The 72,089-nt window shown below is 33.7% G+C and overlaps 1 long non-coding RNA gene, 1 other non-coding gene and 1 pseudogene across 3 annotated transcripts; 1 reads left to right on the forward strand and 2 right to left on the reverse strand.

Annotated features, from left to right (window-relative positions):
* Window positions 1-4,751: 4,751 nt before the first annotated feature.
* LOC120594510 (uncharacterized) lies at window positions 4,752-36,358 on the reverse strand. 2 transcript variants are annotated; one of them, XR_005650586.1, is made up of 5 exons: window positions 35,292-36,358; window positions 34,119-34,192; window positions 19,931-20,182; window positions 18,525-18,563; window positions 4,752-5,480 (listed from the first exon to the last, which is right to left on the reverse strand). It is a non-coding gene; the product is annotated as an uncharacterized LOC120594510 (long non-coding RNA). The 2 variants fall into 2 exon arrangements; XR_005650587.1 differs by lacking the exon at window positions 18,525-18,563.
* Window positions 4,964-5,152, forward strand: LOC120594719 (U2 spliceosomal RNA). The gene has a single exon (XR_005650666.1). It is a non-coding gene; the product is annotated as a U2 spliceosomal RNA (small nuclear RNA).
* LOC120594636 (uncharacterized) lies at window positions 20,933-21,051 on the reverse strand (annotated as a pseudogene).
* Window positions 36,359-72,089: the final 35,731 nt, after the last annotated feature.

A 72,089-nucleotide genomic window follows, 5' to 3' on the forward strand; every position in this document is an offset into this window, starting at 1 on the left:
AAACATCTAGAAAAGTCAAAGTAGTTGTTTGTGTAAAGTCCAGTGTTTTTAATTAAACCAACACATTTTGTTGTGGACATAAACACTACTTCCTGCAAGTAAAATGACAATTAAAAATTTAAAAATGCTTTCGTAAGAGAAACACAAAGATCTTTTAGCTTGTTATCGCTAGCAGTTGCTTCATTTAAAATTTGAATGCACTTGTTCTTTTTCAACTAGAGACTATAAACTGGAATGTAGGGGCTTTTTAAATACCTCTCATAGACTGCATGGTTAATAAACATTTGAGTAACTAAAAGGATTAACTACGCACAATTTAATGCTGTTAATTAATAGAAATGGTAATATCCATGAAATCTTCCCCAGCATAATTGGTCATGGTTATCCAGTGACCCTGGCACCCTCTTACCTCCCTATGTAATCACTGGAAATTAGAGTAGCCTAAAACTCTGGCTACGGTTTACAGAGAATTGGGTTCATCCCAGCTCTATCCTGTCTGCCGATATGAGCAAGTTCTTTAATTCTGCAGTTTCAACTGTTTTGGGGTTACACAGGGAACGCAAAGGGATACAGCAGGATATGTTTATTTTCTGAGAGAAATACAGTGGTACTCAACATCTGCCAAAATCTAGGCAATTATGAGCTCAAGGTAGTTTGTAATTTCAATGTCAGATCACACTACTTTATTTTCTATGACCTATATTTGCTGAAGCTGGGCCCTCTGTGTATGCTGTGATTTAAAACTGGAATTTTGGTGGTAAACACACAATAGAATATACAGATGTCAAATTATAATGTACACCTGAAAATTATATAATTGTATTAACCAATGTTAACCCCAATAAACTTAATTTTAAAAAAAGTAAAATGCGAAGATCAGTGTAGAACAATAAATGAGATTGGTGTGTCCCATTAGTAACTAATTGACATTATTTAAGAAACAAATTAAAATATTATTTTTCTTTCAATTTCTGTGTATGTTTTTCAAACAGCTACTAAGTTGCTAGGACATAAACACAAGTTGTTTGGACCTATAACTACTTAATAAATAAAACTATTTGGCATTTATTTTGACCTAAAAGCCTTGAAAAAAATAATTAATCACTAAGAGCACTGTGCCAGGGGAACTCTAATTTACTCTGGGAAGTAATAAGTGGGTATGAGGAAGGGATAGGGCTGTCTACAGACAGAATTATGATCATCTTCTATAATAACGATATTATTGCTGCAGTAAGCCACACACACATACACACACACAAAAAAACAGTCTCCATCTGAGAATTTAAAAGCCCAGTCCTGTGGAATAATTACACACTTGTTTTAGTGTTAAATCATCTCCCTTCTTCCCACCTGGGGCAGGGCCAGAGATCAGTGAACACCGTTCTTAATCTGCTCACCTTTCCCACTACTCTCTGACTCCCCTAGGCTTATGAAGATTCCTGATGCATCCAAGGTGGAATCAAAAGAGAAAAGGATGAGGGAAAGGGCACAGTCTGGCATCTCATCATAAGACTTTCCCTCGTCGGGGGGCTCTTGTAGGTCCCTCAGAGATTCCCATCACTAGAGATCTTTAATCTTTAGGTTTAAAGAGAGCAAATGCAGTCTTTAAAAGGTCACTTAGTTTCCCTCAGCTCACAACAGCCCAGAGTTCACCACCAGCACCCCTGGTAAAATCTGATACAGGATTTAATATAAGGTCATACTTGCTTTCTTTGCATTCAGCTCATCTTTAGTTTGTGGAAATATCCATGTAATCCTTGGCCATCTGTTTGTGGGCAACTAGTTATATCCTATATGCAGTCTCTGCCTCTCTATTGTCCCGCCCCTTCCCCTTGAGGGTATTTTTTACAGATCCTCACAAACTCTCCTCTCACTTTATCCTTTAAGAGTTTCAAAATTGGTAAGGGGTTTAAAGAGTTGGGGAACCAGTTTTCAACTACTGTCCATGTAAAAATGTCTCAGGCACACTTTCTGATTTTGAAATCTTTTTATTATGCAAAGTTTCAAATAAACAGAATAGTTTAACGAACTTCAATGACCGATCAACCTCTTTTGTCAATTACCCATTTATGGTCAGTCACATATATTTTCCACCCTATCCCACTCCACCAGATTATTTTGAGGCAAATCCTTCATCATATCATTTCATCCATAAATATATCAGTATGGGTCTGTTTTAGTTTTCTATTGCCGAGTAACAAGTTACCACAAACTTAGCGTATTAAAACAATACCCATTTATTATTTCACAGTTCTGTTATCAGAATCCAGTTGGATTTGACCCGGTTCTTTGTTCATGGTCTTACAAATTACATAATTTCTTTATTCAATCATCTGTTGATGGGCAAATCAAGATGCTTTATTCAATCATCTGTTGATGGGCAAATCAAGATGCTGGCCAGGCTGGGCTTTCATGTGGAGGCTTGGGGTTGGGGATAGTGGCATATCCACTTCCCAGCTCATGCATGTGGTTGGCAGAATCCAGTTCCTTACAGCTGTAGGAGACACTGCTGACTGTCAGTGTCTCCTCTCCTTCCTCTGAGAGCTGCCTGCATTCCCTCTGTCTTTCCATCTTCAAATCAGCAATAACATCCTTCTCGTGTTTCAATTCTCTTTGAGATCTACTTTTTTCTTCCTGTCCTGCTGACCAGCTGAAGAAAGATCTCTGCTTTTAAAGGCACTTGTGACTACATTGGACTCACCTGAAAATTCTATATGAGCTTCTTAAGGTTAACTGTTTAGTAACCTTATTACACCTACAAAGTCCCTCTTGCTATATAAGGTAACATTCATAGGTATGAGATCTCTTCACATTCAGAGTTTGTGGGATTAGGATATTTTGGGGATGGTCATGTTAGAATCAGTGAGAAAGAAATAGAGGAAACTGATTTTCTATACCACACTCCACCTCCACCTGGGTCCCAACACTCCCACTCAACATTTCTGAGAAAATGTATTTTATAGTTGCTGATAAACATAGTATAACTGATAAACAGCCACGGATTTAACTACATTAAATGAGAAACAGTAATGAGATAGTGTAAACTTTGATTTGGCATGTGGGAGGAAACAGAATTAAGAGAAAAAAATAAAACCAAAGAAAGACTCATCGCTATTTTAAGAAGAGAGCAAGGATTACCAGATTGGCATAACCCATGCTCCTGCCCGGCCCCAACACTGACTCTAAATACTGTATGCATATGATTTAAGTACTAGCTCCCAAACAGGTTTATACATGGTGAAATAATTGTGTGGAGTAGCTTATTTCAGGCTTCAGAGAGAAAAAATATATTTTTGTGCCACTGCAGTGACCCTTCTGTTCCTCTTGTCATTTCTGATTCCCTCCCATATCACAGCAAAGTTTTCTAAACCAATATGGAATCAAAACTTAGTCACACTATTGAATTAATCTGTTGTGGGTCCAGTGTTTTGGCCTTTTTCATCTCTATTCCTTTCAACAATGATTTGCTTGCCTTGCAGTGATCATAAACCTTTGCCTCCCATAGGATAAACCCAGAACCATAATTCCCTTTGTCTCTTTTAAAACTTATCTGTTTTCATCTTTCAATCAATTTTCCTAGTATATCTGAGACACTAATTCATGTAGCTGATATTAGTTTAATGTATTATTTATTCTCAGCTACCACGTTAACACTTTAACAAGAACCAGCAATGTCTTAACCCAAAGCTGAAATAAACAAAGAAAAGGTTGATTGTGGAAATATGTTGAAGCAGGGAGTTCATTATCTTTGTTTCTAGTTAGGTCAAGTCTATTTAAAAATGCATTTCCCTTTTTTTTAATGACTGAGTAATATTCCATCGTATATATGAACCATAATTTCTTTATTTAATCATCTGTTGATGGGCATTTAGGTTGCTTCTGTATCTTGGCTATTGTAAATTGTGCTGCCATGAATATTGGGATGCATAGATCTTTACAAATTATTGTTTTGATTTTTTTAGATAAATACCTAGAAGTGCAATTGCTGGGCCAAAAGGTATAACCATTTTTAGTTCTTTGAGAAACCTCCATATCGTTTTCCACAGTGGCTGTACCAATTTGCAGTCCTACCATTTGCAATGACATGGATGGACCTAGAGGTCATTATGCTGAGTGAAATAAGTCAGACAGAGAAAGAGAAATACCACATGATTTCACTTCTATGTGGAATTTAAGGAATAAAAAGAACAAACTAATCAAAAACAGACTCACAAATATAGAGGACAATTTGGTGACGGACAGAGGGGATGGGGGTTGGAGGGCTGGAAGAATGGGGTTGAAGGGTTAAAGAAGTACAATTTAGTAGTTAATAGTTGGTCACGGGGCTGGGGAGCACAGCATAGGAAATGCAGTTAGTACTAATATGTTGGCTAGGTGGAGGGCCAGGAGAGGAAGGAGCAATTGGAGGGGTCGTTTTATGAACTATATAGATGTCTAACCAATGCACTGTCTACTTGAAACTAATTTAAATAAATAAGTTTTTTAAATATACATTTCCCTGAACTGTAGCTGAGGGATTTTCATGTTTTGCCAAATATAATTTAAAAAATATTGTTCACAATAGCATCTTCCTGCATTTATTCATTTATTCTTTCACTTTTAAATAAGTTCCTTATTAAAGCCAGACACGACATAACAGATTAGCATGCAAAAAAAAATGGGGAGGCCCCAGAATTCACAGTTTAGTAAGAAAAAAAGCAAACCTATAAGGTTAACACAGGTTGGGACACAAGATTTTGAGATTAAGAGCCTCAGGTTCAATGTCTGGAAAAAATTTTCAGAACAAGGTTATTCAGTTCTATAGATTTATGACACATAATGAATAGGGAACAAAGTTTTCCTCAGTCCACAAGTTCTATTCATGTAGAAAGAAGAAAGTCTATTCAATTGTTCTCTTTCTATCAGATTTACAATTTTTGTACTGTTGGATTGATTAAATTCGATGTTTAAAACCTCCAAAAAAATCGCTTCTCAGCCTTTTGGGTAACATCAAGTGTAGTATCTATTCTTATCAGTTTAACATCTCCAAAAATATTTGAATAAAAGAGGCCAACACAGATGATTGTGAGCGATTTAAATTCCAATGGGTTTCGCTTCCCTTTCTGTGTCGCTTTTTTATGAGATTAAATTAAAACTTCTGTGAATACTGTTTGCAGTTCTCAAAAAATACATCTCCTATTAACCTTGACTTTCTTGCTAGTTTTCAGACTTTTGTCAGTATATTTCTCATGTATACATCATGAAAGACAAACACCTACTTTGTTATTTACTCGTTTATGTTTTGAAATGTTTACCAGCCTCTTAAAAAAAGAAAAGAAAAAAAAGACTTTCTTCCTAAGCCCTCTCTTTGATCAACTCCTGACCACGTGCTCTATTAAAAACCTTTGTCCCCTAACTTCAGTCTTCTCTTCAGTGTCTTCCAAATCAATGTCAGCAAGTTGTTATTCATCACATCGAAGATGCCCAGTAGACATTAGGCTCTGTAAAGAAATGGGAGGAAAAAAATAATTTCTTTTAAAAATATCTTTTTTTTTTTAGATGAGGAAACCCTTGGTTGACCTCACGGATTACAAAGACCTTGTCAGTTTATAATTCCTTATTTTTTTTTTTATGCCTACAGCACCTGGTCTTCCTAGGTGGCCTTCCATCCAAGTACTAACTAGGCCCGACCCTGCTTAGCTTCAGAAATCAGACCAGATTGGGCTTGTTCAGGGTAGCATGGCCGTTGACTTAAAAATATCTTAAATTTTATTGAAGTAAAAGAAAATATATTCATGAAATACATGTATTTTTAAAAAACGAATGAATGCAATAAAATGCTGATTGTGTAATTCTAACAGCAAATGTAAGAGGAGTTGAGAAGAGGGAGAGAGAACCATCCTCATCTTGAAATGGATTTGGAATAATGTTACACAGGCTAATCAAAGACAATGGGATATAATCTGTGCAGAATTAGAAAGATGTCATAAGAGTGGCAGCTATACAAGGTCTTAGGAAGATGACTTATTATTAGTTTTAAGTTAATGTATAATTAAAAAAACATATAGCAAGAACTTCCTGTGTGCCTGATACTGTGATGTACCGAGCTAACTAAGCAAATAGATGTGGGATTATCAACACAGAACTTACAGTCTAGTTGGGGAATCAGATATTAAATAAAAATTACTGGTAATTAATAATAAACCTAAGTATACTAAGTTACATGAAGGAGTATAAGATGGTTGGGGACTGTATATTTGAGAGTCCTAGTGAAGGCCAGTGTACCTGAGAAGAGAAGAGTGGGAGAGTAGCCAAACATGAGCCTGGAGCATCTGTCAAGGTGCTAATCTTTCTTGTATATTTTATAATTTATTCTAATGACAACAGGCAACTCTTTTGGAAATTGGACACAGGGATAATCTGTTTAGGTTTGCATAATGCTAAGATGAAGTTAGACCACTGAATTTTGATAAGCAGATTCCAGTCCCATCCTCTCTCCCTGGCCATTAACTTCCTCTATTACTTGGGCCTAGGCCTCATCATTGTAAAATGAGATAATGTTACATAAATTAGATGAGATTATATATGTAAAAGTGTAATATAAAGTGAAATTTAGTGTGTACACATGTATGTAATAGCCACTACTTTTTCTCTCATTAAACACCATTTCATCAGCCAAAACATGCCTGTATCATACAGGGTCGAATGCCTTTTCACTGAGTACACACACACACACACACACACACACACACACACAGAAAACAAGTTTCAGAATCCTTTCTTCCAAAGGTTAGCTTCCTCCAGTTGATTTGGGAAAGTAGATCTTTATCTCACATCCATACCTGGCTCTTTCTCTACTGCAACAGTCCCCAAACTTTTTGGCACCAGGGACCAGTGCTCCCATGAGAACCGAATGCCTGATGATCTGAGGTAGAGCTGGGCAGTGATGCTAGCACTGGGGAGCAGCTGCAAATACAAATGAAGCTTTGCTCTCTCACCCACTACTCACTTCCAGCAGTACAGGCCAGTTCCTAACAGACCATGGACTGGTATCGGTCTGCAGGCCTGGGGCTGGGAACCCCTGCTCTAGTGGACACAGTACCACAGAGTCACTGTTGAAAACTAATTCTATAAAATGTGTTCTTTCTTTTTTCACTACTTTAATCACACCTCAGCTGGCCCAGAATCCTGCAGTGGACAGAGAAGAAGCCCACGTTTAGGTCTTCAATGCTAGCACTCAGCATTACATGTTAATCTCTCAGTTACTACTCCCAGAGCTCTTCTGCCAATTCGAGTGGCTGAGACTTCAGAGAGAGTCATCTCAGCCACACACTGTTCTTAATCCAACCACTGCCCCACATTCTTCTGGCCCTTGGTGCTGCAGTTCTGTCAACAATACCAATTCCCCTTCTTTCATGAGAAAATCTTTGTGGGTCTTTTTTTTTTTGGAGCCTATATCTGTATCATGTACTATTCTCTTTTATTTCATTAAAGTCATTTGAATTTGGGGGGAATTTAATCTATACGATGTGATTCATTTCCACACAAATCATGAAAAAACATTATTGAATGTTTGATGTATTTTTAGGATTGTTTTTATACTTTTATAGTTCTTTCATGTTTTTTCCTGCCAATTAAACTTATCCACCCTGAAAAGTTCTATAACATTGAATTTCAAAAAGAAAGAGATTCAGGGTTCAATTAATCACTTTCCACCAGTGAGTTTGCTTGGCCATGATACCAAGATACCAATCTTCCCAGAAGCAAGTTCTGCAAAGAAAGGGGTATTTTGAGGCAGAAGCTTCTCTAAGCCGAAAAATTAATTTCTCATGCATTAATTGTCCATGTATTAAACCTATAGTTGCCTAATCCCACATCCCAGTGTCTTAAATATTTTACACGCCACCTTTTTAAAAAAATTAGTTTACTTCTTTAAAACTATATCAATCTCAACCATATATATAGATCTACTACTTTAATTCTATCTTGTGTCAAAATCCAGTTCTGTATGCTCTATATTCCCTTTTGGAGTAACTTTATTAAGGGCATGAGGTCTTTAGTTTTTTTAAGCCTCTTCAGTAGTTGTTAATCTATGTTAAATTTGGCAGAACTATTTTGGCAAGGAACTACTTTTGTGGCCTACTTAGCAGCATCTATTTTGAAGTTTTCTGAAGGAACAAACCTAATACCTTCCACCTAAGTATTATCTCCCCAGTTCTTCTAGTTTCTCCATCTGTCCAAATAGAAATGACAGTTTCTTGGACATCCAAATCTATAAAATGCAAGAGAAGTTTCTTTCACTGAGGGATGACAAATCTGCCTGATGACATTCATTACTCAGCAGAAAAGAGTAATGGTGTCTTTTCATCTCTTACAAATGGCTCCTGTTGTTGCATATGTGAGATACATACAGCTGCTGGTGAGGGTGTTGGTTTTGTGACATAGCGTTCGTGCTAAGGGATTTACCTGTTTTCCATGTCAGTTGAGTCCCAAGGAAGATTTCTGGATACATTCCCTAGCATGGGTGATGAATTCCCCTTGTTACTGTTTTCTGGGTAACAACACTTTCATTATTCACTCTACGTTTAATGTTATTCGTCCAGCTGGGCTGATGTACTGCTGATGAAGTGATGTTCACAGTTCTGAGAATTTCATTTATAATTTAAAGGATCAGAAATAACTGATTTTCTCAATGAAGTTTCAGATGCCATTTGTTTTTCAACAGTCACAAAACCTAGTATTTCCATTTTGATATACAGATAAATTAGAAATGGAAACATTTAAAACATGTTAGACAAATTCATGAAGATAAATCTGGGATGGTCTATTAGGGGGAAAAAAGACACAATAGTCGTACCCTTACACACAGGGATTATGTTCTAAGACCCCCAGTGGATGTCTGAAACCACAGATAGTACCCAACCCTATATATACTATGTTTTTCCCCTTATACACAAATAGCTTTTCACTGAAAGGAAGTACTCTATGGCTCCTCTTTGTCATGTCTGAATTTCCAGCATCACTACTATTGATCTTTGAGACCATTATTAAATAAAATAAGGGTTATATGAACACAAGCATTACAATACTGCAGTGACCAAAATGAAAAACAAGACATCTACTAAGTGACTAACTGAAAGGTAGTGTATACGGTGGGGATACACTGCACAAGTATGATTCACTTACTGAGTGAGATGAAGTAGGATGGCATGAGACTTCATCATGCTACTCAGAATGGTGCACAATTTAAAATTTATGAATTGTTTACTTTTGGAATTTTCCATTTAACATTTTCAGACCGTGGTTGACCTCTGGTAACTGAAGCAAAATCACAAATAAGGGGGGACTATTGTACTTAGTGAACAAATTCCTGCTTTCTTGAGATTAACAACTTGGGAAATACTTTTTCATAAGTGTTATTGAACCAGTGAGTTTTCAGTCCTATACATCTTCATTCTTCAGGAACATATTCTGAACACTCCCGCCCCCACGAAAATCTTCAAACTTCTTTGCTGTTACTGAAGTGTTCTCTTTCTTTAGCCTACATAAAATTACCTTTCTATCTCCATTCAATTACTTTCCCAGTTTAATGTCTGCTTACTCTGATTAATTCATCAAGTCATTATGCAACAGCTCATGACTCAGCATTATATGGATTTGCAGGATGAGACAGGGACCAGTAGAGATGAACAGACTTCGCTTTCTTTTTTCTGGGAAAACCAAAAGGTTCAAAAGGCTACTCAGACAACCAGGCCTCACCTCCAGAATCTGAGGTGAGATCTAGATAGCAGTTATACTCAAAATTTCAGCAGCATGGGAGGTCTGTGCTTCTAACCCTTGCATTGTTCTAAGGTCAACTGTATATGTATATTTAATTATTTTATTGAGGCATAATATACATTGAAAAAGCCCCCAAATCACAAATATATATCAAAATAAATTATTAAAATGGAAACACATTTGTGTAACCCAAACACAGACATAGGATATAACCAGCACCCAAGACATAGCCACCCTTATATCTTTCTAATATCTACCTCTACCTGATAGCCAAAAGGCAAACACTGTCCTGAACTCTATCAAAGACTTTTTGCCTATTTTTAAATATAAACTAATAGAATTAGACAATTATTCAAAGTTATGGAATGAGATTCATCTTTATTGAGTAAAACTGTAGATTCTTCATATTAATTTGTTATAATATTACATTAAATAAATATTCCACAATCTGTTTATCCATTCTACTACTCATGGCCCTTTGGATTGTTCCCAATTTCAGGTTAATATAAGCAATGCTTCTATGGCCTTGTCTCTGGGATGCATTTCTGCTGCTAACTACCTAGCAATAGAATTTGTGGATATTATGTTCACATTTATTCTGCTTTGCTTTTCACTGGCAAATAAAAGATTTCCAAAGGACTTGTACCAATATATAATCCCTCCAACAGAGTTTGAGAATTCTAGGTATTCTGTAACCTCACCAGAACCAAATATGTCAGTCTTTTAAAGTTCATCCATTTCAAGAGTTGTTATCTGGCTTACTGGCATCTTTTACGGTTTTTAATTCTCATTTTGTTAAATTCTAATAAGGTTGAGCAGCTTTTCATGTTTATTGATTGGAATATCTTATCTAGAGTACCTGATCGAGTCTTTTGTCTATTTTTTTCCTAAGATTTTCTTTTCTCTCTCTTTTTTGTTTATTGATATGTAGAAGTTCTTTAAATAAGCTCTATATAAACAGATTGTTAGTTATATCCATTGCAAATGTCTTTTTTATATTCTGGATTAACACTTTCAATGTTGTTTGGTAAACACAAGTTCTTAGTAAAGTCCAAAGTATTAACATTCCTTTCCTGGTTGGTGCTTTCTGTGTCCTAATTATTAAATATTTCTGTACCTGAAGTTCATAAAGACATTCACCTATGTTACCTTTTTGAAATTAATTTTTTAATTAAATTTATTGGAGTGACATTGGTTAATAAAATTATATAGATTTCAAGTTTACAATTCAATCTGTATATTACATTCTGTGTTTACTACCCAGGTTAAATTTCCTTCCATCACCATATATTTGACCACCTTTACCCTTATTACCTACCTCCCCCTTCCTCCTTTTCCTCTGGTAGCTACTAAACTGTTGTCTGTGTCTATGACTTTTTTTGTCTTCTTCATTTGTTGCTTCCAGTTTTATATCCCATATATGAGTGATATCATACAGTTTTCAACTTTTTCAGTCTGACTTAGTTTGCTTCGTATAAAAATCTCAAGATCCATCTATGTTGTAGCAAATGACAGTATTTCATCTTTTCTTATGGCTGAGTGATTTTCCAATTGTATATATTCCAGTATATTGTATATATTCCAGACATTTGCAGTGGATATAACTAACAATCTGTTTATATATTCCAGTATATATACAATTGGAATATATACATCTTCTTTATCCAGTCATTTGTCAAAGGACATTTCAGTTGTTTCTATGTCTTGGCCACCATGAATAATGCTGCAAAGAACATCAGGGTTCATATATCTTTAGGAATAAATGTTTTAAATTTTTTGGGTAGATACCCGGAAGATGGATTGCTGGATCAGAATTATCTTTCTAATCTCTCATCTTCCCAATTAAGGTTACTCTTCACTTATAGTTTACTCAATAAACAATTTTATTAACCAAGTAGAGGACTTTGGTTCAATGTAATATTAACCTCAGAGGATTCAAATTTATCTTAAATCTGGTAAACAATTTCTGAGTTAGTATTACAAAGAAGACTGGAGAAAGAATCAAATCCTCAGGTATCTTTTTGCCTCCAGACAATTTTATAGACCATTTGTTAACTATCTTTCTAGGAAGATTTTCTAATAATCATTTTTTGCATTAATCTATATCTTAAATCCATTGTGATCAAAGAACATAATTCCTTGCTTTGTGGATCAGAATATTATCAGTTTGGGTAAATTTTAAGAGCAATTAATTAATATATCTAGACTACAGTTTATTCTATATATGTCAATTAAGTCAAATTTTTTTTAATTTTTGTTTAGATATTCTATGCTATTCGTGATTGTTTATCTCTCTTTATTCTACTAAGCATGAAGACAAGTTATTACAATATTCTAACATAATCATGGATTTGACTATGTCTCTACTTATTTCTGACTATGACTCTACTTACTTTCACTTTACAGATGTTATTAGGTATATACCCATTTAGAGGTGTAATATATTTCTCATAAATTGACTCATTTATCATCGTGAAATGTATTTCTTGCCGTAAAGTTTATTTTTTACAGCAGTAGTGAAAACTGATTTATTTTGATTAGTTTTTGTCTGGTATGAATAAAGAACTAAAAGCCAGTCAACAGAGATATCTGGGAATATGACCTTTTCATGATACTGCTCTTGAGATGTAATCATTTGAGATTAATGTTGAAATTTAACTATATGACATATCAAGTCAATTTACCTGGTATCAGAATATTGTGAAAGTCTCATTGATGAATTCACATGCACTCCCAATACATATAAAAAGTAAGTGACAGATGAAGGAAGTACTATTCCTGAGCTGAAATGGTGTACACTCACCTCACTCTCATCTCTTGTAACTGAAGGCATCTTGTATGGTGAAAGGGACTGCAAACTGTGTTTGAGATGTTACAAGTTTTCTCAGTACAATTGCTGTTGGGCAGGTGTTTGGTTCCCTTTCTTTTCCCTTACTTACAGTTTAGTAATCAGGCATTGAGACTGTATTGAATATAATTACTGTTACATTTTTAACCAACCATATTATTATTTATTTTTTATTTAGAATCTTGTTCAATATTCCTTTTTCCTTTTTTTCATCAATTTTTTTAAGTTTTAAGATGGATTTTTTTGGCTAGCTTTTATTGATATGTACTTTTACCAAATGTTTTTTTTACACTAGAAATTATAACATACACTCTTGGCTTGTTGAGATCTGACATAACATAATTTTACCCCTAACGAGACAATGTAAGGATATCAGAACAATTTATGTGCCTTCGTTCCAACGTTCTGTGGTATTGTCTTTAAGTTGAATTCTATCTGTCTGTCTATCTATCCATCTATCTATCTATCTATCTATCTATCTATCTATCTATCTATCTACCTACCTACCTATCTGTCCACCTACTTACATAGTCTATTTGTCCATCTATCTACCAGATTACTGTCTATCCACCTATTTCTATTTTAAATAGTCTATGTACATATTTCTGGAATCATTTCATCTTTATTTTAATTATGTATCTCCCTTCTTCCACTTAAGATTATGTGTTTCTTGCCTCAATTTTTTTCTGTATTTTTATTTCATTTACTTTATATTTTTTTGCTAACAAATATTCTCAGTTTTAGTTTTGCTGAAAATGTCTTTCAAAAATTTTAAAAGTTTTTTAAAGGTAAAACTCCAATTGTCTTTAGAATTCCTTTTTTTTTCTGTTGTAAATTCTCAGTTTTCTTGCTTCTTCAACAGTATTATGACATGTATTTTTGGACTGTTTTTATGAATTCCTCTTTGTTTTTTCATTACAACATTATAATAGTTTTACCTTAGTATGGTTTTCTTTGTATTCATTTTGTTTGAATTCTACAATGTTTTTTGAATCTTTGCTTGTTATCTTTCTTTGCTATTACAATTCTAAGTAATTATCACTTCCAATATTTATTCTTACCCTTTATCTCTCTTGTTGCCTTCTGAGTCCCTTCAATTATATTCTTTTTAAAAAAACATTTATTTCTCTCTTCAAACTGGACACTTTTTTCTGACCTGTCATTTAACGCTCTAATTCTTTTTCTAAAAATGTCTAATCTGGCATTAAATACACTGAATCAGTCTGTGACTAATCAGGAGACAGAAACTACATAGCAATTTAAATAATGCTATTTAACATAAGGAATTATTAAGCTATGATAGGAGAGTAACTATAAAGATGAAAAGAAAATTGTAAATGTTCCCTGGAGCTCAGAGAGGGTGCCTAAGGAAAGGCAAATTTGGAATGGAGATTCAGAGATTCAGACTCCATTGGAATTGGTGTGGCTAAAACCCACTGGAAGGAGAATAAATTCACTTGATTGCTCTATGAGAGTGGTTAACTCCTCCACAGGGCAAACAGAAACAACTGTGTGGAACACAGGCTGACAGATGAGCATGTACAGAGAGTGAGGGCAAACTGCACCCCTGGAACAGGAAGCTGCAGAGGTCTCCTTCTGCAGGAACCTAATGTACTCCTGTGTCAGCTTGGACTGGAGTAACATGAGAGGTGAAGACAAGGCAATCGGCTCGCTAGATGGCCATCACTACATTGGCTCTGGCATGGGCATGGATAGGGCTAAGAAGAAACTGTCAGGCTAGCAACTTAGGCAAGGGCCCCCAGATCTACTGCTATTTCCCCTTGTGAGAGGTGCCACACTTAGCACTGGGGAAACTGCACAGGCCAAGACGTGGAGAGAAAAAAAAACAACCTCACTCTTCTGGAATCTAGCATGATCTGCCCTAAAGCCAGGAAGAGTGGACATTCCCTTTTCTAGTGTCTATTCAGCACTCAAAAGGTGCTGACTTGCAAAAGAGAAGTATTTATAAAACTCATCTTCATTATCACAGATCAGTCTCCAAAAAAGTGAATTAGAACTAAGAGTCAAAAAATTAATAACTGGAACACATATTCAATAAGTTCTTAATTCTAGAAATTGTATTCTTTAGATATCCTTTGACTATTTTTATAACTTGTCTTTTTTTTAATATTTGTGAATCTATTAATTATAGTTATTTTAAACCTGATACGTGATAACACTAAGGTCTTATCCCACATTAATCTGTTTTTATTGCCTAATATTGCATGTGTTGTTTGCTCGAGTATTATCCTCTACAAGCCCCATTATTTTGACGGGCTGACAAATAATTTTAAAAATTTAGAGATCTTGAGGGTCTTGATATTGTTCTCTTCCTTCAGAGAAAATTTAATTTTGCTCCTTACATGAAGCACAGTTAGGAGAATTAACAATCCCAAATCTCCTAACTTCAGTCAGAGATTCATACTATTCATATCTTTGCTTATTTCCTGTAAGGTATTATTTAATTATAGTCCACGTATGCTCCTATAGTATGGTCACCAGAATAATGGCCCCCAAAGATGTGCTTGGAAACCGATTATGTTATATTCATGGCTGAGGACAATTACAGTTGTTAATCAACAGACCTTAAGATAAGAAGAGATTGTCTGGATAGGATCGATCTAATTACAAGTTTCCTTATAGTAGAAGAGGAAGGCAGAAGACTTAGTGTCAGAGTGATACAGTGTATAAAAGACTGACTCAATTACTGCTGGCTTGAAAGATGGAAGAGAACCGCAAACCAAGAAGTGTGGACCACAACTCGGAACTAGACAAGGCAAGCAGACAATCAAAAAAGGTTCTCCTCTAGAGCCTCCAGAAAGGAATTCCTTGATTTTAGCCCAATGAGACACATTTGGAATTTCTGGCATCCACAATAGCAAAATAATATAATTTTTATATATTTCAAGGCATTAAGTTTGTGGTAATTTTTAACATCAGCAATAGAATACTAATACATAGAACGTAGATATTTATGGTTCCAACTAAAATCCCAAGACGTTTATTAAGATATCTCTATTTTGGTGGCCCCTGAATTCTTTTTTATGTGAGATTACTGAATGTTCTATTTCGTGACTCAGTCTCTTAGATAACATTTTAGGAAATGAAGAATGACTTAAGCAACTAAATATAAACAAACCAGAATCTAATTATCTCTATAGTCTTCTCTCCTCTATCAGAACGTGAGTCCATATATCTTAGTTTCTTTGTGCCTGATGGCTTGCTAACACTAAAATAATATTTTTTTAAAAAATAACCCAGCTCTTCTAGTCATTCTCATTTAGTGAGTTATTTTAAAATAACCTAGTTTCATAATGTCAGAAACAGAATTCAACAGATGAAATATGTTGAGCATGTTTTATACCTCAAAATTATTTTCCCATGTAATGTTTCATGTGTTTTTACAATCCTTATGTAAGGACTGCTGGTCTATTATGACTTTCATTATATAGACAAGAAAACTGAGGATCAGGGAAAGCAAGAAACTTGGCTCACAAACTAACAAATATTCTCAGTTTTGGTCTGTGAAATGAGAAATCAAAGCCTCCCTGAAAATGCCGGACGATTTGGCTGTTATTTCTCCGTGTACATTTAGCATCTCTAGGAGAAATCTTAGCTATTGCTTGGAGCATTTTCTGAGGCCTAATTTTAAACCTCAATTATCTAATATCTACCAGAACTTTCTTTCCATGCATCTGCCTGCTTTTCTTTCTGCTCATTCATTTATATAATTATGAGTTATACAATTATATGAGCAAGCTGTTCCCTGCCTTAAGAATCTGTGGTAGACAAGAAACTTTCATTCATGCCGTGACCCGAAGTTCATCTTAAATTTGACTTGGCATGGGATCCTCAGTTCAAGCCCTCCAGTATTTTTTTTTACCTTAATTATTTTGAACATATCCTTCAGGTATTTTGTCTCATTCCAGGCTTGCCTTAGTCTTTTCATTTGTAAAAGTAACACCTTGGGATTCATTCTTCCTGTTCTGTAGCAGAAATGTGTGAGGGCACATTTTAGAGAGAGTGGGGCTTTTATGGAGTGGGGAGGGAGAGAATGTATTACTAAAGACAGCCAAAAAAGAAGGACAACCTGCTGTTAAAAGTGCAGCTTATTCAAGGCAAAGCCAATTGACATGTGAGATAAAAAACATTTCCTGGGGTTTTATAACATCTGTTGCTGACAGCCACAGTGCCCAGTTTATCAACAATCAGTTGAGAATTTCCACTTAGAAATATGAAAAATAGATTTTTTTTCTCTTTAAATTGGGAGTTTAGCAAGGAGATCTGAAGAGGAAATGAAGATGTCTAGGAGATTAGTATTTCAGATTGCAACATGAATAGGTTAAGCTAGTGGTACCTCCCTATCTTTACCTGTAAGCAACCCGTTCGTGGGGAGCTTTGTATGCTATAGAAGAGTATTGGTTTCTTTTATTGGTGTTATCATGAGTGGAGCTACAATGCTTCCATTTCAAAGAGAAAGAGATAACAAGAAAGCAGACCCAGGATAGTAGAAGGAACATTTACCAATAAACTCCAGAATAAAACAGAAAAATTGTTATGTAGTAAATTAAGGTACTGCGCATTTAATTTCATTCAGAAATGCTTTAACTGAAAATCAAGATGATGGAACAAATGATCACTGTTTTCAGCTAATTAAATTCTTTTGGATTAAAAATCAAAATCATATAGTAAGATTTAATATTTTTTCACCAGTCATCCTCACTGTGCAAGGAACTATTGTTAGGCACTGGAGAGTTAAATATGTGTCTTGTCTATTTGCATGATAATTTTCAAAACTAAATTATGTTTTGGTACTGAGAACTGAAGTTAAGTTCCTCTCTTCTGTCTATTCTGCTTACAATTCTGAAACAAGCCATGAAGCCATGTTTTCTTGGTTTGTTTTTGCTGAACAATGCTGAAATCAGGGGTGGAGTAATTAGCTATTTGCTTTAGGAAATACCTGTTACTGGAAAATAAAACTATGAACAAACTAAACAGTTTTTATTTTAATCAAGAGTAACAGCTTTTTTGTCAATAATTACTTTAAATACTCACCTTGTCATTTCTGCCATTCCAAAATTGTTTTGTTATAAATTCTACCTCATCTACTTTCAAACCACTTTTTGTGAGAGGTTAATTAGCCTGGCATCTATCACTCAGAAAACGAAGTAATTTCTCTTCTCCTTTTAAAGGACTAAATGTAAACTGTAGCTGTGCTTTTAGGCATCTTAAAATTATATTTAGTGGAAACTCAAAAATTGTGAGTAAAAGGTGAGATATTGCCTGAGCCTGGGAAGACAGGGACTACCAGACATATAATGTGGCGATTCTCCTTTAAGTCCATGATATTATATATTTCATCTACCTTGCCTTTGGTTTTCTCCTTGAACTTTCAATTACATGTCTTGCTTTTTCAGTTCATTCCAACTTTTTCCAAGATTGAGAATAAGTGTTTAGTGTAGGAACAGCATATTGGAAAACTAAAAATGGATACTAACCAAGAATAAATCTTAAAAGGAAATACACTAATTATATATATGTTTCAACTACTGAGTTCTGAATCTATTTGATTCCAAGTTTAGTTCTACACAGATTTTGTGGGTAGTTGTGTATTGCATGAGTTAGAAAGTGAACCACTAAACTTGTGGAACATTACTTGAGAGAAGAAATATGTAGCAAGAAGGCAGCTACCAGAGACAAACTGAATATCTCACCATTTGCCTGGAGAGAGCCTTGCCCCATTAATAACTCTCACTCCTTTTTCAAGATAAGCTTCCACATAATGGTTAAGACATTGTTTGTTTTAATAATATTAATAAGCAATAAACATATTCTATACATGCACACTTTCATACTTATAGTTTTTTTAAATTTTAAAACACTCTTTCCCTCATATCATAAATATACTCGAACTTACATGTGTCTTCAAGTTCCTATAAAAATAATCTTGCCAATCCTGGAAAAAAATATTTATGTTAATGTAGGCCTCAGTGCCAAGCACGCGTTAATCGTGACATGTGACAAAGGTATCTGCTTCTGAGATTATTGCTTGAATTCAGTTATTTGCACAACAATCACCATGTACAATTGAATTATAACTTAGATTTGCATTTCATCATCACTGAAAATATTTTACCAAAATTTGTAAAAAGAAAGCAAATTAGTGTCACTGGAAGAATAACCAACTCACAAAATATTTTATGAAGCAAAAACCAAATATTTCATAGAACTTAGGAAGAAAAGACACCTGACACTATGGAATCTTTTGTCATTAAAACACTTATAAAATTGTTTCCAGACACATGCCAGGTATTGCAGTTAAAGGCCATTGTAACTGTCAGACCTTTCAGAGCAGATCGAACATTTGCAGGACTGGAGAGACTGACATGACCTACTCTTCACACAGAGAAAGAGAAATAGAACGGCATTGAAATCTGTCAAAAGATCTCAGTGGCCTCTATTTTCAGTGATAAATATTTCAATTTAGGAAAAAAAAAACTATTATTTTATTCAAATTAGAAATGTAAATAAAATCTCAATCTTCATCATCTTACCACAAGAATTTTTCTGGTATGAAAAATGGGTCACAATCACAATCAACTAAAAAAGCAGTATGTCCCCATGATGCCATGCAAAACAGTCAAGAATCAAAAATGAGTTCATTTTAGAACTTGAATGTAAAGAAATCTTAGATACTAAAAAATTTTGGATTCTAGGATATGATATTAAAATTATTAATGATATTTTTTGTGTAAATAGATGATGTTGGCTTACTGGATAATTTTTTTTTATTAATTTTTAGTGTAAATTTTTTTCCTGGAAGAGTTGTTAACAAAACAATGATATTTTCTAATATCATAGACATTTTTTTAGAATCAAGAAAATACAAAAACATTTTTAAATAATTATCTTAAATTCTCCTCCTACAATATGTCAAATTGATTGAAATGGTGTTGAAACTGTAAAAAAAAATATGGAAATATATCAATGCATGATCATGCCTCAGAATATAAAGCCTGTAATTGATCTTGGGTATCATATTGTATACATGCTTATTTTCACAAATAAACTAAGGGCATCAAAATAACTCCCCAAGTTTTAAGACATTGCCTTAGGTCCCAAGATTAGCATCACACATTAGAGCAAGACACATATCAGATGTTAAGCCAGTACAGACCTTAGACCACTCAGGGAAATAACTACAGAGTCAGACTTAAACCTTACTTTTGAGCCAAAATTCTTTTTACTATAGATCCTGGGTCATCATTGCAAGCTGTCACTGCAACAGAATGATAATGTCAGCAGAGATGGGGCAGAACCTACCTTTGATACCATTTTGAAAGCAGCAAAACCTATTTGGTAAAACAGTCGATGTCGTTTTCCACTGTGATGTGTCCCATCTCAGGACCTTCCTGGAGCACAGCGCCACCTTGAGGGAGTTTAGTACCAGGAGCCCGTGCTGATCTTCAGGCAACTACCAGCTCCCCTGGTTACATAGTCTCACTCTTATTGGTCATAATACAGCATATGTTCACTTAGGACACTCCAAAGAGTCGGCCTAGGTTGAAACAAGATCTAGGCCAGAGAGAGAAGGGAGAAGGGAGAAAAGAGAAGAGAGAGAGAACTTTAAGATGTCTTGAGTTGCACAGCCTTGTTTACCAGATTAATAAGAAATATTTTCAGGGCAGTATCCCTCATTTATAAAAAAAGCTTTCAGGGCATTGTATCCAACAAAATGTGTGCTGTTGACCTGGGGCTTTATTAGTCTCAAGTAGAGAATGCTGTGGGTTCTACAGGAAGACAGAAAGGATAAGACTAAGCTGTAAACCAAAGTCTCAGATCTTCCAATTACAGGCTACATAGACTTGGACAATATCCTCTTTACATTTTTAATGTTGACGTCAATAAAATTAGAATTAAGAAAAAGCAAGCTGCCTAGTTCCAAAGGTTGCCATGCAAGTAAACATAGACAAAAACAATAATAGCAGTAATTGTCATGGCCCTTGTCATTCATTAAATCATAGCACTGTCTGTCCCCTTTCTACAAATGACAAAACTAGGGCTACATGCACATGCAGTGAGTTCAAACTGTAGATTATCTGGCTCTGAATTCCTCATTCTTCCTTTTCTCTTCCCCTGCCTCCTAATATTGCCTATGAAAATACTTAGCCAACTATAAAGTCTGTAGTAATACCAAAGGAGATTTTAGTTTTATAAACTACATTAAAGGTCTAATTAATCCACTTGGGTTTTTCTCTCTTTCTCCTGATAAAATGTATCATTAGTAGAAGCTAATTTCAAAGTCATAGTTATTAATTTTTTTAATACCTACAGCACCTGCTATTCTTAGGTGGTCTCCCATCCAAGTACTAACCAGGCCCTACTCTGCTTAGCTTCTGAGATCAGACGAAATTAGGCGCATTCTGGGTGGCATGGCTGTAGACTTATAGTCATTAATTTTGGTGTACATTTCAGTGGTAGATTTTTCATTACTGGGAAGGAAAATGTAATACAGGCCAGCAGGAGGACCATTTGTCCAGCTGTGGCAGTACGTCCCTGTCACACCACTCTTCACAAGATTGCCAATCTTCTAAAGCTGAGATAAAATTCACACATAAAATTCACCATTGTAACCATTAAAACATGTACAATTTAGTGGTGTTTAGTACATTCACAATGTTGTGCAATTATTGCCACCATATAATTCCAGAACATTTTCAACAACCCCCCCAAAAAACACTGTAGCCATGAAGCAATCACACACCACTACCCCCTCTCAGATACTGGAAATCACTAATCTCCTTCTGTGTCTACAGATAGGCCTAATTTAGACATAGTATAGCTATGTAATTATAACGTGAACTTTGTGTATGACTTCTCTCACTTAACATAATGTTTCCAAAGTGAATCAATGTAGTAGCATGCATCAGAACTTCATTCTGCTTTATGACTAAATAATATTCCATTGAATACATATTTTTTACCTGTTCATAAATTGATGGACAGATAGATTGCTTCTATTTGGGGGTATTATGAATAATATTGCTAAAATATCTACAAACAAGTTTTTTTTGAACACTTGTTTACAATTCACTTAGGTATATACCTAAGAGAGAAATTTATAGTCAAATGATAATTCTATGTTTAACATATTGAGGAAACTTCAAGCTATTTTCCACAACAGCTGCAAGATTTTACATTCCCACTAGCAATGTGTGCAAGTTTTAATTTCTGCATATTCTTACTAATGCTTGTTATTTTCCATGTTCTTTTATTCTAGCCATACTCTAGTATGAAATGTTTTCTCATTTTGTTTTTACTTGCATTTCCATAATCACTCGTGATGCTGAACATCTTCTCATGTACATATTGGCCATTTGTTTATGGTTGAAAAAATGTCTATTCAAGTCTTTTGCTCATTTATTCATTGTGCTGTTTATCTTTCTGTTTTTGAGTTATAATTCCTTATAGTTACAGATAGTAGACCCATGTCAGAGATATGACTTGAAAATACCCATGCTATAGATCGCCTTTTAACTTTTTTGACATTATCTCTTGATATACAAAAAAGTTTTAATTTTGAAGTCCAATGTGTCTTTTTTTTCTATCATTGTGCTTTTAGTGACATATCTAAAACTTTATCATCAAATCCAAATATTTACTCCTAGGTTTTTTCTAAAAACTTTATAGTCTGAACTCTTACGTTTAGTTATTTGATCCATTCTGACTTTATTTTGTATATGGTATGAGGTAAGTCTCTAGCTTTATTTATTTATTTGGTTATCTAGTTTCCTAGCATTTGTTGAAGAGACAATTCCTTCCCCATTGAATGCTCTTACACTTTTGTTGTAAATCATTTGACCATAGATGTATGAATTTATTTCTGGATTTCCAATTGTATTTGATTGATCCATATGGCTAATTGAAAGACTGGTAATAATTTTGAAATTGGAAAGTATGAGTCCTCCTAATTTGTTCTTTTTAAAGATTGTTTTATCTATTTCAGGTCCTTGTAATTACATATGAACTTGTTCATTTCTGCAAAAAGAGGCCACTGGAATTTTGATAGAGATTGCATTGGATCTGTAGATCCATTTGTAAAGTATTGTCATGTTAACAATATTAAGTCTTTCAGTTAATAAACATGTAATGTCTTTCCATTTATTTAGATCTTCTCTAATTTCTTTTGAATTTTAAGTTCTGCATCTTCTCAGTTAAATTTATTCTAAAGTATTTTATATTTTGATGCTATCGTAAATACAATTATTTTTTTAATTTTTTTGGATGTTTATTGCTAGTGTATAATAATATAATTGATTTCTGTGTGCTAATTTTATACCACATATTACTGAATTCATTTTCTAACTCTATTATATTTTTTGTTGATTATTCATATTTTTTCATCTGCAAATATAGTTTTACTTCCTCTTTTATAATTTAGATGTCTTCTTTCTCCTTTCCTTGCCTAATCACAAAGTAAAATTTTCAGTGTGATAGTGAATAGAGGGGGCAAAATCAGACATAGTTGTCTTATTTCTGAATTTAGGGGGAAAGTTTTCAGTTTTTCATTACTGAGTATATTGTTAGATATATTGTTCAAATAAATGTCTTTGGGGGCGCTGAAGATGTTCCCTTCTATTTTCAGTTTGTTTAGTGTTTTTGTCTTGAAAATGTATTGGATTTTGTCAAATGCCTATCTTGCACCTTTTGAAATGATGTGTTCTCCCCTTTTATGATATTAATATGATATATTATTAATTGATTTTCATATGCTGAACCACCCCTGCATTCTTCAGATAAATCTCATTTACTCATGGTGTATAATCCTTTGATATACTGATGAATTAGGTCGGCTAATATTTTGTTAACGATTTCTGCATCTATATTTGTAAGTGATATTTGTCTGTAGTGTCTTTTCTTATGATGTCTTTGTCTGGCTTTGGTTAGTATCACCCTTAGACCCAGGCAAGAGACTCTTACTCCAGGACTCACATATTGGCAAATTATAAATAAGATTATTAAATTGTATTGTTATTAGTAAATAAAAATAAATAAAATTATTAAATAACAGAAAGATAAATCAGTACTGGCACAGTTTGATTTGTATCCCTCTGCTCTCTTGTCTCACGAGAGATAACTAAGATTTTTAGACAAATGTCATAATTCCTCAAAACAGAATTAACTGTGTCCAAACACCATACAGGTTTGTGTGTTATGCAATGTGCAACTCTGGAGACAGACATTACTTCTAAGAGAAAAGTTTTGAGAAGCGGTAAGAGATTAGGTATATCAGCTTTTATTACTTTTTCTCAGTATAAAGGCAACAGAATTTTGAATTAAAAAAGTATCGTTTCTTAGCTCACCATCTATTTTATTATGTCTTTTTGAGTCAAATTTAAGGCTTGAAAAGTATTTATAAATAAGTACAGAATTTTCATCAGTTGCCTATAGCAGCTCACAGACATATTGCATTATTCTACAATTTATATTTAATCTTAATTTTATAAACATGTAAAGACGTAAAATGCATGAAATGTGATACCTATTTTTATATTATTTATAAATATATACCAATGTCAGAAGAGTTATTAGTTTTATTTTAGATTTAATATAATTCAATTATATACTTTAAAAAATAAACTAAAATGTCAACACTATTTTAATAATTTTGATTTAAAATTTTGATCGTACTAAATATAATTCGTATTTTACCTTTTAACTTTAACATGTAAATTTTGATAATTTACAATAAAAGAAACTTGATGTTATATGAAAATAATTTTAATTGAGTTGGCTTTTTACAATTATTTTAATTTAATCTTTATAAAAATATATTTGAATTTTATACTTCCAATACAATTGCATTTTATTTTTAATAATTTTATTATTTAAAATTAGCATAAGTCGAAATTATGATACAATTATAAAATGGAAAATGGGGCTCTGAAAAGAAGAGAGGCTGAAAAGAAAAAAAGAAATACAAAAGCCTCAAAAAAATGATTTGTGACAGACAAGCTCTAAGGTGGTACACATGGTTACTGACACTACATTCTCCTCCCTTCCTCAGGTTGAATCTGAGATTTGTTTTTAACCAACAGAACATAGCAAAGGTCATGGCATATCACCTTCTGTCATCATATTACATAAGACTGTAATACCTATCTTGATGAGAGAGTCTCTACCTTGCTGGCTTTGATGAAGCAATTGGTCATGTTGGAGAAGCCAATGTAGCAACATACTGACAGCCAGCGAGAAGCTGAGCCCTTCACTGATGTGGTCAAAAGGAACTAAATTCTGCCAGAATCCATGAGAGTTCTGAAGTGATCCTTCCTCAGGGGAATCATGTGATGAGACCACAGCTCTAGACAACAATGGTGAGGCCTTGAAGCAAAAGATCTAGGTCAGCCTGCCACTACCCCTGACTCACAGAAACTATTAGTTAATAAACGTGTGTAGTTTTGATCCTCTCAGTTTCCTGTAATCCATTATGCAGTAATAAAAAATCAATACATTTTTAAAAACTTGAAACCACAAAAGTGACCAAACTTTTATTGAGCATAGTCCTCATGCATCTGTAACGTCACCTTCTTTAAGATTCATTATTTAAGGAATTGAAATTTAATTACTGATTAAGCGAAAATGATTAATAAAAATATTTATCAAATAAACAACCTGAAGAAGTCCGATAAAAATATGTACAATTTGATACTTTATTAAATAAAAAAACATTTTTATCAAAACAATAAAAATTTAAGAGAATAATTGACATAATAGTTTCAACTCATACAAAAACTGGAATTTTCTGATATATCATATAGTTGGAATCATACAGTATGTAACTTTTTTTTAAGTGGCTTTTTTTTATTTAGTAATATGCATTTAAGTTGCCTTTATGTCATTTTATGAATTGTTAGTTAACTTTTTTTAATGCTGAATAATATTCCATTGTCTGAATGTACCACAGTTTGTTTATCCATTCACATACTGAAAAACATATTTGTTGCTTCCAAATTTTGGCAATTATGAATATTGTTATAAACATTCATGTGCAGGTTTTTGTGAGCACATAAATTTTCAGTAGATTTGGGTAAATACAAGGAGTGCAACTGCTGTTTCTTATGGTTTAGTTCCAAACCATCTTTCTAAGTAGCTGTGTCCTTTTGAATTCCCACTGGCAATGAATAGGGTTTCCTGTTAGTCCACATTCTTGTCAGTGTTTGATGCAGTTAGAGTTCTGGATTTTGGCCTTTGTAATAGGTGTGTAGTATTATCTCATTTTATTTTTAATTTTCATCTCCCTACAGGAACTCCTTAGAAGAGCTGGTACAGGACTTTGTAGGCATCACTCATTCATAGGGCCACCAGGAGTCAGAGCTGACTCAATGGCACTTAACACACAATGACATGATGTGAGGCATATAATTGCTATCTGTATATCTTCTTTGATGTGTCTGTTCAGTCTTTTGCTCATTTTAATTAGGTCGTTGGTTGTATTATTATTGGGTTTTAAGAGTTATGCATGTACTTTGAATAACAGTCTTTATCAGATGTGTCTTCCGCAAATATTTTCTACCAGTCTGTGGCTTTTCGTCTCATTCTCTTGACAATAGCTTTCACAGAGCAACAGTTTTCAATTTTAATGAAGTCTAGCTTATCAATCATTTTTTTCATGGACCTTTGGTATATTTAAAAAGCCATTATGATACTCATTTTCATCTAGATTTTCTCTTGTTATCTTCTAGTTTTACATATTACATTTAGGTCTATGATATATTTTGAGTTAACTTTTTTGAAGGGTATAAGGTTTATGCCTAGATTTATTTTCTTTGCATTTTGATGTTTAGTTGAGTCAGTACCATTTATTGAAAAATTATCTTTTCTCCATCATGCTTCTTTTACTCCTTGGTCAAAGATCAGTTGACCATACTCATATCACTTTTAAAATTAAACTTATTTTAAGAAAATTATAGCTTTACATGCAGTGTAGTAAATAATACACCCAGAATCCCTGTACACTTTATTCAATTTCTCCAATGGTAACATTGTGCGAAACTGTAATACAATATCACAATTAGAATGTTGGCATTGATGCAGTCAAGCTACGAAACATTTCCAAAGCAACAACAACCCTTTACCATGTCTCTTTATAACCACACTCTTTCCTCCTGCTCTCAATCCTTCTTTAACTTAATAATAAAGTTAAAGATTATTGCAAAAATGTAAAAATTATAGAAATGGAGGGTAGATTATTGCCCTCAATAATCTACCCTCCATTTCTATAATTTTTATATTGCAAAAATATTATGTGAGTGGAATTATACAGTATGTTAACTTTCAGGAATGACTTTTTGACCCAGCATAAATTCTTATCAAGGTTGTTGTAGGGTCAATAGTTTCTTCTTTTTTGTTGCCCAGTAGTATTCCTTAGAATGGATATATCACTGTTTAACCATTCACTCATTGAAAGACATTTGAGTTGTTTTCAGTTTAGGTTATTACAAAAAAGGTTGGAATAAACATTTATGTTTAGGTTCTTGTGTGAACATACAGTCTTTAGTTCTCTGGGATAAATACCCAGAAGATTGTGATTGTTAGAAAATACGTTAGTTCCATGTTCAGCTTTCTAAGAAACTACTAAACTATTTTTCAGAGTGGCCATGTTATTTTACATTGCCATTATCTCCACATATTTGCCAGCATTTGAGATTCTCACCATTTTTTTTAATTGTAGCCATTTAGACATATGTGTAATTCATTGTTTATTATTAAGTTTTGAGAGTTTTGAGTATATTTTTGATTACTCCTTTGTCAAATATGTAGTTTACAAATATTTTCTCTGAGTTGATACTTGCCTTTTCATCTTAGCCATATCTTTTATTAAGTGAATGTTTTTAATTTTATTGAAGTTCAGTTTTTCGTTCTGTTGATTCTGCTTATAATATCATGTTTGAGAAATGTTGTCAAGCCTTAAGTTTCCAAGATTTTTCCCTATGTTTTTTCCTAGATTTTTATAGTTTATTTTAAGTCTATGCTTCATCTTGAGTTACTTTTTTGTACAAAGTGTGAAACTTAGATCAAAGTGACTTTTTTTGTTGTGTTTCTGTGGTTGTTGTTTGCCCATGGATGTCCAATTGTACCAATAACATTTAATGAAAGGCTCTTATTTTCACTGAATTGTCTTTTCATCTTTCTCGAAAATCAACTGGATATATTTGTGAGTGTCTTTCTAGGTTCTCTGTTTCACTCCATTGATCGATGTATCTCCTCTTCTGCCATTACCACACAGTCTTGGTTACTGCAGCTATATAATAAATCTTAAAATAGGGTAAGTTGATTCCTTCCACTTTATTATTTTTTTTAAATATTAGTTTCGGTATTCTAGTCCATGTGTCTAGTCATATAAATCTTAGAATAATTTTGTCTATAACTACAAAAAAGTTTTGCAGAACTTTTGATATAAATTTTGTTAAATTTGTATTGTTAAAATAGTATTGCGTTTTTACTTTTGGTTTCCTTGTATTCATTGCTAGTATGTAGAAATAAAATTGATTTATATTTTTATATGTTGATCTTGCATCCTAACGTTTAACTTCTTAGTTCTAGAAACTTTTTGTGGGGGAGGATATAGTCCTTGGGATTTTCTATGGAAACAATTATGATAGCCACAAATAGGGACAGTTTTTTTTTTTTATTTTTTTAAATTTTTCAATTACTATTGACAATGTTATATTAGTTTCAGGTGTACAGCATAGTAGTTAGACATTTATATAACTTCCAAAGTGATACCCCGATAAGTCTTGCACCCACCTTATACCATACATAGTTAACGCAATATTATTGACTATATTCCCTGTGGTGCACTTTATATTCCCATGTTTATTTTGCAACTGCCAATTTGTACTTCTGAATCCCTTCGCCTTTTTAACCCAGGCCCCAACTGCCCTCTCATTTGGCAAATATCACTTTGTTCTCCGTATCTATGAGTTTGTATTTTTTTGTTCATTCATTTATTTTTTTTTTGTTAGATTCCACATATATGTGAAATCATATAGTATCATCCATATTGTTTCAAATGGTAAGGTTTCACTGTTTTTATGGCTGAATAATATTCCATTGTATGCATGTACCACCTCTTTTTTATCCATTTGTTTTTTAATTGAAGCATTTAATTCATTTACATTTAAAGTAATTATTGAAGATAGGTATGCAGTTATTGCCATTTTTAATTGTTTTTTGGTTGTTTTAGTAGTTTTTCTCTGATTCTGGGTCTACATCAGCCCTCTGTCTCACCTGGATGGAATCCCTGCTGATTTTCACAGCCAGCTATTAGGGGGACTTCAGTTCCTGGCACTGGTACTCTGGGCTGGGGAGACTGGTGTGGGACTAGGACCTCTCGCTCCTCAGTGGGAGCCTCCAGAGCTGAGATATCCCTCCTGATTCTTAACCACCACATATGGCTGTGGGGCCAGCCTGTTTCACATCTCCCCTCCTTCTACCAGTCTCCATGTGGCTTTTTTATATCCTTAGTTTTAGGAGTTCTCTTCAGCTAGTCTTCAAGTGGTTCACTAAGATGGTTGTTTTACAATTTAGTCGTAATTTTGATGTGGTCATGGAAAGAGGCGAGAATATCATTTACCTATTCTTCCATCTTGACTGGAAGTCTTTTTTTCTTTCCAATAAATGTATGTTATTTCCTTTTCTAGCCTAATTATGTTAGATTTATTTTGTTTTGATTTTTTAAATTCCACAAATAAGTGAAATTCTAGCACCATGTTGATAAAGAGCGTGAGAAGGCATAGCCTTTCCTTCTTTCTGATCATGGGGAGAAATCATTTAGTATTTTACCATTAAATATACTGTTAGCTATACTTTTTTTTGGTTTTGCTTTGCGTTTTCTGTTTATTTTTGTACATGCTTTTTATCAGGTAGATGAAGTTATTCTCTATTTCTATGTTTGTGAGATTTTTAAAAATTATAATATGTGTTAAATTAAATGCTATTTCTTCATTGATTGATATTATCATATATTTTTTTATTATCCTATTAATATAGTTTAATATGTCAACCATAATTAATATGATGGATTAAAATGATTTATTTTCCAATATTGAAGTGGCCTTGTATGACTCTAATAAACTCCTCTTGGTTAGTGTGTAATTATTTTTATATACTGATTGATTATATTGATAATATATTTTAGAATATGTACACCTATATTTATAAGTGATACCTGTGGTCCTCCATTTACTTTTTTCTTTCTTTTTTTTGTATTGTCTTAGTCTCATTTTGTTATAAGCGTAGTATTTTCTTCATTAAATTGAAACATGTTCACTGCTTTTCAATATTTTAAAAAAAGATGTATAACATTGTGAATTCTTTATGAGAAAGAATTCTTAAGTGAAATCATTTCAGCCAAGAGATTTCTTGGGGGTGAATATTTAAATTTGAATTAATTTTTTAATAGTTTCGAGATTTTTAAGTAATATATATCATATTGAGTAAATTTTGCTAGTGTATGTTTTTCCATTAATCTATGATCATCAAAGTTATACGGGTAAAGTTCTTCACAATATTCTTTTACTATTTCTCATAACTGCAATATCTATAGTAATATTCCTGTTTCATTCTTGATATTGGTTAATTGTGTTTTTTGTCTTTTATCTTTGTCAATCTTAATAAAAGTTTAAAGAACCAATTATTTTTTAATCAATTTCTCCCTTGTGTTTTTTTAATTCCTTTTTGTTTTGGTTTTAATTTTAATAATTTTTTCTTTCTAATTTTTTTCCTTGTGCTCATCTTCAGTTTATTTTGTTCTTTTTTATAGATTCTTGAGGTAGAAGCCTAGATTATTAATGAGAGCATTTTATAATCTAATGTATGCATTTAGTGTGATAAACTTCTTTCTGATTACTGCTTTAGATGTGTCCCTACATTTTTGATATGTTTTATTTTCATTTTAATTCACTTTATTACATTTTTTATTTCCATTGAAACTGCTTCTTTGACTCATGGATTGTTAGAAATGTGTTTTAATTTCCAATCATTTGAAGATTTTCTTGTTATCTTTTATTAATTTCTAGTTCGAGCCTATAATAGCCAGAAATCATGCTCTGTGATTTCAGTTCTTTTAAATTTGTTGGTCCAGGTTGTTGTCCATCTTGGTTTATGTTTTACATATAATTTAAAAAAATGAGTATTCAGTTGTTATGAATGTATCGTTCTATAAATATTGATTAGATCCTTTTGATTGATAATGCTGTTGAGTTACTCTCTACATTCTTGATAATTTGCTATAGAATTTTTCCATCAATTATTTATACAAGGTTGTTGGAGTCTCCAAATATAATTGTGCATTTGTCTATTTCTCATTTAAGTTTTGTTAGTTTTTGTTTCATGTATTTTCTAGCTAAGTTGTTCTGTATGTACACATTTAGAGTTTATAATAAGGATTGACCTCTTGTATTATTACATAATATATTTGTCTTCTCTGGTAATTTTCTTTGCTCTGAAGTCTAATTTAACTGATATTAACAAGCCATTCCTGCTTTCTATTAGTATTGTTTCTATGACATATGTATTTTCTCTTCTGCAGTGGGTAGAAGTGGTATCAAAAAGATATGCCCATGCCCTGTAAATTGAATATAAACTTGTTTGGAAAAGAGTCTTTGTAGATATAATGAAGTTAAGAATATTGAGATGAGATTATTCTTGATGATTTGGCTGTACCCTAGGTCAAATGTAAAGTACCATTATAACAGACAGAAGAGAAGAAGGACACAGAGGAAAAGGGCATGTGAAGACAGAGGCAAATTCGAATTATATGGCTTCAAACTAAGGAAATCTGGAGCCACCAGAAACTGGAAGAAGCAAGAAAGAATTCTCTTCTACAGACTTTAATTTCAGATTTCTGGCCTCCAAAATGGTAAATCAATAAATTGTTTGCTATTTTAAGCCACCCAATTTATGGTGATTTCTTACTACAAATAACTAATACACATTTTATTTTTTACTTTCACCCTGCCTATTCCATTATATTTGAAGTGAGTTTTTTGTAGACATCAAGACATTAGAGAGGTGGGCCATTTTTTTTTCCAGTATTCAGTTCTAATCTCTGTTTTTCAGTTTTTGTATTTAGATCATTTACATTTAATGTAATTATTAATAGGTTAGAGATTAAATCTGCTATTTTATTTTGTGTTTTCTCTTTGTACTCTCTGGGTTTTTTTTTATTTTTGTATTTATTCTTTTTATTTTTAATTCCTTCATGTGAGCTCTTTGAACATATTTTAGAATTCTATCTTTATTTATATATATGTTTTTGCATAGCTATTTTACTGCTTGCTTAGGTTTATATTATTTATACATAATATACCAAGTCTTCTCATGTCATTATTTAAACAATTTAAGTGAAATATAGAAAACTTACTTCCCTTTATGTTCCTTTACCCTCTCCTATTCATAATTTAATTATGTTAACTATTTCCTCTTTATATATTTAGAACCATATCAGAGAGTGTTATATTTTTCTTTCATCATCAAACACAAATTAGATATCCCATATAGAAGAAAAGTTTACTGTATTTATCTATATATTTAATTCCCTGATGATAATCCAATTCTTTTTGTATTGCTTCCTTTTAGTTTAGATAACTTCCTATAGCTATTCTTTCAGGGTAGGCCTGCTAACAACTAATCCTCTCAGTTTTTCTTTATCTGAGAATATCTTGCTTTTCCTCTTTTTCTACAGTGCTTTTGCTTGATATAAGATTTTGAGATAACAGATTTTTTCTTTCAACACTTGAAAAATATTTTTCAATTCCTTCTGGTATTCATTGTTTCTAATAAAAAGTTCACTGTCACTTGAATTGTTTTTACCCTATAGGTAAGGTGTTTTTCCTTTACTAAATCAAGCTTTTTGTTTTGTTTTCAGTTTTCAGAAGTTTGAATAGCATATCTTTGCATGAATTTCTTTAGGTTTCTCTTGTTTGAGGTTCACTTGGCTTTATAAATATGTACATTTATGACTTGCTAAATTTAGGAAAATTTCAACCATCATTTCTTTTAGTACTTTTCCAACCTTTCCTTTTTTCTTCTCTTTTCTCTTTTTCTGAGAGAGGACTTCAAAGCCATAAATACTAATTATTTTATTACAATCCCACAAGTCCCTGAGTCTGTTGTTGTTTTTGTTTACATTCTATTTTCACTCTGTTTTTCAAATTGAGTAAGTTCTATTTTTCTATCTTTTAGTTCACTGACTTTTTTTATATGCTTTTTCATTTTGTTGAGATCATCCGTTCAGATTTTTATTTCAAACATCCATATCAAATCTTTGGACCCTGGCCTCTCAGAGCAGAACTCTTAGTCCTAAAGATCTACCTCTGAACTAACAATGGGGACATTGTGATTTGAAATCAGTTGGAAGCCAAGCAAATTATTTGCAACACTGTTCAATTTCTATACAAAGCCTTTTCAAATCAAATACAGTTTTATTTCTCCTTTCCATTTCTTCCGTATGAACAAAGATGACTAGCACTGAATTAAACCTATAACTGATTCTTGGATCAATACTTGAGTTCACTGGTTGCAGCACCATTAATAAAATGGCATTTCTGAATAGAATAGAAGAAAGATGAGAAATATCAGGAAATAGAGCTTCATTAAAACTAGTAAGCCATTTTATGGAGGGTGTCAAAAGACAAGTCAGGTATGATTTACTGTTATAGTGACTAATCTTAGGTATTTGATCAAGGCTTGACAGAGAAATTAGCATTTCAGGAAAATATAACCTTCTATTCCTGACGTTCCTAATTACATACGGGGAGGAACTTAGGACCAGGAGCGACACAAGCTCAGAATTAATTTCACACTGGAATTGCATCTTTCTTCTGAGATTATTCCCAGATATTTAACAACCTTGAAATTTCCCAGTAGATTGTAATTCTTACGTAATTCCTTATCCACAGGTCAGCAGCAAGAATTGAGGAACAAAAAAATTCTCCTTCTAATCAGATGATGTGTATGTGTGTGTGTGTGTATATATATATATATATATATATATATATATATATATATATATATATATATATATATATATATATGTGTGTGTGTATATATATATATATACGCACACACACATATACATACATCAAGAAATCCAATTTGCTCCCATTTACTGAGTTATGGCATTTGTTTATAGTGCATATAAGTCATCAACTCAATAAATAATGTTAGATATCTTCCAGATTTTGTCATTCTTCAGCTGTCTTGTCTAATATTTTTTTTTTATATTTTGATCTGAATCTGTGTTCCAGAGCTCAAACTGATCAAGTTAATGTTGTTCCAATGTTGTTCATTTATTTACCAAACAAGCCCTGCTCATAGATTAATTCTTAATTGACTGAGACCATTGATCTCTCCACAGCTTACAATTTTCAGTGCTAAGCTAAGGTCCTTTCCTTACTGCTATTGATGTCTCTAACCCGGACATTTATTTCCGTTTTCAGATTCTCACCCTCACAGTATTTTCTCCTCTCGTCACTTTTGGATGCAACAATTCCTCCAGGTATCTTCTTCCTTCCCTAAGACCTATATTAAAACAAGAGGTTTCAAAATAGATCTTAATATTTAATTAAAAGAATAAGTAAGTTTATATTTCATTCTAAAACTATATGAGGAATTTTTAGAAATACATGTGGATTTAGAGAAGGGCATGGAAAAAAGTGGTAAGAATGGTGCTTATATTTTCTAGATTCTCAATGGATCAGACCCTAACCAGCCACTTTACTTATATCATTTCATTTAATATTAATAGAAAATTAGGCTAAAATGAGGAAATTAAAGCTGAAAATTCATATATATTCTCTACCAAATCATACTGTTCATAAAACTGGTATGGGATGACTATTGAATTAAATATAAACAATTAACATCACTTTGATAAAATGCATAATATTGATTAAAACATTATTTTATTTCTTTGGGCCTTATTCTTCTCAGTTATAAAATCAGAATTAAATAATGACATTTTTTCCATTCTCAGCTATGCTTTAAGTATAATGAGATGCTTACACCTTATCTCAGTTTTGGCCAATTTCCCAAATGCATGAGTGTAAAATAATGTGACAAATATCCTCATATTTGAAAGGTATGGACTTGATATATTATGCAGGACTTATAAAGATAATAACCCAAAACTGTTTTTTTGATAACCCTAACATCTATACTCATCTCATAGTTCTAGAATTATTGAAGTTGGTGGAGCAAGAATTTCTTAGGAAAAATTTACAGTACTGTGGCATAATATCCCCTCCTATAAGAAATGGGAATGGGTGCTTCCTTCTTGCATCAAAGTTAAGGTGAAAGGATTCAGTAGGACTACACTAGACTTTGAGGTCCCATGACTAAAGGAGGCTACTTATGAAAGACTATTGCTGGCTACCTTCTCTAGTGGCAATATAAGAAGAGAAGGCTGCATTTGGGAAGAAACCACATTTTCAAAGTTTATTGGAGAAAAGAAAGAAGAGATCTGAGCCAAATATTCCTTAGGTTCTCCTAAAGCTAATCTAAGTATGTTGCTCAAAATGAGTGCCTGGAATGAATTAAATATAGAGCTGAGAAATAACATTCTTGGTTACAAACTGTGTTTGATTTTTTAGGCCCAACCATAGCAATTAAAAGACTTTACCTGGCAGTCATCACAAAGGAAAGCTGGCTTCTTCACCATATTTGGTGCACAGCTGGTGGATAACAGTCTCTAAATAAAGGGAGTTGCAGCCAAGGACTCAGAGCCTCCTGGCTGGGCTGGTCATCCTTTGTGCAGATTTGCATTCCTAGCCCAGTTACTTAGGTTCAATCTCTTTATCTGTTATCTTTCCAGAGCTGAAAACTTCTTCAGGTATCTCTGTTGAGTCCTTCTTAATTGGGGATAGGCAGTTGTGGAGAAAACTTGAAGAACCTTTTTCCCCACACTGACACTATATTTAGTACTTTCCTATTTTTCTACCCCTAGGTCTCTCTCCCACCCCCAGCCTCAGGAGGTTAGATTTAAATGAAAAAGGATACCCTAGCCAATTAGAGAAAGTGACTAAAGATATATCAAACCCCCAAAAGGGGCGAGAAGCTTGTTAAAGACTCTTCAAAATGCAAATGTGGAATTTTTAGCCCTTGTAATTATATGTTACAGTGGAGACTGCTATACTTTCCCCTGCTTACTTATTTATGAAAGGAACTCATTCAATGGTGGCTCATCTTCAAAAATAAAGAAACAATAATGTTAATAATGATACTACTTAGTTTAAATATGAAATAGTCATTTGCTGTTTTTTAAGTAAAAATTGTCAAAAATCAACAATTTCATTTGGTTCAACCTAATACAAGTCCTTAGTGAGAAGATAAACATGCTGCGCTATAGGAATACAGGAAAGAGCAGCCAACCTGCCCTTTAGTGAGAAGAATAAGCAAAGTTTATTTTTAGTTTTAAAAGATGATTTAAAAATTAGTAGAATTTAGCTAAGGATGAATAAAAAAGGGCATTCCAGGCAGGGGAACAACATATGCAAATATTAAACTATGATAGGGCTAAGGAGAGTTAAGGATTATAATCGAATGATTACAATCACATTTAAAGACAGAAGTTAGCAAGAAAGTGGACACAGATTATTTTGAGCTAAGGGCATTATCCTGAAACTAATTGATCAAGGAAGAGACCAAGTAAGAAAAGCATTTGAGAAATATGATGGCCAAGAAATAGAAATAACCAAAGGGCCTTTCAATAGATGATTGGATAAAGAAGATGTGTTGTCATTCGTGACAACATGGAAGGATCTTGAGGTTATCATGCTAAGTGAAATTAGTCAGACAAAAAAAGTTGATAAACATATGATTTCACTCATATGTGGGATATAAAACTAAAAGCAACAAATAAACAAGACAAACAAAAATTCATGGACACAGACAACAATTTAGTGACTAGCAGAGGGAAAGGAGAAGTGGGGAGGTAGATAAAGTTAAAGAGGGTCAAATATATAATGAAGGAAGGAGATTTGACTTTGGGTGGTGAACACACAATGCAATATACAGATAACGTATTATTGAATTGTACACGTGAAACCTATATAATTTTATTAACCAATGTCACCCCAATAAATTTAATTTAAAAAGAGAGGAAGAATGTTCTGAAAACAGTAAGAAAAGCCTGGACAGGAAAGAAATAGGAGAAAAGGAGAACAATGAGAATACCACTGCAGTAATGCAAATACTCTAATCCTGCTTTCTTGTTTAAATGTATGGAAATTGAGGCACAACACATTTTGTATTTCCATAATCTAGTTACATAATTCTCCACTGGGGTGCAATTATTTTTCTCTATTCAATGGGTTTCTTTCTTTCTTCATTACTATTCAACAGCAACATACACACACACATGCATACACATCCATTTATTATAAGATATTTGACATTAAGTTTTCACCTATATTTTTAAAAAAAAACTTTATTAGGCTTTGCACATACTAAGTGTTCTGCAGTGCTGCTTGTAAGGATGAAGAGAAAGCTTAAAATAGAAAAGTAGAGAAAAAATAAAAACTAACGAAAGCCAAAGAAAATAATTGAAACGGACCTTTTATTTCATTTACTTGAACCTAAAGGCCAGTGTCATTTCCATTCTAGTTCCTTCCATGATATGAGTGAGCCTAAGGTCTGTGACACCCAGTTCCTGTCATCATCTAAAAGCCATGTTGCTTGGAATTCTTACAATAGGACTTCTTCACGTCTCACCTTACTAAGTAGAAACTCATGGAGATATAGACTCATGCAAAGATGAGATTTAATTTTCATGCATGTCCCTCTACCTCCAGGCAGTTAAATAAAGTAATCGAATATGTGTTTTTAAACCAAATCTAGAGTAATATTTTTAACATAGTATGTAAGACAGAACCACCTGCCAAATCTCTATTTATTAGGGCCTATTTCCCCTCTTTATTCAACATTCAGTAAATAAAGTTTCAAAGACATGACCTATCCTAGGGAAGAGACTACACACACACAAACATACACACACACATTTTACTTATTGGAGCCATAGGAGTAAGAGAAAATTTCAGACCTCAAGAATATTAGGATTTTGTGAAGGGACGAGACATATAAACCAATAATGTATCACTGGTTAACTATGTAATCCTGAGCTTCTTCTAAATGAAAATCCAGGTATGTCTGGAAGGCTACAAGGCAGATTGCCAGTGTGTCTACTGTTTTGTGAAAAACTCATTGTTGAAGTCTGAAATGAAAATAATAAATCAAACTCCGAAGAGAAGGGTTGTTTTTAAATATAGAGTTGTGTCTGTCAGAGTTTAAACAATCCCCCATATACATAGGAGAGTCCTACAGCAAGATGATTTAATTCATAAACTCAGAAAACATATACTGATCATTTACCATGGGCCTCCTACTAGGTACTGGAGAGGAACTGAAGAGAAAAACTGACGAGGTCCCTACCGTAAAAATGCTGATCCAAAGAACAATGGAAAATATTTGTCATGTTTCAAGAGGTCCACAAAAAATAATAAGTTAAAGGAGTGTTTTCCAATAAATTCTGTTAACATATGAGAGCCTGAGACATCAATTGCAGTTCTGATGACAACAGTGATGATCATAATATTAGTGTAGCTGGGCTATGGCTACGGTGTTGACACCATCCATAGTGCCCTTCACGTTGGCCAAGAGGCGCTTTTGTGTACAGTGTCCTTGACTTTCATTATTATGGTCTTTGGAATGAAAGAGAAACCTCCACAGCAGAGGCAACATTGATAGGTTTGAACAAGAGCACATGATATCTTTAGTGGCATTAGATATACAGCTTCTGTTGTTTTAATGATACAATTATAGGAAATCTCTCTACATGGTGACAAAGAGAAAATAGCAGTTTAAGTAAGAGAACTGATTCTCAGTGTGTGGATGTCACCCCCTATGACATCCCAACATTGGACATTCTCTTGGAAGAAACGTAAGGTCAACTGATTCTAGCAATGTGAATAGAGCAAGTGGGTATAGCCAGAGAATAACCATTTTTTTATGTGGCCAGAGAAGCAGAAATTCATACTATTGCTTATGATTACTTTGGCTAAGACTTTTTCTTTGGAATTTCAAATTGGCTTTCACTATGTTGGAGGGAAAGGAGAGAAGCAATTTAAGCTGGTCTCTTCCCAAGACTGAAAATGGTGCTGATAGCTTGGAGAGAATTTCTGATGTATCAGGAGGGAAAGAATTAGAATTAGAAAGAATTAGCAGAAGTTGATTCAAGTGCAACCATCTAAGCCTTCCCATTGACAAATGCCAGCTCCTAAGACATGACTGCAGCCCCATGTTTATAAATCCACAATGTATTAGATCATATGCATAAGGATCCACACTCTACACGCACACCACTCAGACACACTCACCCGAAGGTCAACGATTTCACATATTACCCTGTAGACAATGCTGTAACATAGACTCCCATAGCTGGTACAGGCAGTAGTTAAAAGGAAATTATGTCTCAGGCATCCTGAAGGAAAACAATAACATTAAATAGAAGTTTAAGTATTGCAAAGACTTCACAGTGTCAATCAGCAAAGGATTAGAGACTTTATCCAAAGAGAGACAGAAAAAATACAAGTATCAAACATATCAGGTGATTAATCCCAAAACAAGCAACATCGCATCATGAGCTCTAAAATTAGAAGCCCAAAGCCAAAATTCTGGCTTAATATACACAGTTATTAGGGTAGATTCTAAACAATTTCCAACAGGGAACATAAGGTACCTGGGAACATTGTCCTCATCAAGGTGCAGGAAGAGTAAATACTTTCTTGTCTTCAGCACAGCCCTTCACTTGTTATTATGTAAATGTAATCCCAAGCAGCAATATGTGAACCAGACATATAATTCTGTGATTCAGGTGCTATGGCTGGATCCATCCCCAGCTTTCAATCTGTATGTTTCATTCACAAGAAGGTGGCATGATTGGATTTTCAAATCTATACTACCACAGGTTTTTCTATTATCAAGGCAAATTTATTTTATGCCACTGTCCTCAGTTGTTTCCCTCTAAAATACAGACCACGCATATTTCAATCAAGTTGTAATTGAAAGATCATACCCTAGCCCTTTTCTTAAAACTGGAACTATTATTCTCACACCATGTTAAAATGCAGTATAACAGTTTGAAAAGTGCTCAGTGAAAGCTGGGTAATGAATTGATCATCCCTGGAGTGTCTTCCTCTGATTACTGTGTGAACTTGTCTTGCAGAAAATCAGTCAGATCCTTCAGCAGTTTAAACTTGTGTCTAAAAAGACTAAAATAACAAGATAGTAGTTAATAAATTATTTATTTTAATGATGGTATCAGCTTAGCCTATAACTGTCACATAAATTTTATGGCTTACTAATGCCAAAAACACATAAATAAACTGGAGACAATGAGATACTGACTTGGGAGACAGGGGATCTTTGTTCTAGTCCTGGTTATGCTACTAACTAGCTATGAAACCGTTAGTAGTTTCTTCAGCCTCTCTGGGTATCTCCTGTAAAAATGATATGTTGGATTAGATAAAAGTTCTTCAGGGGGAACAATCACAGTCTGATTTTACTAATCAGTGAGTATTGAGAAGCCAAATAATCTATAGGATTCTTCCCACTTTGATATTTTATGAGGACTTACATAAATCAGTCCAGACAAATCAACTGCGGTTGTTTACAACTAAGTTTTCGATTAAGTTGTTTAAAATATGAATACATCCCTATTAATTTTACCTTACAGCTATTCCATTTTATTTTTGGAAAACTACTCTACAGATTTCTGATCTATAGGTCACCATTACTAGTGCCAATACAAATGTAAGACGAGACATGGAGGACATGGAACACAGTGACAATCCAATTAGATCTATGAGGTTTAAAAATATGCAGACTCCTCTATCAAGATGCCTCTCAGATATGTGAATTTACAAACTTAGATCCCTGACGACAATATGGTGGTTCCTTCTATTTCACCCCATCTCTCTGGTATTCGCCAAGCCTTGAACTGATCTCCTCTCAAAAGCAACAAATGAACAGTTCTTGGCCGTTGGGTAGATGTGAATGTAGTCTTTAAAGGCTGAAAACATCAGTACTTTATGAGATTAAATAAGATGAAAGAAGCAGGATATCTTTGAAAAAGAATGATAAATTCATGAAATGATGAAGATGCTAGAAACTGTGTACCTCCTCTCATCCTGCCATCCTCACTGGTAAAGAATGATCACCTTTAATAGAGATTAGATAGCACATAAATTAACATATTACTGGATGTAAATAAAAAAAATAAAATAAGTTTACAAACAACTTAAATGCCATCAATTGGAAAATAGTTTTAAAAAAAGTGCAGCCATTCAATTAAGTATTATGCTGACATTAGAAAGAATGAATTAGACCTGTTAGTACTGATAAATATATTCTAGATTTACTGTTAAATAAAAAAGAAAAAAGTGGTTTTAGAAGAGTTTATATGAAATAATCAAATGTATCTTATCTAAGAAGAGACATAGAATATTTCTAGAAAGAAATACGAGTCATATTTTTTTAAAGGGTTACATCTGGGATGGGACATTGAAAGCATGGGTGTATGGTAAAGGCACTATTATTTTTCATCTAATGCACTTCTGCACAGTTGGTGTTTTACCATAAGCACAAATTACTTTGCTAATTAAAATAAAGTTATTTAAAAGTCAGCATGGATCATTTATTGTGATCAGAAAAGCTAAAATGATTTAATAATATTAGCTACAGGTTTATTGTGAAACATTTTAGATATGTTGAAACATAAACAGAATAATACTAGAAACACAGTGTTCTCTCCCGTTTAAGATTTTTTTTCTTGATTAAAGATTTATTACTAATATAAATAGACTCTTAGGTATCCCCTCCCTTATCCCGTTAATCGCCATACCCAGATATACCCAATAATGTGAATTTAATGCTCATCTCGCGATATTATTGTTCATGCAGATACCTGAAACAACATAAAGTATTGATTTCCCTATTTTAAACTTTATATAAAAGCTATGGTATAGTTCATATTATTCTTTAACTTACATTATTTATGTAGTAAAGTCGTAATGTACTTCCCAGCTCTGACTTCAAGGACTTTCTGCCAGATGCTGGGAGCTCTGGGACTGAGTCTTAGCTGTCACACTGATGCAGGACAAGGCAAATTTCCCCGAGCTGGTGGGAGGAAATCAAGCCCTGCTCTGAGAGAAGAGGGTCCTTTGGCGGTGAGTGTGGAAAGAGTTCAACACACACTCCAACACTAGAGTCAAAAGGAAAGTTCATTGGAAAAGGGGTAATACTCCACAGACAGAGCATGGCACAGAGTAAGGGGGACAGTGAGAGAGACAGTGCCAGAGACCAAGTGAAAGCACTGAGAGGGACCCTGAGTGTTCAGGGAATTCAGTTCACATGTCATTCTTTAGTTCTCATTTCCTTTGATATGGACATACAGTGAGGAAGGGGAAGATTATGAAGGGTGAAAAGGTAAGAATATGTACAGTGAAAACTCTGCTGGCAGTTCCCAGCCTTTAATCCATAGGTTCCCCTTGGCTTTAGCCATAGGGAATGATTCTTGGTTCTTGTTTCCCCTTCACAGGTGTGGGGAATGGGCTGTTAGCAATTCCAGCAGAAATCTTCCTTTGTTCTGCAAGTGTCCTCCCAGACTGGCTGCAGGACTGATCAGCATATTGCAGTCTCTGATTGTGGCTTGATTAACATTTTAATTCTTTTGCCTCCTCCCTACATTAATACTTCCCTGGAAATTATCCTCTGCTAAAGAAAGCTGACTTCCCCAAGGTCACACTTTCCCATGGCAGCCTGCTCTATGGGGAGGTAAAGACCCAGCCCCACAACCCCACCCAATCCAAGAAGTTTTGAAAGGCCATCCCAAATCGAGATTTCCTTACAGATGGTAAGATGAGGCCTTTTTTGAGAACAGACAAAAGTGCAATCTGAATCAGACTGTAAAGAAACATCAGACTTTCCCAAATTGATGAACAGTCCACAAGATAATTGATCTATATTCTTTAGAAATATTAATACTATAAAAGACAAAGAAAGTCTAATGAAGCATTCCAGATTTAAGGAGACTAAAGAGACACGACAATCAAATACAGCACATGATCGGTGATATTTTTGCGCTATAAGGAAATTAGGAAATTACTGGGATACTTTGTAACTGATAAGACTTACATAGTTCTTACTATCGAACAGGCATATTTTCAAAGAATATATATATAAACTCTTTAATCTTCACAAAAGCCTTATGAATTAGATAGGGTTACTATCTTCATTTTACACATTAGGAAACAGGGAAGCTAAGTAACATACCCAGATGATACAGTGAGAAAGGCAAAGCTGGCACTGAATGAAGGTGATCTGCCCTTGAGATCACTGCTTTTAACCACATTCTCTACTGGCAAAAACTAAAGAGCTTATCGCCAAGTACTGGTGAAATTGTGACAAGATGGGAGGGTCCTATGTTTTACTAGTCAATGTGATATTTGTATGAAGCCAATTTGGAAAATTAATTTGGCAATATGTCATAAATCTGAGGATATAAATACTTTAAAAGGGCAATTTAAGTGCTTTTGCATAAACATAAGGAGATCTAGATAAGAATGTTAAGAACAGTTTTGTCAGAAACACCCTGAAGCTCCATCAGTAGAATAGAGAAACTAGTGTTTAATCATATAATAAAGCAGAGTAAAACTCCAATATAATGTGATAGCTGGGATCTAAAAATTCATTCATGTAAAATAAAGGTCACATTATTACAAAGCTAAAGAAAACAATATTTCTCAGTCTGGTTTGTTCTCCAAAGTGTAAAATTAAAAATTATAAAACTGCAAATGTGACCATAAACTTAACTGAGAAAATCTCAAATGATGAATTATTCTTTTTAGAAATTACATAAATTCTATTTGTATTTCCTCCTGAACTCAAATTATTGATAAGGTTTTGTAAGTTTTCAAGTGGAAGAACTATTTGTTTTTATTTGATACTAATTTCTAGTTTTACTGTATTGTGATTAAAGTATTATTTATAATATTTCTACTTTATTGAACCTACTAATGATTTCCTTTTTATATATGAATAAGTTTGTAAATGTTCTATATGTGCTGGAGAAGAGGCTGTATTCTCCATTATCTGTGTATAAAATTTGATATATAACCATAGCATTGTATATAATGAATAATGCCTTATTTATTAAGTTTTTTAGGTCTTCTATGTCCTTGTTTAAAATTTCTTATCCATATGATCTCTATTGTACTAACGGTAGTATATTAGTTTCTTTTCAATAATGTGTTACTACCCATATCTTCTCACATTGCCTGTAGTTTTTTTTTTATTTTATTTTAAATAGGTAACTATGTTATTTAGTGCATAGATATTCATAGCATTGCAAATTGTGGCTTTTATTATTAAAAAGCGTCCTGTGTGTGTGAACAAGCTTTCTTTACATTATGCTACTTAAGTTTGTTTCTGAACCTAGAATCCAGCAAATCTACCATCTCTGCTCTATACTGCCAATTTATATTATCTTTTGATTTCTAGCAGAGAAAAATATGCATTTTAATTTTGAGCTTAGAGATGTTTTATTAAATTTATCCCTTATATTATAGTCCTTATACATATCTAGAACAAATATGGATATTGAAAGTATGATATTCCATACCTATTTTGGTAGAAATTTATTATTATTCAACTCTTTTTCTTCTGTTTTGGATTTAATATACATGTAAAATCTCTGGGTCATAGAGAACGTACTATAATTCTACTCTCTTATTTTCAACTCATCAATAAGAATTTTCTCAACAATTCTACCTTATCTTTTACTCTTTTAACTTCCGCAGCTTATAACATTATCGTCTATTACATTATTGAGTTGCCATAGTTTTATACCATTGGTATAATAGCTCATGTAAGTTAATCTTATCTCCCCAGCTAGTACATAAGCTTTCAATAGCAGAGTCCACTTAGAGGCACTATTCCTAGCAAACAAACAGTAGGCTTTCCCTGGCCTAAAAATTAAATCCAATGTGTGCTACAATACAGGAATGAATGACTAATATGGACACACAGGGGTGCGTAAATGGGGGAAAGGAACAGATGACTTTGGAGCTGTGTCTTGAATTTGTCAGAAGAAATTAATTCATTAGGCAGATAAAAGGGCAAAGACATTCCGATGAATGAAGAACTTGTTAAAATGCACGAAGCTATGGGAAAACATGACATAAAAAAAATGATGATTAAATTCAGTATGACTGAAGCATAATGTGTTAGAAAATATGTTTCAGCCATATAGTAATGCCTTGTATGCCCTGGTAAGGGATTAGGATGTTATTTTGCCAGTACTAGAGGTAACCATTAGGGGTATTTAAAAAGGAAAGTGATACGAGCATAGTTGGCTTGGGAAAAAATAACTGTCAACAGTTTGGGAAATATTATCAGGGGATATGAAAGAAAGTATATTGGTATAAAACCACCCAATATGGCTAGGGGAGACACACTGAACAACTGAAATAATATAATGATGGGGAAAAGGGGTAAGAGGTCAGATTTGCAGGTAGAATTGCCAACACTTGATATCTAATATCAGATAAAGCAGGTATAGAGTTGATGTCAATATTTCTGGCTATAAAGATTTTGTAAATCATGGGAGACAGAGAAGCTTTAAGGGGCATAGGACATTTAAAATTCACATTTGTGGATAGATGAGGGGGGAAAATAATTCTCTCTCTCTCTGCTACTCCTGCCCCACTCTTCTTTAGCCTTGATGTGAAGGAATGATACAAAGTAAAACAGTTAAATACTAAGTTATTTTAAGTGTATTCTACTCAGGAACATATGGAGGAGTTGCGGGGTTGGAGGGATAAAGGTTAAGGTTAAACAGAGGCAGATTAAATCTCCAAAAAGAGTCTTCTCTTTCACTATCACTGTCACAATTATTCCACAAAGGCAGTTCGTACTCTAAGCCATAGAGTCTAAGTAAATGAAATAACTCAGTAATACTAAAGTCCCAAAGGAATAACAGCTATGGGACAGAACTAGGCAATTCATAGTTCTAGTAAATAAATGGCCAGTATCCAGAAGCAGATTTCATACAGTGCTCATCTCCCAGTCTAAAGATTCTGGAAGGAAATATGGCCAAGATACTCATTAACTATTAAATTACGTTGTCATTGGAAGCTTGATGCCCTGAGTACTCTCAGAACATATGGCAGAAAAATATCTTGTTGAGAATTTCATTGCCAGCATTAATCCACAGCTTTGAGAATCACAGCTGCCATGCTGGCTGGTGACCAAGGATGTCCCAGGACTGCCAGTTCTTGTATGAGATAGATGGAAAGGTTGGAAGTTAGTTCCATTATTTTACTTTCATCTTGCTAGTAAGAGTATGAATCACAAGCCACAACCTGGTTCCCTGTTTCTACAGACCTTCTGTTCCATCTTCCTGGTAAAAATGACAGAGAGACATTGTGATCCAGATCCAGGCACCCATAAGTAGTGTCAGGCATGTGGCATGTCCAGGGAAGTCAGTTCTCTTGGTTCTGGTCTCATTTATAATGAAGCAGTTAAAAAAAATCCAGGTGATGAATGGATTGAATGTGGGGTTTTGATTTGCTTCAGCTACAGTGGGTACTAGATTAAATATGGTAGCCCTTTTCTAGAAAGTTATTGAGAGAATAGAAGCTTCTAAGTGATATTTGGATTCCTAGCAAAAAAAAAAAAGAATAAATAGTTACCTAAAAACTTGTAACATATCTAGTGCTAAATGCTGTTCCTTCTGATAAATAGTCTGCATTTGACTATAAGGGTTGCCTAAAATTCCAGCTATTAGATTAATCTTTGGATTGAAATTAACAAATTACCTCATTAAGCCCATTCTGAAGATGAAAATATTATTCTTGTCAGGGATGTTCTTGCTTGACTTATTTTTGTTTTGTTTTATTGTTGTTTCTATTCTCATAGGGAAGAGTTTGACTGACCTTGCCCATTTTGACTATAGACCCCCATGCACTAACCACAAGGGATAGAATAGTAGCAACAAAATATCAACTAGTTTGGGTATTTAAATTAATTAGTTTAGTATAACAATAAAATAACACTGACATATTTTCCTTCTGCTGTTGGGTTTAGCACAATTACTAACATGTCTCAGGAATGCAACAAATTTGAGCTGAACAAATGAATGAATACATTCATAACCATGAGTGGAAAATTTAATGTGGAAATGCTACATATGAGTTGACTTCTAAATTTTCAGTGTTTTTGAATTTTCTTATCTGACAAATTCTGAACAGTGAGTCAGGGATTTTGACCTCTGTATATCACAGGTATTGAAAGAAAAAAAAAATAGTAGTGATGGTATTTCTATAAACTTTGTCCGGAAAAGCAGAAATTAAGATCTGATTTGTTTTAGACCTGAGTTTTGTCACTAGTGTCAATCACCACGTTTTAGATTTTATTTTGTAATTTATGTAATGGAGATTCAGAACTCAAGTCATTGGTTACCATAAATCACATTTGCCAAAAAAGTAGCTATTAATTTTTTTTTGAGACAAATCGATTTTCATTTTGTTCCTTAAATTCATAGCTTTGTGGAAGATGCCCAGCCAAAGATAGATGATGACTTTGGGAAGCATTTTCCAAGACTTCAGTCTTAAACTATCTTAAAAGAATAAGAATTCAGAAAAAAAAAAATCTTTAAATTAAACTCCAAAATAACTTTCCACGTGGAATCAAAGCCATCTATCAAAAGTGAATTTCCTAAAGCTTACGTTTTGATATCTGCTCGGTTTTTTCTTTCCCTTTATTTTCACTGGGTATTTATGGCAGTTTAAAAATTTCCTGAGGAAGAACATTTAACTTGTCTATGCCTATATTTTCAACGAAATGATACTCTGCAATGCCAGTTTTGAAAGTTTAGATCCTTCATATTTCCATGAGACGGAATGATTAGATTGCATATGCTGTTGTAGGCTACCAATTTTAGTTTTGTTTCACTCAAATGTTCAATTAAAATATTGCTTCTTTCTTTCTATTTTATTGATTTAATTTTTCCCATGAGGTCCCCACCCTCCACTGAGAAACAGCAGAAGGAAAAACTAGATCTTGCTTCTCTAAAACACAGGTAAATATTTTAGGTGAATGTTCAGTCTTTAGTATTCTGGACCAGCTCTTACTCAAGGAGGCACCTAGTAGTCCAGTATGAAAAAGTCATAGGGGAACTCTGCTTGGCCAGCCTTGCTTCACATGCTCTCTTTACATCAATCAAGTGTGGTTACAGAGGCAGAATTACCTAGATAGTATATAGAATGGTCCACTGGAATGTCATGAATAAAATGGGAGAAATGTTTTCAAAAAGGCAGAAAAAAATGGCAATAATTTAAAGATTTTAAAACAATGTGCACACACCATGGGTGGTATGTGGAAAGAGGAGTTGAAGTGAAAATCAGTAGAAAGCAGGTAGAGACACAGATTTGAACTTGCACTCTTGGATTTGGAGGAGAGGAGTTAGGAGGGCTGTGTGCCTGACCACCTGCTGTTAAGAAAGAATTAATAAGCATCTTAATAGCACTGAAATAATTTTCAACAAAGATGATGGGGGGGGCGCGGGCGGAGAGCAAGAGCAGAGAGAGAAAAAAGGAAAAGAAAGAAAAAAGTAAAGATGAGAAAAATACTGAGTAATATGAGTTCTCAAAATGTTCATGAAATTTGTGAGCTTGTCTTTGGGTGGATTCCATACCCACATCCTATGAAGCTCAATTTCAATTTCATTCTTGAGGTAGTTATTTATTTCCCATAGGCTGCATTCATAATGCCTTCTGCGCCCCTAAATGGTAACTCCCAAAGTCAATCCTGTATCTCTCTTAAAGAAATCATAGTTCAAAGTAGAAGACCCTTTTCCTCCCACCCATCCCCCCACCACCAGAACTTTCTTGTTTAGATGCGTTTATCAAAACTCAATATTAGGAAACAAAGTGATCAACTATTTTAATCTATAGTATAAATCACCTATAGTTTTTTTTTTTAAATCCTTTTAGTATACTTGCCTTTCAAAAGAAAGTGAAAAGTATTAGACCAAGAAAAGAAGCTGTTACAAGATTAATGTGGTAAAGCCTTAAACCCCGTAAGTCTAAAATTCTGACAACTCTTGGTTTTGTTTTGTTTTGTTTTGTTTTGTTTTGTTTTGTTTTCCTACACTGCCTAAAATCCCATAATTAAAAATTAATTCATATTAAAATAATTTCTTATTAAATAAGTACTCGTGAACGTTAAATAGGATAAGTAGAATGCGGTTATACTTTAATGCAAATTTGCTAATGTTCTCTAGCTTTTTTTAACCTGATATCAGTAGCCCAGTCTTATCCATCCATTCTCATGTGACCTGGTTTGCAGACACTTTCATCAACCCCCACTGCATGTGCGCTGGTTTCACAATGTCCTCCTTGAATTGTGATAACAAAAAAAAAAAAAAAAATCAGTCTCATATATTTTTGGTGCTGTGAAAATGGATGCCCAGTCTTTTTGACAGGAAATCTATTGCTGAGTATTTATCTTGTTAAGATAAGTTTTTAAAAGTAGCGGTTAAATTAATTATGTTTTTTTTTCCTTCAGTGATATGTAACTCTTAAAAACAATGAGGTAACTATATGTTATAATTAAGTAGAAAAGTCCCTATGATGTATTTTAAGGGGGGGAAAGACACAATTAATGAATCAACATAGTATGATAATTTTTTCTTATTTTTTAAGTATATACATTTGTATATATTTATTTACTAGTATATGACTTTTTTCTTGAAATCAAGAAACTATTAGCAATGATTTCCTTTAGAAAGAATAATCTTTATAACTTCATATTATTTTTTAATATTTGGAATTTCTTTCCATAAGTACCTAGTATATTAGTTTACTTTTGTTTTGTTTTAATTTCAGTATATATTCAGTTAACCTATGGGTCATTTGTGTTTCCTATTAATATATTCTATATTAAACAAACAAACTTCCCAAAATGTGGGGAAACACCATTTACAATGCACTGAGGGAAAAAAGATGTCGATGTGAAATGTATACACAACTTCCTAGGTGTGAAAGAACAGATTAGTCCAGTGAAATCACTTTCTCCCCTGATCTAGAGACCAGATGGTCTCCCTGGCCTTCTTCAAATGACGAAGACTAATAAGAGTTTAAAAATTTATAAAATACAAAAGAACAAAATAATTTAACAATAGTTAAATTATTTATCACACAAGCACACTCTGGATAATACTAACATAATTTGTAACAGTCAAAGAAGGGTATGCGGCCTTTAGTTGCCTAGTTAAAATTCCCGGAACTGAGTTCTAAATGATATCCATTTTATAAAATGCTGTTGTAGTACAGTTGGTGAAGACAAAACTAAGAATTAAATATCTATCTATAGAAATACATACCATATGATACTTTGTAGTTTCTAAAAGTGAAACAGATATTTGACTCTGTACTTCTTAACACCTGATGAAAAAGATTTTAATGCAAAACTTTGTTGAAAAAAATAAAATATTTAAGAGAGTCACTCTTTCCTGATACTGAAACTAGTAAAAATATCATTAAAGAGACTACTAGGAGATTTCATTGGTTAAAAATTCAAAACATTTGGATCAATATGACAACATGCCCTTTCTGCTCCTACTCTGTGGTTGATGAATGAGCTTGAGAAAATATCACAGTGGTGCAAATTATTACCACATCAGTTCATGATCTTCACTGTCAGCTTGATACTGAGCATTATTTTATCCAAATGTGCATCTTCTTCATTCTTTGAACCTATAGATTGTTCCATCTTCTCAGCAGTTAAGAAGCAAATAAAGTTTTTGTTTCTGACCTCTCTTAATTTTCCGCTCCCATTCTTAAGCCTTCTCGATAGAAGCAACCCTCTCACATTTTAAACTAGTCTCAAAAAAAAGGGAAATATCCTGTTTTGACTCAGATTAACTCTTTCCCCTATGTTTTTCTACTTGGTTCCTTTTTATGACTTCTATTTCTTTAATGATATTCTCTATTTGGTGATGCATAGTTCTCCTAAGATTTTGCCCCTGACTTCCTTCCTTAGGATCCTTGAAGATGTTTAAAACAATCTATTTAAAATCTTTGTTTAGTTGTCCAATGACTGCACTTCTTCAAGGACCATTTCTATTAATTTATTTTTTCCTGGTTTATAATGTTGTTGTTGTTGATGAAAATAAGTAATTGTAAGTATTATAATATGGCAATTTTGGAAATCAGATTCTCCCCCACCCAGAATTTGTTGTTGCTGCTTCTTATGGGTTGTTATTGTTTGCTTTATTAACTTTCCTAAGGTACTTTTGTAAAGTCTGTATTCTTCGTTGTGTGTCATCACTGAAGTCTCTGTTCTATTAGTTTAGTGGTTAGTAAATGTTTTGACAGAGATTTCCTTAAACTCTTAAGGCCAAAAAAAAAAAAATACTCTCCTACTCTTTGTAGTCTGGCTCTGCAGGAGAGCACTTATAAAAAGCTATTTATAACTCTGCTTTAACCTCACTTCCTGCTTGTGTGGAGCCTGAAGGTTGGCCAGAAATGAAAGTTTAGGGCTTTCTCAGGTGTTCTCTGAGCATGCATCAAAATTTTCACGTTTGTGTCCTATTTGATCGCCCAGTATACACAAACTTCTAAAAGTCTTATTCTCCTATGTATCTATTTTCCCAACTTCTTCCTTTTCAGACAACCACCACTGTCTATTCCTTGTCTACACTTCTCTTTATTGTATTTAGAAGCTCAGCAAATGCCACCCAGAAGTCACCTCAGTCCTTAGAATGCTCCACATTATACTAAATAAAGGCAAGCCCTTTCATCAGTCTTTCAGGAAACCACCAGACGAAATAAAACCATTACCAAAATTACTTGAGAATAAGGACCGTCCTGCTCCTTCTGGCATTGGCAACCTATGCTAAGAGTCTGAGCTACCATATTTATGGCCACTATCGATCTGGTGGGTGAAAAGTGATAAGCAACAGATATTTCTCTTTTCCACAACTTTCTTCCAACACTTTAAAAGTCTGTTCAAATCTTCTCCAATACAAACAAACCAAAACAAATAAATTTAAAAAAAAAACCTTGACCCCTCCTTCAACATAGCATCACCTTTCTTCAACCAAGCCTTCACAAAATGAACCTAGCTTCCTTTACTATCTCTATGTCTTCCCCTTTTCCATGAAGATCTTCTTGACCATTCAGGTGAAACGAAACCCTTGATTAATTTGACCTTGCTGTAGCTAGTATATAATGTCACCACACTAAGTATAACAGTTTTTTTGAACTTTTATTTTTTTACTCTGTCCTAAAGTCTGTGAGTTCTTTAGAGCTAGGACCATGCCTTAACTGTTTTTGTATATCAAAAACTTAGTAGAATGTCTGGCATATGTCAAGAATTTAATACATATTTTGAATCACATCTTCACAACTGATACAAAACCAAGTTTATAGAACTATTCCTTATACATGCCTCAACTTCAGTCATTTGCATTATTCCACAATGAAATTAATTTTAAATGATTTTTTAAGGAGATATAATGATGCAAACCAGATGCACAGACCTCTGACGATCTCACTTCATTTAATAATGCATTTTAAACATCTATAGGAATGAATAGACTGAGTATTTCTCAGGAAACCTGTATTAACACAAAACTTTTAATAAAGAGTAAAACTTTTAAATTTGAGTTTACATTATCTGTATACAGCCTGACATGAGATATTATGTTATTATTTAGTTAAGGGCAGATTAACACACTAACAGTCACCTGTGTACTAGGTAGAGTTATAAAATCAGTCTGACCATGACATATAATCAAACCGATGGCCATCTCACCTCAACAAAAGTTAGCTAATGAAGTACCTATGGGCAGCACCAAAAGATTGCTCAGAAGTGAATTTGGAGACCAGTCTAACACAGAGACAAATGAAGATCACTTTTCCAAAATTCTATGCCATTTAAACTGAAATGTTTTTCACCTGGGAAATTTTCAAAATAAGCATCACCAGTCACTAAAAAAACAATAAAAAAAAAACGATAATCTGAATAAACATCCTGAGAGACAGAAGGCAGAGTAAGTAGTCAGGAGCATAAGCACAGAACTCATTTACTATAGCAAATACATCAATTTCTAGTTTAATTACCTGGAACAAATGGTCTAATTTTATGTATCCAAGTCCTCCTATTCTTGAAATAATTATAACATTCACCTAGCTCTTTGAGTCAGGCACTAATTTAAGTGTTTTATGTATGTCAAATTGTTCAATCCTCTAAGGTAGGTGCTATCTTACAAATAAGGAAACTGAAACCCAAACAAGTTAAAAGCCTCGGCCTTTACTACACAGACGATGGTGAAGTCAGGATTCGACCCAGGTGGAATGACTCCAAAGCATTTTCTATGACTCTTCACATTATCCCTCTTTAAGCAGTAGTAATCATATAACATCCCCATCTTTTAGATTTACTCTGAGGATTAAACAAAATGATATAAGTATAATAAGGGCAGTATCAGTGCCTCAGAAATTAAAAGCTCTCATAGTTATCTAATTATAAGAAATGTTCCTTACAAGGAACTTCACAAACTATATTGATTTCAAACTATAAGAACAAATAACTAAATGATTTTATTTGTTTCTTAGTCCAGAAATAAATCCATGTGTTTATGGTCAACTGATTTTCAATAAGGGTGCCAAGATCATTCAATGGGAAAAGAATAGTCTTCAACAAATGGTGCTGGGACAACTAGACAGCCACATACAAAATAATGAAGTTAGATCTTTATCTCACATAATATGCAAAAATTAACTCAAAGTGGATCAAATCAAAAATAGATATATGGCACTTCATCAAAATTAAAAACTGTTTCAGAGGGCACTATCTGTTTGGGAGTCTTCCTTTTCTATTTCACTATATTATCTATTTCTCACTATTTTAAATATTTTGGTATTTAATAAATACTTATACTTTATAATACAGTTACCTCACCCTTTTAAATATTTGACATTTTAATGAATCTACAACAGGATTTCTCATGGAACTTGAAAAGATAATTCTAAAATTTTCTTGAGAAAGCAAGAGACCAAGAATATCTAAGATAATTTTGAGGAAGAAGAAGATAAAGGGGTGTTACCTTCCAGTTATGCAGATTTGTTTCTTGGGCTTTTGGTGTCGTATCTATGAGACCATTGTCAAATATAACACATAAATATTTCCTCTTATGTTTTATTTTCTTTTAAGAGTTTTATAGTATTGCTTTTACATTCAAGTCTTTGATACATTTTGAGCATTCTCCAGGCTGAAAGATAGTAACCCCAGATGGCAATTCCAACATATACACATGGTCAGCAAGCACATAAAAAGATTGTATTAATCAAGCACTGTGTTATTCACTTTAAAATGGTTGATTTTATATAAATTTCACCTTAATATTTTTTTTGAAAAATAGAAAATAAAGACAGAAAGCAGATTATGGTTGCTTAAAGCTGGAACAATAAGGAAGGTTAGGGGTGAAAAATAAAGCACATGCAATTTCTTTTTCACGTGATAAAAACATTCAAAAACTTACTACATTGATGTTTTTACATATCTGTGAATATACTAAAATCCATTTAATTTTACACTTTTAACTAGGTGAATTGTGTGATATATGAATTATACTTCAAAGAGCTGTTAAAAAAGGAACTCATTTTTCATTAGTTTACTATTGATATCATAACAAATTACCGCAAACTTAGTGGTTTAAATCACCACAGAATTATTGTCTTATAGTAGTTTTGTAAGTCAGAAGTCTGATATGGGTCTATGAGCTAAGATCAAAGTGTCTGCAGTACTGTGTCTCTGGAAACTCTAGGTGAGGATCCATTTCCTTCCCTGTAGGTTGTTGACAGAATTCAGTTTCTTGCACATGATTCCCTACACTTCCATCCATCTCATGCATTCATCTCTCTGATCATAGTTATCTGCATTTAGGAATTCATGTAATCAGTTAGGGTCCACCAGGAAAATTGCAGATAATTGCCCTACATCAAGGTCCATAACCTTAATCACACCTACAAAAACCCTTTTGCCATAAAAACCTATTTCAGAGTATAAGACCATGGACACCTTTAGAGGAATGCATTATTCTGCCTATATATTAAAAATAAAATTTGCATATTCTTAAAAAAAATAAACTAATAATTTTAGACCTTGGGAAATAAAAAAGATTATTAAACAAAACTCAAAAACAACTTGCTCAAAAAGAAAAATTTGATACATTTGACTATATTAAAATTAAGAACTTTGGAACACTGAAGTTTATACTAAGTAAAAGTTGTACAGAAATAGGGACCTATGTGTGTGTTTGTATGCATATAGATGTATATATACACACACATATTTGTATACCACTCCTATTCTTATTTTTAGCATATTCAGCACTTTTGTAATTAGTAATCTAAGTATGTTTTAGTTGAAAGAAACATAAAAAAAAAATGAGAGGACAAGAGAAAAAGAATGTTTCCCACCTAATTGCTTCCCACTGGTTAAAAGTTATAACTGTTTATAACTGTCTTTTCTATGTGACTGTGTATGTGATTGCTTAATGGCTAATGAGTCAAATAACATATCTTTTCACCTGTGATGACTCTTGCCAATGCAGATTAATTTTTCTCAAAGAGAAATATTCCTCCGAGTCATTCATTTTGTCCTTCTGAACAAAGAGGTAGGAAGAGAAACCAAGGGCAGAAGAAAACAGGCATTTTAAACAGTAGTTCATGGTGGAGCTGTGAGTTTCAAATGACTTTTCTCAAGTTATATTGGTTTTGCCTGTCACTAAAAATTAGGGTAAAATTAACTGAGAAGCTCAGAAATGGCGAGGAGAAAATTTGGTCATGGAAAAGCAAGTGCAAGAAAGTTTCTGTGAGGAGGAGGGTCATTTTCCTCCTGCTTCAAAAGGAATGACAGCTACTGTTCCATATTTGAATATTTATCAAGTGAGGCAGGAGGGCTCCAAACTGAAGAGCTGGTAAATAATATTATTATTTATTTTCTTCTTGCTCTCCAGGGAAAAACAGGCAATAATTTTGTTCAATGTAAGCTTATCAAGGGTCTGAGCAGGTAAAATTGCCAAAATATTGTTTATGAGTGGAGCATTACTAGCATTCAGAGTCGAGGATCTCCATCATTAAAGAGCGTGAGATGCCACAGCTCCAGCGATAGGCACCAAGGGGTACTGTCTGAGAGTGCTAAAGCTATCATGTTGGTAGATATGTACCTTAGCGTTCATCGATGGAGATGGTTCAGCAAAACCTGAGAACTATAGGACATGTGGATTATCACAGTAATATGACCCCATGTAAGAGCTAGGGGTATACAGGTTACATAAGTCACATACACACTTTCCACAACTGCCAACACTGAGTAATTCCCTTTTCTCATGAACTCCAAAGCTAATAAATAAGGATGCTTGAAATCCTAACAGCAACAACAACAGCAAGAGAAACCACGACAGCAGCATCCAACATTTCTGGTTTATTTATCCCATTCAACTCCTAGCATGGTATCTGCCAAAAAGTTTCAAAAATATTCATTGGATACACTGCATACTCATGACTGGGGTCTGAGTCTCTCCATCATTAATAATTTGAGTCATTGGGTGCAGGAAGTAAAGCTCCCATTCTTATTCCATTCTCCCCTTGACATATACTCCCTACTGCTGTCTTCTCTCCCCAATCATTTTTAAAAACCACTTAATTCTCACCAACTCCATAAATATTTTTTGAACCATAAAGTGCCATCATTTCTCTGAACAATTCCATCGGTTCTTTCTTTTAACACCTGTCTGAAGATATTATAACAGTCTGTTTTTATATACTAGCTAATTAATCTTTGTTCTCAAGTTATATTTAAAAAATTCTCAATGCTGAAACCCATCTTCCTCATCATAGTGTCTAGTAAATACACATAACAGTGGACAAATAAATACAGAATAACTTGACTGCTCACACACACACAAATCTTTGCTCTTCTCTATGCATTCAAGTTCTATTAGCAATTGTAGTTTTAGCTGACTATTGCTTTATACATAGAAAAATCCATACTTTAATATTCACTATCTAATTAGAATGCTTCCTCACTTCAACTAGTGGTATAAATATCATATTTTTATATTTAATATCTTTATTTATTTTCTCTGTGTGCACATACATATTTTCTAATAAATTTGATATATCTCATGGTGCAAAGTGTAACTATTTCTAATTAGTTCGATCAAAGATATCATAGTCAGTGTTGAGTAATGGAAATTATGCTAATAAAAATTCTATTGCTTTTGACAGGAGGAAAAATGATCATACATTGATTCAGTTTTCCCAGGCTTCCATAAAAAAAAATACTTTCATGTGACATATTTACAAGAGCACATAAATGTATATATAGTCATAATTTGTAATATTTTTAAAGGCCCTGCAGCAGAAGCAACAGAACAGCAAGATATTTCTGCTGACTCTTTTACTATCCGTGCCATTTTCTACTCTAGTCTATTGTGGCTTTAACTCTTATGCACTCTGTGAGGTTAGATGAGAAAACAAGAAATGGACTGACCATAAAAAGATCAAGTATTCCTCTCTCATGTTATCCTTTCATTTCAGAGATTTTGATGTCAGAAGATAATAGAATGTCCTTATTAAATAATGATTCATACAATGACTATATATTGAGGAAAAGAACTTTAACATTTAGTAAGTATATAAATGTGTAAAAAGGTCAGTGGAAGATGAGCTGAAGTCAAATGTCTGGGAACAGATCTGCAAATGACTGCTTTCTCCAGAATAGCAGAGATCAGGAAACAAAAATTTTTAGAAGAGACCATGACACCTATGAAACAAATATAAAATAGTTATTTCAGAAGATACTCCTTATAGACCCATAACAGGAGACAGTCCAAAGAAACAGTTTATAGAAGAAACTGAAGATTCCGCCAACCTTGAAGATTACTTTTGCAGCCAAAACTGAGTTCAAATCTTTCCTCTTCTCCTAGGTACTGTATAATCTTAAACAAGTTTATGAGGTATGCTAAATCTTAGAATCTTAGTTTCTTCATCTAAAGAATATATCAACTGAAGTGCCAGGCACATGGCAGATGTTCCATAAATTAAAGATTCTACCTCTTTTTTTTTTCCCTCTCATATGTATTCACTCATTTGTTCCCTCGATGAATATTTACTGAGGATAAAGTGAGACGTGTCCTTATGGGTTTAAGCAGAGTTGAAACCTACCAGATTTTTTTCAGGCATTAAGATATTTGCAGTGAGTTGGTAATAATGGTTAATAATGGAACCTAAACTAGCTAAAGAAGATAGTAAAGACATAAGGGGTTAATAGAAAAAAATCGATTAGTCAAGCCTGTGGTCTCAGTGAGGTAAACACATTATTAAAGTGAGATATATGCAGCTATATACAGTGAGAATAGAAGATAATAATCAAATTTCAGAAACTGTGTATTTCCAGGTGGTGACACAGTCAAGAATGTGACTATAAGAAAGGAATAGAAGAAATAGTATTGAGATGAGAAGGTCATCTTGGAAGGCCATAATCGAAAAGCCAAGGTATAAAGAGGATCAATACATGAAGAATATATGAAGCCTAAAGGGTTTTCACAGCAGATAAGGAATGGAAGACATCAATTTCAAATAAATCTATGGAAAAAGTCAAGGGACATTCATGTAAATTGAAATAGAAAAAATAGTGCCCTGAGTATACTTATGGCTATTGATATACCTTTGTACCACAGTTACTTGAATTGATCAATCTACGAAAAATCACAAATTACTCATTAGCTCACTGCTCCTTAGAAACCATCCATCCTAATCTACTTCATGTTGCAATGGAAAATTTGATTCCCAGAGAAATAAAATGTTTCTCAAGATCACATCTTAAAGTTATAGGAAAATTGGACCTAAAACTCAGTCCAGCTTTCTTTCGATCCCATCAAATTAAGACAGTATTTTCCAAGTACTCTCATAGTACAAATATTTGAGCTCTTCAAACAGACCAATAAATGATACTTGTTTCTCACTCGAGTTCTGAAGTAGTTGGTTAAAAAAATAGCAATGCAGATAAGAAACAAAAATTACTTCATTACTTATAAAATCTAATTATAGTCTATATAGTTTAGGATGATAGTTAAAATTGATCGGCTAAATAAAATCCATAATTACAGATAATTACTGATGTCATCACAAGCAGTGCTTGGGGCCCCTGCCTATGTTAGAAATATGATTTGGAAGAGCAGCAAATAGCTGCTTTCTAAGGAAGACCATGCCCAAAAGTTGAGTATGCTCAGTGGATTTATCCCAGATTTACTGACCAGATAAATCACTCACCTGAAATGAAGTGGATGATGGAACAGAGAGATGCCAGAAGTGTTAAATAATTAACATCCCTTGACATGTAAGGAGCAATAGCTTATGTAAGGAGATGGAAAGTACTGTCTCCCAAACAACAAAGTAACCATTATCAGTAATGGAAAAATACAGAAGGAACTCTATAAATTTATAATAAGGTAAATAATATTGACATTCATACATGAAATACAAGAATATAAATAATAAAGAGGTGCTTTAAAGAGGTATAAATAGCTTTCAGAATCATAACCAAATCAGAAGAGTATGCCAGTGTGGAAGTAAATAAACTATGGGCTTTGGAAGCCTGAGAGGTGGGAGAAGAATCACAGAGATGTAAAATGGCAGTGTCACATCATTATTGTTCAGAAGATTTAATGTCAGATAGATATTTGGGTATTCCAGTCATAATTTTGAGAATATCCCTTTTGACAAGATTTATACCACTTTCAATTTTAGCCAGTGCATAATTAAACTATCCCTTTAATTTTATGCTCATCCTACATGATTTTGCATCTCATGTAGTTACAGATAATAGATGATGATAGATAGATGATAGATAGGTAGATAGATGATAGGTAGACAGATGATAGATAGATAGATAGATAGATAGATAGATAGATAGATAGATAGATAGATTAGATAGATAGATAGATAATAGATAGATATAAAGATAGATAGCTGATAGATAATAGATAAATAGATAGAGGATATATATATGGGGAAATTGTGCAGACTAAGTTGGCTCAAGAATTCCAATCTTCAGAGTTATTTTTTCCCATATGAAATTTATAAATTTAGTTAAGCACATTCATTTTTCATCTTGATTAATGTAAGTCAACTCTGAACTTTTGCTAAGCTCTCAAAAATTATACTTCTATATGAAAAGTAAGCCCCAAGGTAGTCTTTCTGGCTAGAGTCAGATGCCACATATTTCTACTTTGAATATCATTATAAAATAAAATATTCACTTCTACATTGTATTGTGTTAAAAGTCCAGAACACTGCTTGAAAAATTGAGCAACTGAATGCAGAGAATAAAGATTCAAGGGCTCCGGGATCCTGATCTTGCTATTGTAGTTTTTATTTTTTATTTATTTTTATTGAGATATAATTGACATATAAACATTGTATTAGTTTTGGGTGTACAACATGATATATGTATATATTGCTAAATGATTACCACAGTAAGTTTAATTAACATTACTTTCATAGTTTTAATTCCATCTCCCTACTTTCTTTTTTTATCCACCCATTTTCCATTTGCTGCAAGAATACTCACTGGCGGTGCTTGCGGCTGAGGTTTACCCCAAGATAACTTGCAGATTACAGTCCTAACCTTATTCTCAAAGTTCGCATGAAATATCTCACTTATAATATTATTTTCTCATCGCTTTCCTATATAAATAGTCTTTGGAAACAAATGACATTATTTTATTTATAGCGTTCTGTTTTTAGTAGTGGTATTTTCATTTACAAAATATAATAATTCTCAATCGCTGAAAATGTCAAATCCTAGATGTTCCCTTTGTGTTGTCCAGTGCTTTGAAGTTTACCACACAAAAAATTATTAAATACTGATCATCACATACATTTCTGTTACATTAGGAATAGAGACAAGTCCTGTTTAGAAATAACTCCCAGAACAGTTTTTATATTTTATTTTCACATTAAAAACCAGATTTGCTTCAGCCTCAAAGAGCATGTTTATGTAAAATTAATTTAATGCAAACAATGAGCTGCACTTTTTTTTCTAAATGGGAAATGGGTTGAATTTATTGGGATGACATTTGTTAATAAAATTATATAGATTTCAAGTGCACAGTTCAATAATACATCATCTGTATATTGCATTGTGTGTTCACTACCCAGTCAAATCTCCTTCCATCACCATATATTTGACCCCTTTATTGACCTTTATCTATCTCCCTGCCCCCCTTTCTCTCTGGTTACCACTCAACTGTTGTCTGTGTCTGTGAGTTTTTATTTGTCTTGTTTGTTTGCTGCTCTCAGTTTTATACTCCACATATGAGTGAAATCATATGATTCTCATCTTCATCTATCAGACTTATTTTAATTAGCCTGATAATCTCAAGATCCATCCAGTTGTTGCAAATGGCAGCATTTCATCTTTTCTTATGGCTGAGTAAAATCCTTCTGTATATGTGTACCAAATCTTCTTTATCCAATCATCTATTGAAGGACATTTTGGTTGTTTCCATGTCTTTGAAACTGTGAATAATACTGTAATGAATGTTAAAAGTATATAAAAAACTCATACAACTCAACAACAAAACAAACAAACAAATAATCCAACTAAAAAAAGTAGGCAGACAACCCAAAGAGACACTTCTCCCAAGAAGACATACAAATGGCCAGCAGAGATATTGAAAAGATGCTCAACTTCACTAGCTATTTGGAGAATGCAAATCAAAACCACAATGAGATACCACCTCACATCTGTCAGAATAGCTATCATCAGCAAAGTAATAGTAAGTGTTGGAGAGGTTGTGAGGAAAACAAAACCCTCATGTACTGGGGTGGGGTTGCAAATTGGTACAGCCACTATGGAAATCAGTATGGAGGTTTCTCAGAAAATTAAGAATAGAATTACCATATGACTCAACAATCTCTCTTCCGGGTATATACCCCCCCTACCAAAAAAAAAAATTGAAAATATTTATTCATAAAGATATATGCATGTCAACGTTCATTGCAGCATTATTCACAACTGCCAAGATGTGGAAACAACTGAAGTAGCTTTCAATAGATGATTGATATCAATGAGAGTGATCCACTCGAAAGTCCCTTTTCCTCTTTTTCATATACTCATTTTCTGGACATCACTTCTTTTCTCAATATCTTTTCCAATCTTCCACTCTCAATACCAAACTGTAGCATGTGATGAGTGAAGGAGGTATTTGCAAAGACGGTGAGAAGTGCTGTCAGTCTATTTTCACACATCCCCCAATGAAAGAAATCAGGAGTAAAAGTTATCTACATGAAATTTCTCAGGCTAATACTGATACACAGTAGATGCTTTTTTTTTTTTCTTTTTTGCCAAGTGTGATATGTTTGTATTTCTATGTGAAGTCAAGTTGAAATTAAAACAATGTGCTCATTTATGAATAAATATCAGTCATAAGCTGCTTTAAAGGTTGTAAGGAAAGCATAAGAGTAAACTACATCTATATTGTTTGACTTGATAGTAAAATGTTTATAAATAGGTCATAATGGTTATCCTTAGTACTTTTGTATCATCGAATATGTCCTGAAATTTAAAGGAAGTGCTTAAATTATCAGAAGATTTGACCTGGTCTGGGATTGAAAACCAAAACCCTATACATACCATCAAAAATCCTGCATGATTAGTAATCTGAAGAGGTATCAGAGTTCATGTATAGAGTGCATAGCAGAGTTAGGAGTAACATCAAAAGAATAAAGATCTACAAGTGGTCAGGGCCAGAGTAATAAGGACATCCCATTCACCCTTGCCATGTAATACCTCCAGAAATATACCATGGCTAGTAGTTCAGACGCCAAGCGGCAAAGTGGAAAGCAGTAAAGTAGACATGTGGTTTAAATAAATTACTTTCAGAAGTCATGTTTCCAGTCTATTAGTGTGGAACAAATTGTCTACAAAATTTGAGAAAAGAACATTTATTTCTGTAAGCAAGTTAGTGGGGTGAATGACTGTGTAGCAACTTTATTCCTTAAAATAACTTTTATGCATCTATTCTATTACACTGGATTAAAAATACTGTGCCTGTCACAGTTAGCAATTAGATTAATAAACATGCCCAAGTAAAAATTAGTGCCCATCACATATTTTTGTTTGTTTTTTTACCAGAGAAGACATTTATTTACCAGTAAAAGTTGGGTCAATTACATTTTAGAAGACTAAAAATAATTTTATTTCTAAGTCAAATTAAATCTTAAGAGGAATGTGCCCCTAGGGGAATGATTTTTGACCAATGGACAACAGGAAGAAGGAAAGAAACCTCCTTGCTCTCTTCCATGCACTACTCCAAAGTATGATTCTCCACCACCGTCCTTTCTAAGAACTACTTTCGGAATTATACATGGAAGAGAGGAAAGATGGATCATTTACATTTGGTTCCCTCCTCCTCCCTGTTGATGAATTTATCTAGATAGCAACCTGATCAAGACAAGAGAACCAAACATTGGCCATTAAATGTTTCAGGCAGAAAGTGACACTTTTCTCTCCTGCTCACTTTTCATTGCCCAGAGAAAGTAACACAGAAAAAGTAACAAGGGTTAAACAGTTATAACCTTCCATGTACCATGAAGAAGAAAAAAAAACAAGATGTCAGAGTATGTGAGTGATGTTTACCACACACACCCTCAGTGTTCACATAGTGTCCCTCTCCTAACTAGGACTCAGTGTAAGTGAGGCCAAGGTCTCCATCACTCCAGGGATTTTTTTTTTAAGTCACTTTCCCAGCATTCAGGAAGCTAAATCTCTGTCTATCTTTAGGGTCGGGCTGTTCCAATATATCCCATTATTTCGATTAAGGACACCTAAGACACCAAGGTTCAGTCTTGAAAAGATTCAGGGGCTTTCACTGACAAAAGGTCATGGCAAAGGCCCTGCAGCGATCAAGCCGTGGTCCTTCTGAGTGTGAGGCTGTTTAGTTTCTTAGAGAGGTGGGTACAAGTATTGTAAGAGAGAAAAAATACCTCACATCCCTCTGAGTACAGTGGAATAACACACAAATCACTTTAGTAGATGACTCTGCCACAGTTGTGATGAAGAAAAGTACAGATTTTGAGTTTCGACAGACCTGCATTCTAATGCTGGTTTCTACTCTAGTTACTAGCACACTCCATTTGGAGGAACAAAGTTTTCAAAGCCTCTGAATTATAATCCCCTCATTTACAATTTTTTTTAAGTAGTAAATATCTCAAATGTTTTGTGTAAGTTAACTAAAAATATACATTTAAAGAATTGGCAAGAACATAATTAATGTTTTACAATTTTAGTTTTCTTTATTTCCTAGTAAAACTAAGATAGATTTAGAAAATAATCATTTCAGTACTTAAGATTTTGATTTCAGGTTACTAATTTAATTTTGTCTAAAATATATAACATAAAAATGTACTAAAATTTGGTTAAATTTATGTGGTGTTGATGTTCTTATTTTTTCCTTCCTTTTTCCTTCTTTCTTTCTAATAAAGGATTCCAGAGTGAGCCCAGACTATTCCTTAGGACTTTTCTTTTCTGGCCACTACCACACAGCTGGATGAAAAAGAAAAGAGAAAATTGACATACGTAGACATTTGTAACATGATGATTTCTAACATGATGATTTTTTATATCTGTATAATTTCTTAGTTAACAAAAGATATAAATACATATGGTCTCATTTAATTTTCACAATGCTTTCCAGTACCAATATAAAAATGAGAAAACTGTAGAATACTTGGCTAAATTTTTAAAATATTAATTTACATGATTTATGAGTAAATTCAGAAAAGTTGTAGGGTTTGAAGGAGTCAAAAAGTCTGTGAGATAGATATGTATGATAGAAAAAGAGAAAATTTAAAAAGGATACTGTCTTTACCGTTTTTGTTCATGAAAACATCTAGACATCGGAACCTTGTTAGGAAAGCAACCAACTGATGATGGTATTCAAGCAAGTAGTTTTTGGTGGACACAACTGAAACACAGGTGATATTCACTTTAGCTTTGCCACAAGAATGATAAATTGATGAAATAAATGCACAATGGCTATAACAATAGATATCTTTTTAGAGTTTAGATGTCATGTAGCAAAAGTCTGTTACAGAAAAATCAGTTTTTCCTTGCTGCAGCCTTCCAGACATCCAAGCCCTGTTCTTCAGAGCAACAGAGGCAAATTTTCTTCCCTCAAATACTTCCAATTTTTTTTTTACAAATAATATCTTTATACTCTGTGTGTGTGTGTGTGTGTGTTTAATTTTAAACATTCTATTGACTTCTGGCTATGTTTATGAGGATTTAACCTACTTTGCCTGCTTCCCAAGCCTCTGCCTGCATCGTCATGTCACCGTTTAAGGTTAAATCGGTTACCAAGGTTTCTTTTATTATTACTAAGTGTCATTTACTACTGAGCCAACAGGTACAATGCTTACGTGTTCTTTTTTGTTCTTTCTGGAGTTATTAATTTCACATCTTTATTTACTTAGTTTTATATGTACATACCACTTTCTACAAATATTCCAAGCACATACCAATAATTTTTCTAAGGTCTCAAACACACTGAATAATATATCAGGGTTTTTGGGTTTTTTTCCATCTTCTCTCACCTACCTGCCCCAAAGAAAATCTCACAACCATTTGTCTCACACAAGTCTGGTTTGCTCTACATTCGTTTAGTTGTTATTTTAGCCCAATGAACAATTGTTGCCCAAGGACCAACTCTTGTGTGTTGGATTCCCTGACTCATCATTCTTCTGCTTTCCTGGCCTTGAATTATTACTCCTCTTGACTTGGTATTGAAGTCTAAGTTAAAAAAAAAAAAAAAAACATTTCTCTCAGAATTTTGAAAGCATTGTACCATCTGTCCTTCAACATCTAAGAATGCTATTTTATGTATGTATATACAATTTAAGCTTACATGTTCATTTTAAAACCTATGTATTATTTCTGACTATTCCAGTTTTCTAGCATCTGGTTTTAGTTTAAATAGATAAACATCTTCTTTTATCTCTCTGAGGATATTAATTATAGAATATTTTAAATTTCTCTCTTTGCTTCCTGTTTGTTTCTTTGTGTAACTCTCATGTTGGATAATTTCATCAAATGTCAGTCATCCTTCACTCTCTAGTTTTATTTAGAAGGCTGATGGCAAGATGTATAGGTATAGAAAATCCTTATTATCTTTTAGGCCTCACTGTTAGAATATCAGGCAGGTAACTGAATGTTGGTTGGTGTACCCACAATTGTCACTTTTTCCAGACAAAGCCTCCAGTCTCCCACCTGCAGCATTTTCTCCTGTCTACCAGAATCATGAGAGTAGGATGGAAAAGGTGGCTGGGTTTCTCAACATTCAGCATGCAGTTTTTCACATGACCTCCCATTTTAATTCTCACTGCTCATCCTCAACTTCTACTGTGACCGATGAACCAGAAACTGCAGCCATTCAGATTTGACTTCTCCACAGAATCTACCCCTGGTCCCCTCATGGGACAAGGTTAGTCATTGGGTTGTGCTTTGGCAGACTTGTCAAGCAACTCCACTGTTTATACCACTTTAATCAGGATCAACTTTTGTGGTACTCGTAGCCTCCAATTTCTGAGTCTTTACTGGATCCTAGAATTCAATTATCTTGCTTTTTATTGCTGTCTTCTTCTATTGGTTCCCTCTCTTTTTCTAAGCCCCCATCATTTTTCCATCTTCCAATGCTATGTTGACATCTCCTGTTTATTAGTGTTCTTACCTTCCAGTCCTCTTAATCTTATGCATTTATGAATTTTAAATTCACTGCAATTTTCTATTTTTAGTCAGAAATCTAGTGTACTGATTTAATCTTCTTTCTAAACCAGCACCCTGGAGAACATAATTCAGACACAGTGGCACATTTATGGAGATATATTCAAGGTAGAATGAAAAGAATGTCATATCAGAATCACTGGTAGTTAGAAAGAGAACATGTGTGGTTGAGCTTCTCTCCAGATTGGGTTTGCATATGGAAGAGTCCAGCCCAAACTCAAAATATATATTTGATTTTTTAGACTCTACCACAGGCCATTACGAAGACTTCACCAGGCAGGCCTCACAGGGGAAAGCTGTCTCTCCACATCAGACTTGGTGCATAACCATCGCATTGCAGTCTCTAAAGCTATACTAGCCGGCCATGTTCTCACATATCTGCACTCTTAGCTTAGGACCTTCCATTCTAAAGACACTTTACCTAGGGCATTAAGCAAATGTCTTCTTCAAATGTTCAGCTAAAGCCTCCTTAAGGAGATGGGGACACAGAGGGAAACTCAAAGACATCTTTCCTGCCTCTGATATAATACACAGTACTTTTCCATTCCTAGATTTTTCCCTTGCCCTCCACCCAGCCTCAAGAAAGACAAAACTGAAAAGCCTTTTGTTCAAGGCTTCTTCAACAGTGAGACAACTGCACTGATCTACCAGATACTTAATCACTGTGGTGTTCTTTTGGAACAGGTGAGAGTTAGCACTTTCTATGGTGCAGCTTCTTGCTTATACTATTGCTGTAAGCGATTAAAGTCTTGACCATTACTTCCATTTCTGCTTGTTGCTTTAATTGGTTATTTCAGCATCTGGCAGCTCAGATGTCCCCAGTTCAACTAAGCTCTCCACACATACTCCCCCTTCCCCAGATTTTCCAGGCCTAAATTCTGACCTAACCAGCACATTTACCTACATAAATCACAGAGATTTGTGGCTTTATAAAATTTATTTAACTTCCTCGAACCTCAGCTTCCTCATCTTAAAATAGGAATAATAGCATTCACCTCTTTCAGCTTTGGGAGGATTCAATGAGATGGCTCATGCAAGAATCTTAGAAGTCTCAATTACATAGTAAATGCTGAGTCAGTATTAATGATAACATCTAAGATGATAATAATAATGATTTGGGTTGTTCAATATCAGAAAACTTTAAAATCTATATATTTTCTCCATGGAAAAGTTGGAATCAAGTCTCTGGTTTATTTTTTCTCACTAAAAAATTAAACCCCGATTTTAAATAATGATGAACAGGGAGTTCCAGAAAAATAAATAGCTCGAGACTTGGGTCCTCAATTGAAATAAAATTTTACTTAAATTTTGGCAAAAAAGTGCATTGCTCAGATTGTAAACCAAGTTCCCAACCCAAGGAAGCATCTTGGGATTCATCTCAGGCCTCCATTTCAATCTTGATGTTCCATTTATTTGCATTCTATAAAATATTTTTAAGCTTTCTTATTTGTATTATGGATTGTTGTAAAGGTCTATGCTGTCCCAAAAGATGATTTTTATTTTCATTCTCTATGCCCATAACCATATTTATAATTCCATTCTCACAACTCGATGTCAAGAGAGTAGGCTACAAACACATGAGAGATATCCTGAGGGCTGGAAATTATTTCCCTTTCTGGCTCTCCCAGGTTGTAGCTCCTCAGAACACATTGGCCCAATTACCAATATTTTTTCAAAATGGACTTCTCCTAATATATTATCATGAATAGATGCAAATATTTCCAAGATCCGTCTAGGTGTGCAGGCATTTTCACCAACTAATTCAGTACACAGAGAAAAGATGGTATGTTCTTTTCAACTCTGCGGGGAAACAGAAAAGACATTTACAGAGATTAGCTTATGCAGCAGCCCTCTTAGTTTAGAAGCAGCAAGATTTTATTGATATTCATTCATTCACCTACTCAACCATTTATGCAAGTCATTTTCAACATGTAATGCAGCTCTGAGCAAGATAATTACCACATAATACCACTTGAAGGAAAAATTACCAATTTTATCTCCAGCTGGGCCTCTTGGGTGACTACTTTTATCCGCATTGATCATCATTTCCCTTCTAGAACACGATCCATTCCATACAAGAGGTTTTACTTTGTGTATGTTTATTTCATTAAATTGATTCCTTCTTTGGACAAACACAGTTATCTTGGCCATTGTGAAAACATAACCTCAAAGAAATAACTAGTCAACTGTATATAGGAATAGAAAACAATCAGTGATTTTGTTGAGGTGAGACAAGAAAATTATTTTTCCAGATTCTTTTAGTATCTTCCACTCTTGAAAGCCCCTTGGGGATATTCATTAAATTATCAAAGCACCCATGAGAAGGTAATGAGAATAGGATGCAGTGTATGAGTTTTTTCTTTTGATAGATTCGGGGAAATAAGAAAATCATATAATCAGTAAATAGTAATATTAACATAATTTTTTGGTTTATTGCATGTTCCATAGATGCGAACATTGAAGATAAAAATATGGATGCATTAATGGTCATATTGGGGCCAATAATGTCAACTCATTTGGTGAAGAATGACTAGAATTATGAGGGTCTGGAATTATTCTCTTAGGAAACAATTCAAAAAACTATTAGTATATATCTAGTGAAAATTAGCAAAAGTGTTGAAAAGTACTTGAGTATTTTTTGATAATAAAATAAATTGTTTTATTCTTATGTGAGATGTTTGAAGCATTTCTAGAGAAATCAGATAGGAATGATTGAGCTACAAACAAGAGCTAAATTACGCTCAGCCTATTAATAAGAACAATGGTAGAATAAAAACTAACAGTGGGAAGTGGATGGAGTATAAGTTAAAATTAGATTTTTATAAAATATGAAAATCCCTGTTTCTTCAAGATGCTTATCTCCAATTAGAAATGGTACAATTCAATTTTATGAACATTAAAGAAAAGTATGCTCTACAATGACAACTGATATAAATCCTATGCCTCATAATGATGGGTAAATTGAAAGCTACAAAAATGATCACAACTCTTGTTTTGTTTAAACAGTTTTGGTAGAATTCCTTGGGTGAGAAATTGAAACCACACATATCGGTTGTGGCACCAGATGAGCTTTATGAGTTAAATGTCTTACCCTTTCAACTAAAAAAAATTGCACCTCATTCTAAGGATTGGTTTATTATTTATTAATGGATTAGGGTCACTCAAAACTGATGACATATAGGCGTGCAGCTAGTCTGCTTCAAATGAATACCTGGAACCTCTTGACTTGATATTAATGTTAACCATAAAGCTGGTCTTATGCTCAAGCTTATTACAGAGAAGGGTTATTTGTGACTCAAAGTGGGAAATAGTAATATAAATTCTTATTTATGTGGAATAAATTAACAAAGACTTGTAAAATCTTTAAACAAATAAGTAAATCAGAAAATGTATTTAACATCATTTACTATGCTCCTAATCTGTGTCAGAAACAGTGCTAGTTAGTAGGTGAGTGTGGTCATCATACTTGGCTCATCATGTGATTTCCAACTGAAAACAAGTAGATTTAAATTTTCTGATGATCTGCATAATCACAAGACTGTTATCTTATTCTGTACATTAAAATCAGCATTCTTAAAGCTTTCTCAGCCATCAAATAAATTGTCGTTTGCTTTGTCCTGCAACAAATGCGTTATCTGCTAAGTATTTCGGAGCTTCTAACCATGTCTGCTGGTACAGCGGTGACTTCTATCATCCAGAAACCATTTTTCATTTTACAAAAGCCTGGCATGGTGAGAGCCGTCATAAACTTCCCACTGCCTCTAAAAGAGCATATGATAGAGGTTGCTCTATCCACAGGTGAACTAGCAAAAGCCAGTCCAAACAAAACAGCTCACCAAGCAAAACTCTTCCCAGATTACCTGTACCCGATCCCTCCCTTGCCCCATTACACATAATAACAAACATTGTTTTCTTTTTTTCCACAATGTCTGACCCATTCTGACTTCAGAGTTATCAGCTCTTTAATACAAAAGATACTCCAAATTTTATAGATTTTAATTTTCTTAATATTTGCCCTCCTCTTACTTTTCACAGCTGCTTTCTTTATAATCTTCTATTATTTCTGGCATAATGTATGTCTGAGTATGCTATGTCAAGCTTTACAAAGCATTTTCCTAAGGCAAAAGTTCAAATAAAACTTGTATAAAATCTCTACTAGTGTACTCAATTAATAATAACTGAGTCATGTTTTTCTTTTGACCTTTAAATTTGGATGTTTCCTCACCCATATTTTTACCTGTGTTCCTAATCACTGACCCAGTCATCACCCTCAGTTTCAGCCCTTGTTTCTTTGTGTCATATTTCACCATAGAACAGTTAAATTATGCTAAGTGTCACCAGGATGAAATCAGAAGGAATCATGTTTTCTACTTGGGTGATGTTGAATGCAAAATCATTTTCAAGTCCTACTTTCTCAAAAAGTAATGAAGAGATTATATAAGATAAAACTTTTAAATGTTCAGTTAACTAGCAATAATTATGTAATAAATTTTGAGACCTGTTAATCTATTACTTAACATTTTAAATCTCCTTTTCTATTCTTCAAGCCTGTGGGAAGAGATTAAATTCTTTTCCTCTTTGCTTCGTCTGTACTCCTACCCAGGTGCTTTGAAATCATGAATGCCCAAGGAAAGTTTATTGTCTCAGTTATCAATAGATATGAAATTTTTGCCCCTGCCTCAGGGTCTGCCAATACTCATATTTACATTCTTGAAGAAGAAAACATGACTTGATGTCAATAAACATAAATAATTTGAAAGATGTATTGACATTGCTTTAGGAAATATTTATCTTTACCAATTCCACATGTCCATACACATATTTACAGCTTCTCTGCATGTCTGAATATCATCGTTTATGTCTATGTTTGCAGCCCTGTGTGTGAATATCAATTAGTTCAGTCAGTGATTTCCCATGCCCAAGAACACGATTTCAAAAGCTCATCTCTTTCCCCTCTTCTGTGTCCTTCCAGAGGTATTCTCTCCAGGAAGCAGCCCTCACCTCTCCCAGTTTCTTTGTTTTCACAGTTACTTGAGGAACTCTGTGATAACTATTGAAGAAGACCTCTGCCTTGAACAGGATAGTTCAATGAGATATTTCTTCAAATTAACAAAGGTAATATCACCATGAAAGGAGAGAAATAGTAGACAGACTCTACGCATAAGAAAAATAGCAAGAAAGACCCTGGGTAATAAATCCTCACCAAAGAGAGAAAAAATAGAAAGATTGAGAGAGAGAAAGAGGGAGAAAAAGAGAGTGAATATTATAGACTGAAGTGGACAAGGACTATCAGTGCTCACAATAAACAAAAATGATGGCACTACATGGGGACCTGGGGCCCATGGAAGCGAAGAGAGAATAAAAGCAATGCATTCATGAGTTTGAATCACATGAACTCTGCTACTCAGAACACGACTTTTCCCCTGGCATCTGAAAGTGATGTATGAAGTTCTTCATGTTCAACGTGATTAGATACAATTCCATAAGGAGGAACAACTCTCAATAT

This window comes from Pteropus medius, unplaced genomic scaffold, assembly GCF_902729225.1.
Source record: "Pteropus medius unplaced genomic scaffold, Ma_sr-lr_union100, whole genome shotgun sequence".
NCBI classification, from domain to species: domain Eukaryota; kingdom Metazoa; phylum Chordata; class Mammalia; order Chiroptera; family Pteropodidae; genus Pteropus; species Pteropus medius.